This window comes from Pelophylax lessonae (genome assembly GCF_965119305.1).
Source record: "Pelophylax lessonae genome assembly, chromosome: 11".
Taxonomy (NCBI): domain Eukaryota; kingdom Metazoa; phylum Chordata; class Amphibia; order Anura; family Ranidae; genus Pelophylax; species Pelophylax lessonae.
The window spans coordinates 157,935,364-158,007,452 of NC_138778.1; the positions used below are offsets into that span (position 1 = coordinate 157,935,364).

General features: G+C 43.2%; 1 protein-coding gene across 1 annotated transcript; it reads left to right on the plus strand.

Annotated features, from left to right (window-relative positions):
• Positions 1 to 21,510: 21,510 nt before the first annotated feature.
• Positions 21,511 to 46,115, plus strand: PSMD3 (proteasome 26S subunit, non-ATPase 3). Its single transcript, XM_082272971.1, has 12 exons — positions 21,511 to 21,739; positions 24,025 to 24,215; positions 29,086 to 29,223; positions 29,895 to 30,031; positions 33,250 to 33,440; positions 34,181 to 34,284; positions 35,105 to 35,219; positions 36,131 to 36,250; positions 39,800 to 39,903; positions 42,264 to 42,419; positions 43,315 to 43,365; positions 45,962 to 46,115. Exons 1-12 carry the CDS (start codon positions 21,616 to 21,618, stop codon positions 46,037 to 46,039), a joined length of 1,509 nt encoding a protein of 502 aa, XP_082129097.1. The 5' UTR covers positions 21,511 to 21,615; the 3' UTR covers positions 46,040 to 46,115.
• Positions 46,116 to 72,089: the final 25,974 nt, after the last annotated feature.

Here is a 72,089-nt window from a genome sequence, read left to right on the forward strand (position 1 = left end):
GCTAAAAAGTGCCTAGGGTTCTGGGTCATGCCCCAGGGACTATGAATCAGGCAAAAAAAAGTTCTTAAAAATTGTCGTTTTTGATAGCCAATTATTGGAAAAAAATTAGATTTCTTTGGATTTAGTGTCTGGGGGGTCTAAAAAGTGTACCTGTGAAGTTTCAGCTCTGTAGCATGTCCAGAACCAGAAATATAGCATGCCAAACCTTCAAAAATGACTTTTTTGCTTAACCGCGCCTTTCTTTTGCTCCTCATAGTTAGTGAGGTTGAAAAAAGACATCAGTCCATCCAGTTCAACCTATGATGTGTGTGTTTGCTGCTCATAAAGCAGATGTGTGTGACGCCTTTTGCAGTGGACTTAACGCTTACAACAAGAACAGGCGTTAACTTGTCACTGAGGCTTTAAGTCCACTGCAAAAGGCTTTGCTACTCTGCGTCACACACATCTGCTTTATTTAGCGACAACTTTGGATCACATAGAATAAAACATAAAAACATAAAACATCTTTTTTCACATGCATAAATGTGACCAATGCACAAATAATATAAAGTCCTTGAATGAATCAAGAAGATCAAAATAAACCAAAAAAATCAATATAATGGGGTGTCTTCAATCTTGCCACTATTAAACCAGCAAATCCGTGACACTGAGAGTGGTGAAATGGCCCCTTACCAGACGGCAATGAAGAATCAAACTTAATAATGAACAAACACTTTGCACTCGTGATAAAAGAAAAACCAAGTTAAGAATCACCCAGGTGGTAGTGCAAACTTTTTACCAGAAGTGTAAAGAGGGTAGACTTTGAACCACTGTTGGTGTGTGGATTCTATATGTAGACGATACCCAAAAACGGTTTCTATGCATAGACTGTGAGGTTTCCTCCACTGGGACTTGTCCAACTCACAGGTAAAGCTGGAGATACCGGTCTCTAGTATAGCTCCTCCAAGGCAGGAAAAATAAAGTGCCAATAGTGCATTATCCTTTTAAATCCTTATTAAAGCAAAGAAAACACACTTACATGACATCATAGGAAAAAATGCATGAACAATTATTCCAGTATGGAAAACGTGGCCGCTTGCAGTGCGGCGGACCAAGTGGCGTGACGGTGTGGCTGCTCCCCCCGACGCGTTTCTCCTTATCAGGCATCAGCTGGGACCGGAGCATAAGCCTAATAACATGAAATGTCTGATAATGATACAACAGCCCTGTTGACTATGGAAACCACTCAGGTTCCTTGTGTCTTTTCAATCGTGGCTGTAAAATAGACTGCTGGAGGCTCAGTGGTTGCTATGGGCATCTAAAAATTGTGCCATTAACACAAATTAGGTGACAAGCCCATTAGGTGGAATCGATTGAACAGACTTAAGATTCATTTTTAGAGCAAAACAGAGCTTTATTGAGCGAAACATTATAAAAGAGATTATATAAAAAACACTATAAGTTGGGGGGCTTGTGCTTCCTATAAGATAATGTTATCAGCCAAAAATAAACTCTGCTTTATGGGCTTCTTTGATGTATTCTGGTTTTCTGTACTGATCAATGTGCTTAATGATGTATTTTCTTCGGATTGGCACGTTGTCAACAATTACTTTTTTTATCTCAAATAAAATTTTATTGAATGAACAATTGAAAAATTGTGCCAGCAGTACAGTCTCCAGCTCAGTCAAAATACAATACAACATATATATTTAACAGCATAAAAGTATTACATCCATAGAAACATAGTAAATCACAACCATTAACAGATACACGACTTGCTTGAATATGCCCATAACCCCACACCCCATTACCCAAGGGTAACCTCTAAAACCAATTTGTAATTACCCTCTACCAATGACCAGCCGGTCCATAGTCAAGTCCACTGGTGCTAGACCAGGTGTGTCTAACCAAGGTTCCCATTGTTTATTAAATCATTTTTCTAATCGGAGGGTATCCCGCATTTGAACTAACCATTCCTTCGAAATAAGGGAGTCTGCAGAGATCCAATGGCGAAGTATTACCTTCCGGCTTGAAATAATGCATTTGCTATGGCCTGCCTGAGTGAACCCTTTATCTGTAGGTCACTCAGAATTCCCAGCACACAGATTTTTGGATCCTCAGAACAATGACTTTTACCAGTTTGAACCTGACTGGTTTTCACTAGGAGTCATTACCTACATCTTGGCCGCAAAGCATATGCCATTTAGGAGCAGCACCTTTGACCAATGTAGGAGAGGGGTGAACGTCTGCCCTCCTGATTACCCCCCTGACATGGACCTGGATCTGTCAGACTTCATAAAAAGAGTAAGTAGGAGAAGACATTTTTTAACTCTAAATAGCAACAGAAAAGGCTTCTGGTCCATGGGTATATTAAAGGTTTGCTGGCAAGTCTGGTCATTGGCTTGACTATTGGGTAGTTTGGCTTCTTTGTTCCCTGTAAAGTTTCAATTACACAGCCATGGTAACACTTTATCATGGGACTGAGGGGGCAGAAGATGACACATGGGGTAAATCACTGATATGCACGTTTCATTATTTTTTTATAAAGCAGAACTCAGACTCATTTATTTTTGCATCCAGCACCTGTACTAGGCTATATGTGTGTCTTCACACGCTAAGATGATCTATGGGATTAGAAAGGACCGCCCAGGAGGAGACGCACAGTAGTCAGAGTTCTTTCCTAATCCATATAGAGCAAAATAATATAACTTTTTTTACTCATGTATACAAGTCCTCATGTATAACTATTCATTTTTTTATAGCTGCTTTGCAAATATCCAGAGGAAAGACTGGGAATCAGTGAAGACATCAGATCCCACATCTTCATGGAATCTATCTACTGGGAAAAACTAGAGGAAGGGAAAGCATCACCCCCTTCCTAAGTGGACATAGTAAGTACCCAAATACTAATGGAATGATATTACTATATATCTAATAGGTTGGAGCAATGCTGTGTCCTTACAGATAATGTAGGGAACACAAACATATTTAAGCCTGGTGTACATTCAATTCTCTTTGAGGCCAACATAACACCATATTGTATGTGTCTATTGAGACTCTCTATTTGAGGTGTATATACCCTCACATACTTTGTGCACACTGTCACTTTATATTGACTATTACTGTTTTTCCAAAACACACTTGCACCCTCGCCCACTTCCCCATTTTCATATTTCAGCCTGCAGGAGAACCTCACACACTAACCAGTCAATTGTTCCCTTTTCCATGAGAGGAGAGGATAAGAACATAACTTTTTGTTCACCATACACAATGGTGCACAGTTGGGAGAGAGAGTGGAAGTGAGATGGTACAATGGTACATGATACAATCTCTATGGGGTCTATGAGATGTGACAGCACCCATTACCATATGGTGGAAGTGATGGCCATGGACATATAGTCTGCTTCTAGATTTGTGTCCGATCTGTTTTCCCACTGCATAGAAAATAAGGGAGAAGAGATTGGCTTTAATTTGTATTAACAGAGCTCATCAATATTAAACAATAAGACAAAAGACCTATAAACATTGTATATGACTCATGTGTTTACTTTTTACAGCCAATGGACATGAAAATGGACGGCCAACTTTCTCCATTGGCTATAATGCCAAAACCATCAAATAATCCAGGAGAGGAGATATACTTACCCATGTTAACATACGTCAATAGCATTGGGCACGCATGCAAATCTGAATTAGACAATGACATTGTCCTGTGAAGATTTAAAAAAAAACACATATTTGACAATTTGTTAACCTTACAGAAATTTTACCACCATTGTTAGCACCACAGATGGTTGATCCAGGGAGTAATCCGATTGCTTTCGGGGGCCAGGAAGGAATTTTTTTCCCTGTTGGAGCAAATTATACCATGTTTCACAAGGTCTTTGTTTTTGTCTTCCTCTGGATCCACAGGTAAGTTCCATAATGTACCATCTCCCTGTTAAGGCTCAAATTCGGTACATACAGAAGATTGCACATTGTACATCTTCAGCTGGGAGATAAACTGTCAGCGCCTACAGAGCCTGTGTAGTGGTCCAGGGATTTGAAATCCTTGCTCTTCTCCGTCTTCTATCTACAACGTTCGATGTTCTGTGCTAGCGAAGACCAGTCAGAATGTCACTGATCTGTCCTGCAAGCGTCGTAGAGAGTAGAAGAAGATCGGGGATTTCAAAGCTACTGTACAGGCCATGTGCCCACTGACAGCTCACCGCAGATGGTTATTCCAGGGAATAATGCGATTGCCTTTGGGGGTCAGGAAGGAATTTTTTGCTCCATTGAAACAACATACACCATGCTGCACAAGAGTTTTTTTTGCCTTCCTCTGGATCAACTGGGAGTTATGGAATTTACCTGTAAAACATATCATCATCAATTCTTTACATACAGAAGAAACCAAGAACTTAAGATCGGCACCTATAGCATTTCCCTTTTGATAAAAACCGTCAAGCTTTGTGCCCTGTGTCAAAAGAAAAAGTGACACCGCCAAGAATTTCTTTCCTGTAGGTGCAGTGTTTTTATACTGGAGCCGCTAAGCTTCGCTCTGTATGTATAGGAAGCAAGAAAAAAATAACTAGCCAGAGAGGGATTACTTTGACGCAGTTGGCTAGCTTAAACATGGATTGCGATATATGTGAACCAAAAATCCCTCTTTTTATACAAAGTTTGTTCGAAATGGAAATATGGTGTATAGCAACGTCCAGAGTATTGATTTAGAGATTATTTTCTCCCAACATAGCGCACCACAATGCAAACGTGCTTGTTGTGGTGCACTGCACATTCTGTTGTACAGATTTGGGAAAAATTCTGGAACAAGATTGATCAAGCTTGTGGCAGAAGAGGGGAGAAGGTGATCTTTCTTTATATTGGCCACATTGTTTCCTAGGAGCAATGCCATTTTATTCAGATTTAATGTGAGGCTCTCATTAAAAATATATACTTTAGTACAGTTTAAAGTAATTGAAAAAAATTAATCCTTTCGCTGCCAGATCAGTACGGCATACGAACCTACAGCACTGCTTCCAGCTGGCCAGGTCCGTATGCAATACGTACCTACATTCCGCCTCTGTTAAAAGCTCATGTGATGATAAACTTATATCATAAATGTTCAGCAGACTCTGCTACACAAAATAATAGCTCTAATTAGCAGCTAGCAAGCCGCTGATCAGAGTTATTCAAATAAAATGAACACCACCCCCCTCCACCACCGCCACCTCTCTGCCTCTCACCTAGAGCTTCCTCTTCTCCTGCACTGCCTCAAATGCCTGCTCTGTCCCCCCCCCCCCCCATACCCCCACTGTCCTCTGCCTACACCATCTATCCCCCAGCACTAATCCTCACTCCCAGTAGCAGCACCCCCCCCCGGGAACATGTGTTTACCAGACCCTTTTATTTCCTGAATGAACAACGTGATCGGTACCGATCACAAAATAGCAAAAATAAAAAACCTGATGAGGGTAGATTTAGACAGGCATCAAAATCGCCCTTGCCACTGATGCCTGATTCATGTTCGGATCACGCTTCAGAGGCTGCTGGCAGGCGGTGAGGAGGTGATTTAATGCCTCCTCAACACCTGCTTTAACCCTGTTTTTGCCGACAAATGTGCTGCAACCGCATGCATTGCACGCAGTTACAGGGCCTTTTGCGGCGTTTCCTCAGACTTGAATGTGTAGCATTCAGATGGCGGCATCACTACAATTCAGGCACAAAACGAAGCATCATGCCCGCAGCATTTACACACCCCCCTATGCTGCCTAGTGCAGTTTATGAGGGGTGGTTGGCGGGCAGCAGAAAAGCAGCTCAATTGTGCATTTTTGCTGCCCCCCAACTGTAAGTGTAAACAAGGCCTAAGGCTTCGTTCACGCACGTCACACTACAGTGAGGCCATGCTTAGCTGCACAAGGATGCACAGGTGTTCTGTGCATCCCTATGCAGGCCTCCCAAATGATGTCAATTGGGACACAGCAGCTGCACGGGAATGCACAGCTGTTCTGTGCATTCCTGTGCAGGCAGTTCCATCCATAGCAATTGGGGTGCAGCGCCTGCATGGACACAGCCACTGTTCCCAACTTGACATCCATGTGGGTGCATGTCACTGAGCTCACACTGTCTCTGCTGAAAGTGAAGATCTCTCTGGAACAGAATGGCAATGGCTTCCACAAATTCTAACAAACATAACATTTTCAAAGGAATTAGCCTGTTTTAGCTAATTCCTTTGAAAATGTTATGTGTAATGAAACGCGTTAGGATTGTCAAGAGTGACGAATTGTATTGAATGCTTCTTACCATCTGACCCATTGTAAGTGCATTACTTTCTTTACTTCAATAAATCTTTAAAACGGTATCACGCTATGGTGTCTCTCCGGTTTATCCCATCACACACTTTCCTGAGTGGGGATTTCTAGATATCCGTACGTGGACCTTCCTTGAGGGACCTTGAACATCCGCCATTCTGAGAATTTGTGGAAGCCATTGCCATTCTGTTCCAGAGAGATCTTCACTTTCAGCCTGCATGACCCAATTGCTGTAAGGTACTTTGGGTCCATACCATCTGGTGAGCGAATTATATTCTCTTTTGGTGTGGGATTGACAACATCACAAGCTAGCCACTTTTCCTGTGTGGGATTGGTCACCTTATTTCTGTTCTATTTTATTATTGGACTTTCATTGTATATTATTGGACTTTATTTTGGATATAAAGTGTGTATTTATTTGCACTCACCTTATACATATTTTTTGAGCGCTGCACTATTTTTTGTTGTAGATCAGATCATAGATCATAGCCTCTGTGATCACTTCAGGGAGAATGACAGATGGCTGTGTTTACATCAGCCATCTGTCCTCTCTCAGCTGCGGGAGATCTCGAGTGGCCGGCGGCCATCGGAGCCGCGGGTCACACGCGCTGGCTCCCCAGCTAACGAGCGGGGGTGGGAACACACACACACAGCATGCTGGCCCCCTACAGTCTCCTGAGCGAGCGACGTATTACTACGTCACTTTGCCCGGGAGCGCCTGCCTGCCGCAGTAAAACTGCAGTGGGCAGGGCTGAAGTGGTTAAGCGGTTAAAGCACCATGACAGTTAGAACTGTCCCCATACCATTGCTGTACCATTACCAAGTAGACTATTAATAAAAGTGCCCTGTGAACAGTGTTTAAACTATCTTGTGAAAGTAAAAGGTTGAATGACTGGTAATCAGTGTCACGAAAATTAGTAAAGGTATTGAGCAAGGATGCAAATATGGAACTATAGTTATACTAGACCAGAGATCCTCAAACTACGGCCCTCCAGCTGTTGTGGAACTACACATCCCATGAGGCATTGGAAAACTCTGACATTCACAGACATGAATAGGCATGATGGGTATTGTAGTTCCTGAACCACTGGAGGGCCGAAGTTTGAAGACCCCTGTACTAGACCAAGTGATTGCTATAGGGCCCATTGACATGGTGTTGGATCTGATTTGTCCAGTCCTGTTTGGTCATCCCTTAATTGGTTGCTGCATGATTCTGCTCTTCGAAGTATTGTATTTCTTTAAGGGGTTTATACATGATCTATAGATTTATCTCAACTTTTTTGACTCCTTAATAGCTAACCCATAAGGGATTCAAATTTCATAAAAGCCTTCCCTTCAGTCTTACACAGTTGTACAGGCTCCTCACCTGTACTAAAATTCCTTACCCTGATTGTACTGCATACTGTGAGAAGCATCCTGATCAGGTAATCAGTGGACAGCGGCAGGGTCAACTGTAAATGTGTCAAACGGTGTCAAATACATCTATCCAGAACTGTGCCACCCCAGAAAAGGACCAGAAAATATGGAAATAGGTTCCAACAGTAGAATGGCATTATGGACAATTTGGGGAATGATGTCGGTATATCTTGTGCAGTCTATAAGGCGTGTAATAAACTCTGTGTAGAAACTTAGTTTGAATGAATTTATCGTGGGATGAAACCACTAGCCTGAAACTGTCCTCGAAGCATTCCTCCCAAGTCTCCCTGTCCAAAGTTGGGATATCTGCCCTCCACTGCCCCCACAATGTATTCATTTTAGGTGACTCCACGATAAGAAGAGCAAAATAAAGTGAAGGGAGTCTGCGCCCAAAAGTCTGTCATTAGACTAGGAGCGGTAGAGAATTGTGCTCTTGCATAACGCAATTGAAGGTAGCGAAAGTGCATCCATCTAGGCAGTCTAAATTTAAAGTAAAGGTCTCTGGAAAATAGTAATAACCCTGAGGGCATAATATCTCTAAGTGTTCTAATCCCAAATCATGCCCATATCTGAGGGTCTGGCAGCATTCTAAAATGGGGCAGGGAGGGATTATCCCATAATGGATGGAAAAGGGACCACTGGTTGGGTTGTATGAATCTCTTCCTAGCAACCACTCAAACTCGTAGCCTCACCTTGTTGGGACTGGGTAAGGAGGCATAAGCTCTGGGACCTCTATAAACCAGGGTCCCAAGTTCCCTAAGGGAGCCCAGTATGGCTGCTTTCAAGCAGAGTGCAGCGTTGGCTCTAGACTGCATGAACCACCATCTAACAGTAACTAGGATAGCCAACCAGTAATAGACCATCAGGTTGAGCAGTGGCAGGCCTCCAAAATTTAAGGGCAGCTGCAGGGTTGACCTCGCTAGGCATGGAGGGGATCCTCTCCATAAAAAAGAGCTAATATAGCTGTCAATTTCCCTAAAAAGAGAACTGGGAATCCAAACCGGAGAACTCCGAAATACATGATTGAATTTAGGAAGATAGATCATCTTAAGTATATTTATGAGCCCCAATTAAATCAGTGGTAGACTGGCCCAATTACAGCAGTGTTTAACCAGTTCTGGACTGCCCTACGCAGATACATTGCGGCAGGGTGGCCCTTCTGCGCGAAATGACGTACCTGTACGTCATTTCATGCACTGGGGCTTGTGCCGCCGGCGACCTGCTCCCGCAGTGATTGGACACAGCGGGAGCCAATCAGCGGGTCCGGCGGACCTGATGTTCGCCAGCACCCTGCAATAGTTTGTGAGAGAGGCAGAACAGCGGTCTGCCTATGTAAACAAGGCAGACCGCTGTTCTGTGAGAGGGGAAGATGGAGATCTTGTATTCCTGCTAAGCATTAACACGGATCTCTGACTTCCTCCAGTCAAAGCATCCCCCACACAGTTAGAAAGCACTCCCGGGGAACACATTTAACCCTTTAATCGCCCCTGGTGTTAATCCCTTATTTGCCAGTGTCATTAGTACAGTGAGAGTGCATTTTGTTTAGCACTGATCTCTGTATTAGTGTCACTGGGTCCCAAAAAGTGTCACCCCGTGTCAGATTTTTCCACCATAATGTCGCAGTCCCACTAAAAAATAGCTGATCGCTGCCATTACTAGTAAAAAAAAATGTTAAAAAAAACTACATAAATCTATCCCACAGCTTGTAGACGCAATAACTTTTGCACAAGCAAATCAATATACGCTAACTGGGATTTTTTTACCAAAAATATGTAGCAGAATACACATTAGCCTAAACGGATGAAATTTACATTTTCTAAAATTTTTTTTTTTTTTATTGGATCTGTTTTATATCAAAAAGTAAAAAATATTGTTTTGTTTTTTTTTTTCTCAAAATTGTTGGTAATTTTTTTGTTTATAGCTCAAAAAAATAAAAACCGCAGTGGTAATCAAATACCACCAAAAGAAAGCTCTATTTGTGGGGGGAAAAAAAGGACATACATTTCATCTGGGTACAGCGTCGCAATGCCTTGCAATTTTCACTTAAATGTAACACAGTGCCTTTATCGCAAAAAATGCCCTTGTCATGAAGGTGGGTAAGCCTTCCGGGGCTGAAGTGGTTAAGCTGTAAAACTATGGGGGGGAGATTAAGATGATAGAAGCACCGCAGATCTCTGCTAACCCGAATACCTAAATATTGAAACTCCTCCAGCCCAATGTAAAGGGGTCGGAATCTCTGATTCCCTGGCCTGGGGGGGTAGAGGGGGAAGAGGACTAACTTGGACTATTCATGTGAATGCCCGAGAAGTGTCCAAACACATCAAAAACTCCAAGAGCCATCTGCAAGGAGGGATTTGCATAATGTAGGTACAATAGTGTGTCATCTGTGTACAGCAAAATATTTTCCTCCAGAGGAGCAACCCGCAGACCCTTGATGCAGTGGGAGTTCTGGACCTAGATGGCCAAAGGCTCCAAGGCCATGGGAAAAAAGGCTGGGTGACAGAGGACCCTCGCTGCAGGGGAAAGAAAACACATGGTACCATTTACTTTCTGCTATATCTCTAAAAGAGGAAGTGAAGGGACGTAGAAAACAAAAAGTCAGGGATCTTAAAGCGTAACTCCACTTTTGTTGAGAAAAAAACATTCCCCTCTGTACATTACATGGATTTTAACATACTTTGTTGCAGATTCTTATCTTTTGTTATCCTGAAGAAATCATTGTTTGTTTCTCTGTGCTGAGTGGGTCTAATGGGAGTAGTTTCATAATTATCTATCAGCTGTGGCAGCTGCAGGGCTCTACTGAGGAAATATGCTGGGCCTGCATCCCTTTAGAGGTGTTCCTATTGGGAGTGTCTAACCAAAAATGAAATTTTTGTTGCAGGGGATGCCAGAAATCTGACTTGTATCTTAGGCAGACTTCTGGGAAAATTGGTGAGCCAATCACAGAAGCAGGAAATGATGTTTCTGGGGTGTGGTCAGTATACATTCTGTGTACAGAACACCTCCAGGTAGCCATATTGCATTGCATTTTCAGAAAATTACAACAGCTGCAGATTGAAAAGGAAAGTTAATTTTTATTAACATTTAATTACAATATGATTTGTGTCGCAATTGTTTTCGCTGTATTGTTTTTCTTTATTTGCTGACTTTTTTCCCCACGAATGTGGAGTTACCCTTTAAACATTCCATACTTTATTCCTAACTTAAAAAAAAAAAAGAAGTTTGGGTTTTAAATACACTTTAATGATGTGTTGTGGTACAAGTTATTTTTTAATACATTAAAGTGGCACTACCAGTGATGGCGAACCTTGGCACCCCAGATGTTTTGGGACTACATTTCCCATGATGCTCATGCACTCTGCATTGTAGTTGAGCATCATGGGAAATGTAGTTCCAAAACATCTGGGGTGCCAAGGTTTGCCATCACTGCACTAAACAATATCTATATTCTCAAAAATAATCCATATATATTCCCTACTTAATGGTGCTGAAATCTATTGTTTATGAAATCCTTTCTTACTGCTTTTATCTGCTTCCTGTAATGTTCTGATTGAGCTCCCAAACCTCTCCTTTTCCCCAGTCCTTTTGTTTGTTTGGAACAAGCAGTGTACATCAGTTGCGATCATGTGCACTGCTCTACGCCCTCTATAAATCCCATAGTCCACAGTTCACAGTCCCTAGTCCATCTCGGGAGCAAGCAAAAGAGGGTGGCTATGTTCCTACATACAGTGAGACGATGGAGAATGAACATGGCAACCCCCTAACAGGAAGTTGGATCACATCAGAAAAATATATGGAGATTTAGAGGAGGCTGAGAGAAATAGAAGGTGCCTAATTGAGTCATGAATACATACTTAAATGTATTTTCTTTTTTAACACGATTTTAGAGTCACTTTAATGATCATTTTGAACAAGAAATCTACATAGTTATTTCTATTATTAACATGGAGTTATGTCAGTTGTACAGCTTCAGTTATAAATAGCACATATAGAAAAGATTTGCCATCCAAATAATACCATCCAATCAAATTCAATGGGTGAATTCACAGGTCAGATAGAATGGATAATGGCTTCACACAAAAGTATCCTTTCCCTAAAGTTCCACTAGATGTCACTATTGTACCTCTCACCAAGCATGTTCAAGTTTCAAATACATAGAGGGATCCCACAGGTATGGTATATGCAGAGTTGGTTACACTTGAAATCTTCTTTAACCACTTTACCACCGGAGGATTTTGCTGTCTTCCGTCCAGGCCACTTTTTGCGATTCGGCGCTGTGCGACTTCAACTGACAATTGCGCGGTCGTGCGACGCCGTACCCAAACGAAATTTACGTCCTTTTTTTCCCACAAACAGAGCTTTCTTTTGGTGGTATTTGATCACCTGTGCGATTTTTACTTTTTGCGCTATAAACAAAAAAAAAGCGTTTATTTTGAAAAAATAACAATATTTTTAACATTTTTTTATATGAAATTCCCCCCAAAAAAGATGTAAAAATCAATTTTTTAAAAATTTTTGGCCAATTTGTTTTCTGCTACCTATGTTTGGTAAAAAAAATCGCAATAAGCATATTTTGATTGGTTTGCGCAAAAGTTATTGCGTTTACTAACAAAGGGAAAGATTTCTGTCATTTTTGGTGTTTTTTTTTTAACGCGTAATGGCGGCGATCTGCGATTTTTTTTGTGGGACTGCGACATTGCGGCGGACAGATCGGACCCTTGACTGACATTTTTGACACTTTTGGGGGTACCAGTGACATTACTGCAGTAATCAGTGCTATATATATGCACTGTTACTGTAAAAATGACACTGGCAGGGAAGGGGTTAATTTTATTGGAGAGGGAGGGGTTAATGTATGCCTGGTGCTTACTGACGTGTAGGGGGGGAGGTGACTGTGTGAGTCATGGACAGATCGGATGTCCAGCTATGCTGAACAGTCCGATCTGTCACTCCCTGTCACTATGGAGATCCGCCCGCTGTGTTTACACACAGCGGGCGGATCTCCAGATTCGATCCCCGGCGATCGGGGCAGAGCAGCGGCGATCGCCGCTGCTCCTCCCCTGGCCCGACTCCCGCTGTGAATGAAAACAGCGGGAGCGAGCCTCCGGCGGCGCGCAAGCGCCGCCCAGAAGGGGGAGTGTCTGACGACGTTAATACTACGTCGTCAGACGATAACGAACCACTTTGCCGCAGTACTATTACCGTACTCGGTCGGCAAGTGGTTAAAGCGGAGTTCCACCCTGGGACATTTTTTTTTTAACAAAAATACCCCCGGGACAGTCAGGGCTAGTACATACCACAATGGATAGCCTCTGATCTGTCCCAGGTTGCACTTACCTTTTAGGAGAAATACTTACCTTGAAAATGTATTGTCCAGCGCTGCCATCTCAGGTGTGGGCAGCTTGAAGCCAGCGCGATCCTCTTCTGCGTCCTCTTCCGTCCTCTTCGGTCCCACGATGCACTGCACCGGCCCCGCCGTCACTTCCGGTGCCGCAGCGTCATCCCTGCACAGCTTCTGGGCATGCCCAGAAGCTGTTTAGCAAGGTATGACGGCGCCTACACAGGAACTGACGTCGGGCCGGTGCAGGCGCATTGATTCCTGGGAGCGATGACGTTCAGCTCCCAGGAATCATTGCAAAGCCAGGAAGTGACGAATCGCCGTGGCCGCCGAGGGGAGGAAGAGGAAGTAAGGTAAGTATATTTTCTTCTAAACCAGGTAAGTAAAAAACAGAAAAAAATTGCGATTATCCATTTGTTTTTCAGGTGACCCGGAGCGAGAAGATGGAGGTAAGTTTAATTTTAGGGTGGAACTCCGCTTTAACCACTTCTGGACCGTAAGATTTTCCTCCGCAGTGACCGGGCCATTTTTTGCGATTCAGCACTGTGTTACTTTAACGGACAATTGCACGGATGTGCGACGCTATACCCAAATAAAATTGATGTCCTTTTTTCCCCACAAATAGAGCTTTCTTTTGGTGGTATTTGATCACCTCTGCAATTTTTATTTTTTGCGCTATAAACAAAAATAGAGCGACAATTCTGAAAAAAAAAAAAAAAACAATATTTTTCACTTTCTGCTATATAAAATTCCCCCAAAAAAATGTAAAAATCTAAATTTTTCATCCTTTTAGGCCAATTTGTTTTCTGCTACATATTTTTGGTAAAATAAAAATTCCTTTGCGCAAAAGTTATCATGTCTACTAACTATGGGAAAGATTTATGTCATTTTTATTTCTTTACTAGTAATGGCGGTGTGATCGGCAATTTTTAGTGGGACTGCAACATTGCGGTGGACAGATCGGACACCTAACTGACATTTTTGACACTTTTGGGGGGACCAGTGACATTACTACAGTAATCAGTGCCAAAAATATGCACTGTTACTATAATAATGACACTGGCAGTGGTTAACACTGTGGGTGATCAAGGGGTTAAATGTGTCCCTAGGGGCGTGTTTCTAACTGTGGGGGGGCGTGGCTTGTAAAATGATCACAGAGACCTGTGTTCCTATATAGAAGGATCACAGGCACTCTGTGATCATTCCAGAGAGAAGAACGGTCGGCTGTGTCTACATTTACAACAGCTGACCATCCTTCTCTCTCAGCGGGGAACGATCGCAGGTGTCAGATGGCAATCAAAGCCGCCTGCCCCGTGCATCGGAGTCCCCGCTGCCAAGTGGGGGTGGGAGCGCGCCGCCGGTGGCGCGCGTTTGCCCCCTAGCTGCAGGCGTGCAACCGACGTACAGTTACATCGGTTTGCGCAGGAGGGGCTGCCTGCCACAGTAAAATTACGACGGGCGGTCGTTAAGTAGTTAACTATATCAACATATATGTAGATCAGGGGTCTCCAAATTTTTTGAACAAAAGGCCAGTTTATTGTCCTTCAGACTTTAGCAAGGGAGGGCTTTAAATGAGATTAGAATCATATACAATAAAGGGGTACCTTCATCCAAATAATAATAGTAGACAAATTGGAGAGCAGACGATTCCCCTACCGGTCTCCATAGGGAATAGAGGGGTGGACTATCTTTGTACCCTGAATAAAATACACAAGAGGTAAAATTCAAGTTTTTTATTCATACAAAAAAATAGAAACAGAGTATCAGGATACAAAAAGGAACAACAGATCCATTTTCATACAAAATGTAAAAATATGTCTATACATGTGTTACACTGACACTTGGTAAATTCCAAGATGGATATAGGAGATACAGTGGATCCTCAGAGAAACAGAAATCTCCTCTACATGTTTCGAGGAAATCTACCGCTTCTTCAGGAGGAACAGATTTGGATAGGGTCTGGAATAAAAGTAACAGAGTGTACATAATATTAAAATAATACAACAGTAGAGCATGGTATACAAAGGCCGACAAGTGGGGGGAGGAGAAAACACTTACGCTTACCAATGTGGACCAACACACATGAAAAGGCCAAGAAATTGGCGCCGCCAACATTTTCTCACGGTGGACATGGGGGACATATATTTGGGGGATGACTTAATGCTAAGTAGCAACTATAAAGGAAATACTAAATCACAGATATGTGTATATCAGGGTAGAGGGCTCTAGATCAAGTAAAGAAGGGGGGGGTAGGAAAGGGGGGGGGCAGAGAGGGAAGGGAAGGGGAAAGGGAAGTGGAGGAAGGGCAGTTGACAAGAGGGTGGGATGCATAGGAAAAAGAGGGGAGGGGGAAAAGAAAGGGAAGTAAAAAGGGGGAGGGAAAAAGGGGGAGGGGGGAAGAGCAGGAATGGATGAAGGAAAAAAAGGGGGGGAGCGGAGGAAAAAGGAAGGGGAAGAAGAAGGGAAAGGAAAGAGAATACAAAGGCCCAATATACAGTATATTATTCAAAAGATCACTAACCTGAGATAGCAGAAGGGGTTCATAAAATGCCCCTCCCCCCCCCCCCCCATATGATCCAGAAGGGAAGAGGAATATGCCTAGGAACATAGCGTGGTATTCCAAAAGGAACTGCTGCACATCAGCCTAGAGATCTAAACCAAATAAATCTCAATCAGGCTCAAATAGATAGACAATTGTCTGTTACAATGATGAATCACTATCCAAGAATTGCATGCAACTGCCAATAGGCCCATAGCGGGTACAGAAGGTTGTGTATAAACCACAACTTGCCTGGAAGTCAATTGATTGGCATGTCCCCCTGGCAAAATCCACAACAGGCTAAGCCTGTTTAAATAGTCTCCAACCCGGTGATCTTAACACACGTCGACCGTTGTCAGCATGTGACGTCGCTGAGTCCGATCCCCCCCCCAATACAAAGATCGTGCATGCGCACACAGATCTGGGTCAAAGGACCAACCAGCCCAAGCCACAATAAATACAGGTAGAGGGCAGTCTCGAGTGGGACTCAAGTGTTCCGCCTCAACCCAGGAGAACACATGCCCGCCAAAAAAGGAAAAGACAGAGGGCGCAAACAACGTCATTGGCTCGTGTGTAAGGACACCTTAAAGTGACAGTACCCCTATTGTTTAATTATGTTTCGATTACTGTACACAGAATAAGCATCGTAGTACTGAGCATATAATGATATAAAGAGATGTCAAAGTATAACCAGATCAATAGTTTACAAAAATAACTCCCTATAATCCTGCCATGGATGCCTAAACTGGACAGATCTGGGAAGAATTGCCACCGACAAGGGTCAGTATATCAGACAAAAAGGAGAGCAACTACTAGTACAGTTCCAGCAACAGTTTATATGAAGGGTTTGTAAGAAAATACCTGATTGAGGCCTGGTGAAGTGGTGGCATTCAGCCTCTCAATCCACAGGGTCTAACAATGTAGAATGGCCCTGTCCCAATTGCCAACCCCTTGAGTCCTGAGGGATCAACTTCAAGAACTACGAATTTGACCACCTGGGGATAAAATCTATGATGTAGGCCGATATGATGGCCCACAGTGGTTAATTTACCATTGGTGGAAAAAACATAAATGGTCCCCAATCTGTTGACGAAGTTCCCAGATGGTTTTCCCAACATAGAAAGCATTGCAATCACATACCATCAAGAGAACAGGATACTTTCTTGTACAAGTATATGGTACAGCACTTGTAAAGTCTCTCTAATCCCCTCTGTTAGATAATGCTATGTTCCCCAGTGTGTGTGAGTTTTAAAAAAAAGCCGCTGTGTACCTTATTCCATAATACCAATCGGCGCTCACGTGACTGCCTGGCTCTCTCTACTCCCAGGCTGACACCTACAGTGGAAGGGACCGAGAACTCCTGCTGATGTTAGCCAGGAGCAGGAGAGGAGGAGAGAGCCGGGCGGTCACATGAGCGCCGATCGGTACTATGGAATAAGGTACACAGTGGCTTTTTTTTAAAAAATCACACACACTGGGGAACAAAGCAATATCTAACAGAGGAGATTGGAGAGACTTTACATTGTTATTCTATCATCAGGAGGGGAGAATCAGAGAGCTGACAGGCAGGGAGGGAGGGGGGAGAGGACAGAGAAGAGCTGTGGATGATGGAGGCACGTAAACTAACCACAGTGTCAAGGCTCATCGGCCATGATAAACCGTGGTCAGTTTACAGAGGGGAGGGCAAAACCAGGCAGGATCAGCCAGGTATTTCAGGTGATACAGGGGGCCAAATTACACAGCACAAGCACTGTGCTGTATAACATGCTTTAAGGGAACAGGATCTTTTTTTTTTTTTTTTATACAATTTATGTCAGTTCTGAAGGCAAATGGGAGTCCAACCAGATACTAGCAAGGTGTACCTAATAAAATGGCCAGTGAGTGTAAATACTCATGGCTTACAGTCACACAAAACATTAACCGCTTATGAACCGCCCACACAGATATAATGAAGCAAGGTAGCTCTCCTGCGCAAAATCACATACCTGTACGTGCACAGGGTAGTCGCCCCTGATGTTAACCCCTTCCCAGCCAGTGTCATTAGTACAGTGACAGTGCATTTTTTTAGCACTGATCACTGTAATAATGTCACTGGTCCCCATAAAAGTGTCAGTTAGGTGTTCAATTTGTCTGTCGATATGGCGGAAATCCCCGCTAAAAATCGCTGTTTGCTGCCATTGCTAGTAAAAAAATTCCAAAAAAATATCCCATCGTTTCTAGACGCGATAACTTTTGTGCAAACCAATTAATATACGCTTATTGGGATTTTTTTTACCAAAAATATGCAGCAGAATACATACACTGAATAAAATTATAAACTTAAAAATATGCAGCAGAATACATACACTTACTTTTTGTGCTATAAACAAAAAAAAGAGCAACAATTTTGAAAAAAAATATTTTTTTACCTTCTGCTATAAAACATATAATGAAAAAAAAAATGGAAAAAAATCACGTTTCATCTATTTAGGCAACTACACTGGACAAAATTATAAATGCAACACTTTTGTTTTTGCCCCCATTTTTCATGAGCTGAACTCTTTTTCTTTGTACACAAAAGGCCTATTTATCTCAAATATTGTTCACAAATCTGTGTAAATCTGTGTTAGTGAGCGCTTCTTCTTTGCCAAGATATTCCATCCACCTCACAGGTGTGGCATATCAAGATGCTGATTACACAGCATGATCATTGCACAGGTGTGTTATGGTCAACAAACACAGGAGCATTTTATTGAGATACCATGACGAGATCCTGAGGCCCATTGTAGATGAACTGCAGTCAGGTGGAGACCCCGATGAGGATGATGAGTATACAGATGGGCTTCCCTGAGACGGTTTCTGACAGTTTGTGCAGAAATTCTTTGGTTATGCAAACCGATTGTTGCAGCAGCTGTCCGGGTGGCTGGTCTCAGACGATCTTGGAGGTGAAGATGCTGGATGTGGAGGTCCTGGGCTGGTGTGGTTACACATGGTTGTGAGGCCGGTTGGATGTACTGCAAAATTCTCTAAACGCCTTTGGAAGACGGCTTATGGTAGAGAAATGAACATTCAATTCATGGGCAACAGCTCTGGTGTACTTTCCTGCAGTCAGCATGCCAATTGCATGCTCCCTCAAAACTTGTGACATCTGTGGCATTGTGCTGGGTGATAAAACTGCACATTTTAGAGTGGCCTTTTATTGTGGCCAGCCTAAGGCACACCTGTGCAATAATCATGCTGTCCAATCAGCATCTTGATATGGCACACCTGTGAGGTGGAAGGATTATCTCGGCAAATTGCCAACATTTAAAAAATATTTCCAGGGAAACTTTGCAGCACAGCTATCAATTACTTACCACACCCACTTCCCTGAAGCTCCGCCCACTCCGCATAATTAATCTCCGCCTACTTATCATCAGATTATAGGGTCTAGTCAATAAAGAGAGAATTACAGGGAATTGAAAAGGGAGTTTTAAACTTAAGGCCAAAGTAGCAGAGTTGGAATAATTCTCCCATTCAGCTGCGCTACTTCTGCATAAAGTTTAAAATTCTCATCACAATTCCCTGCAATTCTAAAGTGTCAAATGTGCTCAGGTGTGACCATAGAAAAAATGGAATATAATTAAAGTGCAAGGTGTAAAAAAGGAAAATTAAGAAAGTGTAAAGTGTAAATAAGTACATTGCCGGGACTATGTAAATTACCCGGGACAGGCTCCTATTTGCCGGGACTATGTAAATTACCCGGGACAAGCTTCTATTTGCCGGGACTATGTTAATTACCCGGGACAGGCTCCTATTTGCCAGGACTATGTAAATTACCCGGGACAGGCTCCTATTTGCCGGGACAATGTAAATTACCCGGGACTGGCTCCTATTTGCCGGGACTATGTAAATTACCCGGGACAGGCTCCTATTTGCCAGGACTATGTAAATTACCCGGGACAGGCTCCTATTTGCCAGGACTATGTAAATTACCCGGGACAGGCTCCTATTTACCGGGACTATGTAAATTACCCGGGACAGGCTCCTATTTGCCGGGACTATGTAAATTACCCGGGACAGGCTCCTATTTGCCAGGACTATGTAAATTACCCGGGACAGGCTCCTATTTGCCAGGACTATGTAAATTACCCGGGACAGGCTCCTATTTACCGGGACTATGTAAATTACCCGGGACATGCTCCTATTTGCCGGGACTATGTAAATTACCCGGGACAGGCTCCTATTTGCCGGGACTATGTAAATTACCCGGGACAAGCTTCTATTTGCCAGGACTATGTAAATTACCCGGGACAGGCTCCTATTTGCCGGGACTATGTAAATTACCCGGGACAAGCTCCTATTTGCCGGGACAATGTAAATTACCCGGGACAATGTAAATTACCCGGGACAGGCTCCTATTTGCCGGGACTATGTAAATTACCCGGGACAGGCTCCTATTTGCCGGGACTATGTAAATTACCCGGGACAAGCTTCTATTTGCCAGGACTATGTAAATTACCCGGGACATGCTCCTATTTGCCGGGACTATGTAAATTACCCGGGACAGGCTCCTATTTGCCGGGACTATGTAAATTACCCGGGACAAGCTTCTATTTGCCAGGACTATGTAAATTACCCGGGACAGGCTCCTATTTACCGGGACAATGTAAATTACCCGGGACAGGCTCCTATTTACCGGGACAATGTAAATTACCCGGGACAGGCTCCTATTTGCCGGGACTATGTAAATTACCCGGGACAGGCTCCTATTTGCCGGGAATATCAGGCTCCTATTTGCCAGGACTCTGTAAATTACCCAGGACAGGCTCCTATTTGCCGGGACTATGTAAATTACCCGGGACAGGCTCCTATTTGCCGGGACTATGTAAATTACCCGGGACAGGCTCCTATTTAATGGGACAATGTAAATTACCTGGGACAGGCTCCTATTTGCCGGGACTATGTAAATTACCCGGAACAGGCTCCTATTTAATGGGACTATGTAAATTACCCGGGACAGGCTCCTATTTGCCGGGACTATGTAAATTACCCGGGACAGGCTCCTATTTACCGGGACAATGTAAATTACCCGGGACAGGCTCCTATTTACCCGGACTATTCCCGGCAAAAACAGGACAGTTAGCAAGTATGCACCTGTGAGGTGGATGGATTATCTCGGCAAAGCAGAAGTGATCACTAACACAGATTTATACAGATTTGTGAACAATATTTGAGAGAAATCGGCCTTTTGTGTACATAGAATAAGTCTGAGATCTTTGAGATCAGCTCATGAAAAATGGGGGCAAAAACAAAAGTGTTGCGTTTATAATTTTGTTCAGTGTAGTTGCCTAAATAGATGAAGAAATGTGATTTCCTTTTCCATTATTTATTTATTTTTATATGTTTTTTAGCAGAAGGTAAAAAATATTGTTTTTCAAAATTGTTGCTCTTTTTTTGTTTATAGCACAAAAAATAAAAATCACAGAGGTGATCAAATACCGCCAGAAGAAAGCTCTATTTGTGAGGAAAAAGGACATCAATTTTATTTGTGTACACATCGCACGACTGTGCAATTGTCAAAGTAACGCAGTGCCGTATCGCAAAAAAAAATGGCCTGTTCATGAAGGGGGGTAAAAGGCAGTTCTGAAGGCAAAAGATGGTCCAACCCGATACTAGCAAGGTGTACCTAATTAGGGCTTACATTCACACAAAACATCACTGCATTGCTACTCATTTATTATAAATGTGGCATACTAAACTTTTATTGACAATAACATTGTGTGTATAAAGTGTGCACTGTCAGTCACATTCCTCTGCTCTGTGCTGCCATGTTGGCTAGATACAACGCTTCCTCCAGCTCCTCTTTCAGCACGTGCTGACGTCACAACGCAGCCAGTCTGCTCTCGGCGCTCAGTCCTCGCAGTCTCGTCTCACCTCCAGTGACTCAGCCTCGCATCCGTGCGCTCGGCACTCCGCCCTCTGGCCTGCGCGTCATCTCCCGGCATCCCACGCGCTACGCCCGAGCCAGAGATTTGCTAGTCATTCCCGGACCGGAAGCGGAAAGCGAGCTTTGTAGGCACCGGGTGGTCAGGATGAAGGAGGCTACGGCTAAACGACGGGAACCGGAGGATGTGGAAATGAAAGAGGAAGAGCCGGCGGCCGGGAGCAGCACCGGGGAGGGAGGGAAGAAGGAGCTGGACAGTGTGACCCTGGAGGGTATCCATCTTTCCCTTGTTCTCTCTGTTATTCTGTCTCTTCTTCTTATAGGCTGTGTGTGTGGTGGAACCACACCTCCTGCCAGGGCTTGCTGTGACTTGTAGTCCAGCCATAGCTGGAGATTAGAGATGCGGGGGTTGGTTTGCAGCAGATCAGGGAACATTGGTGGTGATTGGGGCCTATGGGGGGTCCCTGGAATCAGTGATCGCTCAGTCACATGATCCTCAGAGATTGGCGCAGGGCTCCAGCCCTGGGATTGGGTGAATCTCTGCACTGCATTCAGGGGAATGTCTGTTGTGTTCACCCAGGACACCTCCACCTGCAGAAGTCAATGCATTCTGATCTGCTTATCATGGGAAGGGCTCATTCACATGGGCGCAGAGGGCTGTACAGCCTACAAAAAACTATTTCTGGATCTGGGAGTCACAGGTGTCCCATACAGATCAATGGCGTCCTGTAGCTGTACACTGCCACACATCTGAGTGTCATGCATTCAGGAACAAATGTGTGCCCTGTGGATGCAGGCAGTTGGCATTCAGGGGCCCTCATCCATCCCTGTATGTAAACACTGGAATGTGCAGACACTAGTATACAGCCTCAATCTGTCATTGATTTGTACAGGCTGCTGTGTGCAACGCTTGTGACTTCCGGGCACAGAAATATGGCTGTATTTTACCTTCATCTGCAGAAATTCCATTCATTCTTCTCTGATCTAGTGTTTGGGCTGCATGTCAGGGGGAAGGGCTAATGTACACAGGAGCAGAGGGTTGAATGTCCTAGTAAATTTGCACATTTGTGTACCTGAGAGTGACAGGCTTTGCATACAAATCAATAGCAGGTTGCAACTGTACACTGGTAACCGCACATCTGGGTGTTTGCATGCATACAGATTTGCACCCCATGGACGTAGGGCTTGGCGTTTAGGGGCGTTCATCCATCGCTGTACATATGTAAATACATGGTTGTGCAGTTAACAGTGTACAGCTGCAACCTGTCATTGATTTGTACAGCTGTATGCAACTTCCCAGAGTAGAGTTCTGTTCACTGTAATAAAACTAGTCTACTTCTGCACCTGGGAGTGACCCATATTGCATACAAATCAATAGCAGGCTGCGGCTGTACACTGGTAACCACACATTGGAGTGTTCACATGCATACATAGACACAGAAAATTGTACAAATCAATGACAGGCTGATACTGTTATTAGTGGCTGTTTACATGTTCTCAAACAAGGTGCACTAATGCCTCGTTTCCACTGAGCGGAACGGTTCGGGTCGGTACAGTTTGGAAGGGTTACAATGGTCCGGTCTATTCAGGTGAGCGTTTCCACTGCAAGTCGGGCCACCAGGGACCATGCGGGGTTTACACCAAATGAGGTGTTTGTTTTGCTCTTTCATTTGATGTGAGCATTGATGGTTTCCTGTCCGCCAATCAGAGGACTCTATCGTGTGACGCCAGTAGCTCCACCCTAACCGTACCGTACCATTTCCTATGGCCCTACATCTGAAGCAGGACCAGGAATGGTGCGGTTTGGTTCGGTTGTATGGGCCACTTTCATAATGGAAACACTCAAATTAGCGTACCGTACCGAACTGACCCCAACCGATCCGCTCAGTGGAAACGAGGCATTACATGCCTCTAGGAACAGATAAGCAGCTCTGTGTCCAATCTGCTCATCTGTCCCTAAATGCATGTAATTGCTTCATGTGCTATTTTACATGCCGACAGCTGTAGAGCCTTTTAGCCTGACATTGATTTGTACAGGCTGAGCCACCACAGCTGATCACAAAAACCTGGCCATACCCACAATAGTAATATGCTTATCTGGGTGTGGGATGGGGCACTCAGGGAGTTCTTCAAATCCTACCACCTCAGTGCATGACCGGCTTTCTTTCTGTGCGTACTGTAATGAGTACTATTTAATTGTGCTGTTTTTTCCCCCTTAACAAATAATAATCCTCTATGGCAGGGATATGCAAACTGTGGCCCTCCAGATGTTGCAGAGCGCATGTCCCATGAGGCATAACAAGACTATGACAGCCACAAAAATGACACCCAGAAGCATGATGGGACTTGTAGGTTTGCAACAGCTGGATGGCCACAGTTTGCCTATCCCCGCTCTATGGCATGCTATCTATGCAGTTTAAATGGGGCATTCTGACCAATAGTTGTGTTTTCTACTTGAATATGAAGTAACAGTATTCTGTTGTAGTATATACATATATATATTCCCTCTATTGTGTTTTTCTTTTCTTTTTTGCTAACGTTTCTTTAAATATTGCAGATATTAAGGAGCATGTGAAGCAGATAGAGAAGGCAGTGTCTGGAAAAGAGCCGAGATTTGTACTTCGTGCACTGAGAGCCCTGCCATCTACATCCCGTCGTTTGAACCCCAATGTCCTGCACAAAGCTATTAATGGCTTTTTCACCTCCAATGCTACCACCCGTGACTGGATGCTGAGCTTCTTGGAGGAGGTAAGCCAAGCATAATCAATGTCTTCACTTAGAGTATGTAAACCCAACATTTCATATTCCTGATATGTGCCTGCTGTAGCACGTACTTGTATGAAAAAGTATCCTGTTTTCTCTTTGTTTTGCTTCCTTTGTCTGAAATCCATGGTGTCCCTGCCAGTCCTTTTGCTTTCCGATTTAAAAATGGACTACGCTAGGCATGAGAGTGGTCAGTTCTCTAGCTGTGCTTAGAACTCAGCCTGCTCTCCTCCAATGATCAGACTTGTCCTGACTCCTTCCCCCCCCCCCCCCACAGCCTTTCACTGGGAAGATCAGTGTTTTACTTGTTCTCTTCCCCAAGCTCTTTTGCAGCTGAGAACAGAGAGTCTGTGATCATTTTAAAAAAAAAGGGGGGGGGGGCATTTGGTTTTTTTTTTTTCCCCCTTCATCTTCCAGGAAAGCTACTTGAGATGATTGGCTCCGCCCTGTACAGGAAACACAAATCAGACTTAATTTAAAAGGCCCTCCCCTTCCCTCAGACCCTCGGTTTGCTTTGTGTTTCCATACCCTCCAGGAGTACACACCATAATGTTTGTTCTTTTTCTTTTGGTCTAGTAACTGTGGTTTGACACCCCCCCCCCCCTTTTTTTTTTTTTTTTTTTTTTTTTTTTGGCATATAGTCAGGCTAAGCTGTGGCTATAGTTCTACTATATCTTTTTGTGCCAAGAAAGGGTTACGCTTTTTTTTTTTTTTCTCTTGTGGATTAATTACCTTACTGTGTCATAAGGTAACTTCCACATCCCAGTGTCCCTGGTCCGGAGTGCATCTGTCCAGATAGGCCTGGTGGTGACCTGAGGCGGGAGAACTGCTCCTGGGTGTCCTCTCCCCTTAAGGTGTACGAAGATGGCGTCGGATGACGCACTTCCTGTGACACTGTAAGATGGCGCCGGAAACCAGAAGTAACAGGACACACTTTCGGAAGCCGTTTTCTGCTGGGACTGAGTGGCTGGGAGGCTGCTGCCTAATTCCTGAGCTGGAGAAGATGGGAAATCTGGCTTTAACTCGGGTAGGAGAGGAATTCTCTTGGCCTAAGCAGCGCTACAGTGGTGTTGGTGCTCATTGAGTGTTCCTCACCATTCTATTGGGAGTCTGCCCAGATGAACGCAGAAAACATCCCCATTGATGGAGCACCCGCTCAGACTGATCCAGCGGCTGCTTCCAGTTCCAATACTGCCATCAAGGCTGATAAACCTCTTAAGAAAAAATGTGGTCTAGGTTGTCAGATAGCTGTAAGAAGTTATTATGTAACAATTGTATCTGGTCAGTGGCAGGTTCTGAATCTGCAGCCTCTTTGAAGGATATGATGGCATCTATGAAGGAGGTGGTTTCCTCCCTTTCAGTCCTTTAGCCACAAATTTTCAGGTCTAGGGCCTTCCACTTCAAAATCTGTCAGTGATTCAAGAGCCTTCAGTCCCTGCTAGGTCTCTTCCTCCCTTAGAACTAGAGGCCATTAGTTCACGGACAGTTTCTGATCTGGAAGAGGGGGAGAATGCAGTTTCTACATCTGACAGGGATTCTGCTTCCTGTGGTTGAGGAAACTGTTAGCTCTACTAGATATCTTTTTCCAGTTTAAGAAATTGATAAACTGTTGAAAGCAGTTGTTATACCTCTGAACAGATTGAGGTTCCACAGCAGACTCAATCTGTTCAGGATAGGATGTACAGAGGACAACAGGAACGTAAGCCTAGGACCTTTCCTGTCCACCATTCTCATAAAGACATGATCCTTTCCCAGTGCAAATAGCCTGAGAAAAGGCTGTTTCAGTCCAGAGGACGTAAGAGACAGTTCCCTGCTTTATCTGAGATTGAGGATGTTTTCTTCATATGTCCTAGATTAGATGCCCCTATGTCTCGGGTATCTAAAAGATCTGATCTCTCATTTGAGGATTTTGGTGTACTGAAAGACCAATTGGATAGGAAGGCAGATGCTCTGCTTCATAAGGCCTGGGATGCCTCTGTCTTTTTTTTTTTCTCTGGGTCCAGAGACTAGATGGCTTACTTTTCTCTGATACTCCTGTGGAGGAGATCAGGGAATCTCTCCCCTGGTTGCCAAGTCTGTAGCATTTTTAGCCGATGCGGCAGGAGAGACAGTTAAGTCTGTGACCAGAACATCAGCTCTTATCAATTGCCCTGGACGAGCAATCTGGTTAAAATCTTGGGAGTGGGACCTTACCTCCAAGAATAAATTATGTGGTATCCCCTTTGAGGGCAGGTTATTGTTTGGTTCTACCTTAGAGGAAGTACTAGCCTGTTCCTCCTGAAAAGAGTAAACCCTTCCCGTCTTCAAGGAGCGATAGACCCCAAGGCAAAAAGCCTTTTCTTGGTTTCCAGAGGAAATCTAATTTATCCAACAGACCAAGAAGTGGTCTTTCAATAAAGATAAAGCAAAGGGGGGGGGGGCACTTTTTGCTCCTTCAGCCCCTACGAAAGGGTTGCAGTGACGCCAAATTGGGGGTAGGAGGAAGGTTGACCTGGTTTGCCAAACACTGGGCAGAGGTCACCGAGAAATCTTTTGTCCTCCGAATTATAAGAGAGGGCTACAGGTTAGAATTCAGACTTTTTTCTTACCCATCTGCCCAGGCATCTGGAAAGAAAACAGGCCATGTTAGATCTGATCTCCCTCTGGGAGTTGGAGCAAGTGATTTTTCCTGTTCCGGAGAATCAAAAATTTCAGGGATTCTACTCCCATGTTTTTCTTGTAAGGAACCTTTCTGGAAAATTTCGGATGATCATAAACGTAAGCGTCCTGAACATGTTTTTAGATGATGATTTCTTGATCTTTGCTCAGCAGAAGGAGGACCTCCTAAAAAATCTAGAGTTGATTTTGCAGACCTACTGTACATTGGGCTGGAAGGTAATCAAGAAAAATCTTGTCTGGTTCCTTCCCGGTCTCTTCCCTTTTTAGGTTACCTGATGGATACAGTAGACCAAAGGATCTTAATTCCAGTAGAGAAGGTCTCAAAGCTTATTTTCTCTGTGCAGAATATCAGGTTGCTGCCACAGGCCTCCCTCCACCAACTAATGCAGTTGTTGGGCTTAATGACTGCAGCAATCCCGGGAGGGCCATGGGCCCAGTTACATTCCAGAGTCCTTCAGTCTTTTTCTTCTCATTGGGATCGCAGGAAGAGTTCTTTAGATCAACTCATTCTTCTTCCAGGCGGGGATTCTGTCAGTCTGTCCAGGCGGGGATTCTGTCAGTCTGTCCAGGCGGGGATTCTGTCAGTCTGTCCAGGCGGGGATTCTGTCAGTCTGTCCAGGCGGGGATTCTGTCAGTCTGTCCAGGCGGGGATTCTGTCAGTCTGTCCAGGCGGGGATTCTGTCAGTCTGTCCAGGCGGGGATTCTGTCAGTGTGCCCAGGCGGGAATTCTCTCAGTCTGTCCAGGCGGGAGCAACGGGAACATCTGCAGAGAGGGAAGCTGTGGGCACAGCGTTTCCCAATAAAAGTTACCACTGACGCCAGCAGGTGGGATTGGGGTGCTCACTCAGAAGGCTAGCAGGCTTCGGGGGCTTGGTTTCCAGAAGAGGCAGCCCAGTCTTCCAATTTCAGGGAGCTTCTTGCAGTAGGAAGAGCTTTAGTTGCACTGGAACTCCAGGTTCCAGGCAAGGGAGGTGTTGGTCCTTTCGGACAATGCCACGGCCGTGGCTTACCTCAACAAGCAGGGAGGTACCCGCTCGCACACTCTTCTATCCCTAAGTCAGCAGATTCTGAGCTGGGCAGAGAACCATGTTACTTCCTTCAGGGCAGTTCACATCAGTAACTACAGCAAATACTCTAGCGGACTATATTTTTTTATATCTATACACAAATGTTTTGCCTTTAATTTCTATTTTAAAATGAATAAGTTGTTTCACATAGTGATCCTTTACAATCACTTTAACAATTGTGGTGTTGGCAGCCGCCATAACATCTTTTATAGTGTGCTATACTTTCTTGTTTTAACATATGGAAATATTTTGCTAATAATACATTATTCATTCTGATCAATCTCATTTAGATCTACCCTCGAATGTGTAGTACAAGGTCCTACCCTATTTTGTACAGACTAATTGGATTGTTTAGCTGTGTCATCATAGTACATAGTTTTTGGTTTTTAGCTTACTCTGTCAGCTGTAGGCAACAGGGAGACATTTGGAAGCAAAGAAAGAGGGAACCACTTTTACTGAAGCCTGGGCTGGCGAGCTCCAGATCAACAGAGTATAAGAGTCAGATACCCCTGGTTGTGAATGGTAGTTTAGTGTAATGGGTCTTAACACGCTTTTTTAAATATTGATCCGGAAGGTGGATTTATTGTAAGATACATACTGAAACTATAGTATATAATAATTTTCAGTGTTTATAATTAGGGATGCACTGAAATGAAAACTCTGGGCCGAAGCAGAAACCGAAAATTCAGGATGCCCTTGGCCAAAAGCCAAAAAGGACTTTTTTTCCCCCAAATTATTTTAAAATACCTTTTTCTATCATTTTATTAATATTATACTTATATATAGTCACTGGTTGCTAGACGCCAGTTGGCTGGCCATCCTAGCAACTAGTGTAGCTCAGTCTACACAGCCCAGCGGAGGAACAAACCGCCTGACAGGGAAGTGAACGGCTCACTTCCTTACAGCTATTAGCGGCTCGCTTCGCCTGCACTGCGCTGTGCCCCCTGTTCCTCGCAGCGGCCATTATAATTTTTGGCATCTATGACCGGTTTTCGGCCTAAATGGGATAGGGCCATTTTCGGTTGCCGAAATTTCGGTGCACCACTATTTATAATCCATTATTTTTTAACTATACTGTTCACATTTCTTAACTGCTTTTTTTTTTTTTTTTTTCTCATTTACCTCTGCAGATGATGGATACAGAGGGAGATTTACAGTTCAGACCAAGAACAGGAAAGGCTGCCTCTGCTCCCTTGCTCCCAGAGGTAGAAGCTTACCTGCAGCTGCTTCTGGTGATCTATCTGATGAACAGCAAACATTACACAGAGGTGAGAGCATAGTTTATTTTACCATTGTTTAATTATGTAGAGCATTTTATGTTTGACACCTAAATATCTGCTAATGTCCATTGACTTTTTAGGGCACCAGTAAATGGCTGCATCTGCTAAAAAACCTCTTAGAAGCACTTTATGCTTTCTTGCTAGTGTAGTAATGAAACACCTATCAAACACACATTTATTTGTGGCCGCAAGATTTCAAAGTGAGCTTGTCTTGAACCAAAACACTCATGATTACACTTATTTAAGCAGCCCTTCCCTGTTTCATATGACACATACTGAAAGTAAGTCTAAACCGATACAGCTTTTGAGTTCGGAATAATTGCTTACACATGATTACACAGGTATTTGTTCGTAGGAATTACTTTAAGCAAACTTGTGCTTTGCTCATGCAGTGCATTACAGCCACTAGGAGTTAAAAAAATAAATAAAATAAAAGCACTTCTGGATACAGAGGAGCATGTGACTCGCTGCTTCTTGTGTGACAGGGCTTGTGCTAGGTGATTGGCGCAACTCTGTCACTTGAGGGAGGAGAACAGAAGAGAGTTGCATTGCTTTGCCCTGCATAGGTTTGCTTTCAGATTAGTTTGCATTCAGTTACAGTGTGTTTCTGGATTCTGTGATGTTTGCTTTCATAAATATTTTATTCTCATTCCCCACAGGCGCAGAAGGTGTCCGATGACTTGATGCAGAAAATAAGCACTCAGAATCGGCGAGCTCTGGATCTCATAGTAGCAAAATGTTATTACTACCACTCTCGTAGCTATGAGTTCCTCAATAAGCTAGATATTGTCAGAAGGTAAGCAACAAACCAAGGTTTAGAAAGCTACATTGGACAATAATTAAAGTGGTAGTAAGCTGTGGCAGTTGAAAAACCAAAAAAAAAAACCTGAAAGGGGATAGCATAATGTGCTAGTATGTGTCACATGTTAGAGCTGCATGATTAATTGATAAAAAATCGCTATTCAACTCCTCTCGCAATCATAATCATACATGCAATTGTATTCAGCCAATCTTGTGATTCAGACACTTTTGCTGGAAAACACAGCCAGCTCCTTTAAAACTTAAGTTGAGGTATGAACTATTTTGCATAGCCACATTGGTCCAACTTGGACCGGTATAAGTATGCATGTTCCATACCTGGCTGTTCCCTGTGGAAGCTGGAAATCACTGTATTGGGCACCTGCTGCTACAGTGATTGCCACTATTCTCTGGTTCCTGTGCCGAGCTGCTTAATGAACACAGAAGGTTGCTTGCTCAACAAAGGTGCTTTTTAGTGAACATTTTGCTAGTTTGCTTAATTAACGCCAAGCGTTCTCTAATTGAACGAAGTGTAGATGCAATGCAGTGTCCTCCTGATCTCCACCTTGTTCTATCAGAGAACGCTTTTCATTGGTTGAGAACATGCAAAGTGTTCTCTGAATGGCGGCTGTATTAAACAAGTGAACTCATGTTCTCTAAACCCTGACACTACCAGCAATCACTGTGGTGGCAGTGCCTACTACAGTGGTTTCCAGCGTCCGTTTAGATCATGCAAGTATGGCACATGCATACATACGTTGGTCCAAGTTGGACCAATCTAACTATGCATACCTGGAGTTTAGCTAGTTCGGCAACAGCTTTCCTGCTTGCTCAAAACGCACCCCCAGCCTGGTAATTTCTTAGTGAAGCAATGGCTTAGTGGCAAGGTCTTCCTTCTGCTTACTCTGTTTCAGCACATTCATTGTCAGCAAAAGTGCACTGCAGCACAGCCTAATTGGTGCTCTCCCTCTCTCTTCCTGTAAGTGCTGCTGTACAATGAATTACAGTAGGTTGATGCCAAAATAGATATAGGTACTTAAACTAGTTGCACTGAGAAATAAATTTAGAGTGGAACTGTAGCCACATCATTATTATGTTTAATGGCCTTGTTAGCTCAGATCTCGTCAGGAGGCAATCACAATGATATTACAGCCCTTCAGTTGCTAACCCCCCAATAGATAATGAATTTCCCCTCCGTCCGGCCGGGAGTTATGACAACACACAGCACTCAAACTTAGTGCAGTCACAACTAATTTTATTGCACGTGAAGCTCATATTTAAGGCATGTTTTGAGCAGAAAAGACTGCTCCAAACCGGTTTACAATTCATCAGTCAATAGCACATATCAGACAGAATAGTACATAAAAGGGCCTTTGCTTTCGCCATGCATTTGTGTCAATATGAGGTGTTTTGTTGTAGTATCGGTCCGTCTTGTGTTCAGCTTGTCTGTGTTAATGTAAGCAATTGTCAATTGTTTATGGTGGTGTCAGTCTCTATGCAAAATGTCTTGTAATCTAAATGCTAAGCCTTAACTCGTTAAGTGTCTGAATGAATGAATGGAAAAGTGGTTGAACATGTCAATGTCTTTTCATCTATATGCAAAATACAGCTGTCTGCTGTCCAAGGTTGTTATGAATGGTTGTCCGTCTAGCTCGTTACGATGTAAATGCAAGGGCCCACATTTCATCACAGGATGGGCATAAACTGAAATATATATCTGAAATATCATAAGGCATGTTAATACAATCTTTCAGGCCTAATGTGGTCAAATAACTTAGTTTATGCATTTTTTTGCAGTAGAATAGCTCAACGTTATCTAGGGGCAATGTTGTATCTTGGGGAAGGGAAAGCCACCTATACCTGGAATCATTCTAGTTAGATTAGGTAACGGGTATTGTGTGTTGCCTCTGTTAACACCATTTTACCAGTAGAGAGCTGTTTGCAGCAAGTTCACTTATGTGAATCTCTGTACAAATATGAAATTGGCCACAAGTTTTTACAAGCACTCGTCTTGTGATTTCAAAAATGAATCCATATAATGACATTAGACTTATTAGGTGATAAACGTATAAAAAGAAATCACACACCGAATATATGAATAGTTTTCATAAGAGCCCATACACAAGAGCTGAAAAGGAAAAATCTATTTGAAACAAGAAAGTCCAAAGGAAACATATTGTCCATGATTCACTTGCTCCGCCAGTGTCCCCTCAATGGCAATTCATAGTGCTTCCACCGCCAGGTGACACCGAGTATTAAAGCCTCTTACCAGTTCCTGTGGACCATCATATAGTATGGTCAAATGTGCGTGTTACATCTCTATATGAAGGGAAACTCCAAAGCTTCGACATTACACATGCTTGTTGATTGGGGGGGGGATAATCTGGTGCAGCCACACAGACTGCTGCTTTTTGGGAGAGCAATTGTATATATTTTTATTGCTATATGCACGTTTTTTTTTAAACCTATTTCCCAAGGATTTCCTTAGTGTGATTCCCTTTGCAAGAATAAATGTCTTTTTAAGGGTTACGCTATGGGCGCTATATGCTTCTTCTTCTTTTTTTTTTTTTTTTTTTTTTCACCCTGCTGATGAACCAACCCTGACTGGATCAGATTTGATGCTTTGGAGTTTTCCTTAAAAAGGAGATTTAACAAGTGCATTGGACCATACTATACGATGGTCCAAAGGATTAAGTAAGAGGCTTTACTACTTGGTGTCCCCTGGCGGTGGAAGCACTACGAATTGTGATTGTGGGGACAGTGGTGAAGCAAGTGAGTCGTGGACAATTTGTTTCCTTTTGGACTTTCTAGGTTTACATATATTTTACTTTTTCAGCCCTTGTGTTTGTGCTCTTATGGACACTATTTATATATTTGGTGTGATTTTCTTTTTCCACGTTTTTCGCCAAATAAGTTTGATGTCATTATTTTGATTCATTTTTGTGTTTTCACAACATTGCGTTAAATTTTTTAGCGCTGCCTCAGATTTATCACAATTCTTCCATCTAGTGTCACAGATTGCTTAAGCGCCTGCTCTTTTGTCATTTATATGTTTTAGCGCGGATATCCTATATAATTTTTGTCTTATGATTATGATAATTTAGCAAAATCCAGCCTTTAAACAGAAGATTGTGTAATTTGATGAGATGTACAAGTATTTTTATTTAGCATTCCGCTTTTTATTGGTGAAACGCTAAACAATATATACTCCTACAGCTTCCTGCATGCAAGACTGCGTACAGCCACACTCAGGCATGATGCTGATGGACAGGCTACGCTGCTCAACCTGCTTCTTAGAAATTACTTACATTACAACCTGTATGATCAGGCTGAAAAACTGGTGTCCAAGTCAGTATTTCCTGAGCTGGCTAACAACAACGAATGGGCTCGCTATTTGTACTACACAGGTGAGCAATGTTTTCCCTATATTTCATGATGACTTTTGAAAAGTGAAGAGAAGATGGTGCAGCTGTGGTTCATTCCCAAAGCTTTTGGCTTATTTTCTGGACATGGTTTTATCCAGAATTTTCTTACTACGTGTTGTGCTGAACTATGATTGTCTAAGTTCCTCTTCATATATAGAGGAGAAATATCTTACATGTGAGCTAAAATTTGTTCTTATCTGTAGCTTTGACACCAGACATAACTCTTATGTCACTTTCTGGCTCAGCAGCATGAAATTTCCTACAGATATGTCTACAGTCACTCCAGTTACTTTATGTGAGACCAGTAATAAGTTATCTCACACCAGACCATAATAAATGTATTTGTTTTTGTGGCAGGCATGTTACTGAATGGCCATAATTATGAAGTGTATGTTTCAAGATACCTACCCGACAACAATATAAAAACTTTGTGGGATGGGGTTTGGTGACTTATGTACTTTGAAAATACTGAGCCTGAAAAGCGATGCACTTTAAGAATTTTAGATAATTAAGAACACCCCTTTTATTTATCAGTGCTACTGTCTTCAGCTATAGATGTTGGCAAAGAATATGTTCATAAGCATTTATTTCAGAAATGTTCTTTAAGTGTGGCAGTTTCTGGATATGTGGAATTCTGGTGAAGCGTCTGTAGACGTGTAAATTATTGTTTGTTGGACTTTAAGGTTTCCATTTCAAGAGATTGCACTTATGCTTTCTTCTAGGTCGGATTAAGGCCATTCAGTTGGAATACACTGAAGCCAGAAGGACTCTGACTAATGCTTTGAGGAAAGCCCCCCAGCACACAGCGGTGGGCTTCAAACAGACGGTAAGATGATTTGTACAGATCTTTTATTGAGGGATGTGTAGTACATATAGGAGGAAATTCTTTGTTAAAGAGAAAGTAAACCCTCCTCTGACACTTTTACCTATAGGTAAGCCTATGATAAGGCTTACCTATAGGTAGTGTAAATATCTCCTAAACATGTACGGTTTAGGAGATATTTACCTTACATGCAGCCAGTGACGTCACTGGCGCATGCGCTCTGAAGGAACGACCGCTGGTGCCGTTTCTTCAGAGCCCTGTGCCGTGACTGTCAGCTCCCACGCGTGTGCGCGGGAGTGACGTCACCGCGGCTCCGGCCAATCAGATGGCCGGATGCCGCGATCCCAGAAGACGGGCGACTGGACATGTCGCCCGTCATACAGGTGAGCTGGTGGCACGGCGGGGGCTCGTTTTTAAGGTAAGCATTTCATAATGAGCTAGTATGCGATGCATAGTAGCTCATTATGTGTTTCTCTTACAGGTTGCAAAAAAAAAAGTTGTATGGGTTTACAACCTCTTTAAGCTTGTTTTAAAATGCCTTAACAATGCATATTTAACTGTTTTTTAAAATGCAATGTAAGTAGATGTTACTTTGGGACACTGGGGCGTACCTACTAAAGTTAAAGCCTGTTCAGGTATTTCAGCAAATGAAATACAAGTTAAAAACACTGATTGTCCTTATGTACTAACACATACGCTTTTCAAAAAAAGAGTCTCTACTTCTTTAATAAATGAAACCCATTGTGTGGCTTTACACATTCCCGGGCAGTTTTTTTATTTTCCTTGTGTGATTCTGCTCTAAGTTCCTTTTTAATCTCCTCAGGTCCACAAGCTTTTGATTGTGGTAGAACTTCTACTAGGTGAAATCCCAGATCGTCTCCAATTCAGACAGCATTCGTTAAAGAGGTCTCTTATGCCTTATTTCCTCCTTACCCAAGGTGAGCCTTCCATGCACCTTTTTTAAAATGACTTTGGTATGTAAGTTTTACCTTTTCAGGAAAAATGATATCCCCCGCTCTTTTACCATCTTTCTGTACAGCTTCCAGGATAGATCAGAGCGATAGGCCAAAGCGGTCCCGTGCCATCCCTGACTAACTTGAATCACTCTGATTCATCCCAGAAGCCCTTCAGAAAGATGTGGAAGAAGATTGGGGATTTCAAATGGGATCGCTATATGGGCACTGATAGCTAATAACCCACAGAGCTAAGTGCAGTGAGGGACTGGGGGTGGAGAGGCTGTACAGTATAAATTCACCTTTTTCAATTAAAAAAAAAATGACTAACCCCTTTAGTAAAAAAAAAAAAAAAAAAAAAAAGTAAATATTCAGACCTCTCTAGTTTTATTCCGTTGCATAGCCTATTAGGCCTGCGAGTGTTACTCTTCTGCTGCTACTAATGGCAAGCATTTGTCTTTCTGGGGGACAGGTTACTGCTTAACTGCAAAACGTTATTTTCCTATAGATTTGTGTTTTTTTGTTTTTAGGATTTTCTTTTGGCTTTTTATGGCGTTTGCCATGTCAATTTCCATGTTTATGTGCATTTGATTAATTGCTATGGTGTACTGTAAGACAAATGTGAAAACTGCATACATTTTACACAGGTGTAGTCTGTAATTTTATTTCTTTTTCTTTTTCATGAGATAAACATGATTTACAATACCATTTTTATTAATACTTTATTATGATACACACTGTAGGATCCAAAAGCAGCATTCATTTGGGTACAGACCTGTTACTTTGTATAAATAAAGGAATCATTTATGTTGATGAATTCAATTCTTTTTAAGTCTTCTTGCACATCCAGTATGTAGGTAATAAGTACAAGACTCTTACATGCTTTTCTTTTACAGCTGTCCGTACAGGTAATCTGGCCAAATTTAATCAGGTGCTTGAGCAGTTTTGTGAGAAGTTCCAGACAGATGGAACGTACACACTTATCATCCGACTAAGGCATAATGTCATCAAGACAGGTAGGTAGATTACCTCTTTCAGTGAATAGACCCTGCTGGGTCCTGCTAAATCAGTGACATAAAGTTCTGCTGTTCAGTCAAAGGACTCAATATGGAAGGGGTGATTTGTTCTTGAAATAGTAATAATTCTAGGCATAATCCTCTTCCCCCCCCCCCCTCCTCTTTATGCTTCTCTGATGTGTATCTGATGTAGTTTGTCATTTCACAGCATTTAAAGAGACCCTGTCACCAACTTGCAAGTAAAAGCACAGAACAAAAATGTATTGCCTTGCAATCTGCATCTGAACTTGCTTTCAAATTTGACTTTGAAAAAAAGTCAACTACCTTGCACAGCCCCCTCCTTCCTTGCACATGACAGCCCTCTCCTCTGTATGGGATATTAATTACTCTCTGTGCTGGTCCAGCTCCTCCACTTTCCTTTCACTTTGTTACATAATCCTTTAGTGCCGGTTCACATTTCTACGATCCCAGAGATCGCATGTAATTCGGAGCGCACTACTCCTAAAATTACATGCGATCTCTGTGCGGTGCAAATTCAGCCATACAATTCTCTATGGCTGAATTCGCACCACAATCGCACCCATCTCGCACAGGACCCTTTTTTTGGTCCGCAGCAGAATCGGATCGCATGGTGGTTCACACTAGTGCGATCCGATTCTGTGGGAACTTACAGATCGCACTGCGATATGCGATCTGATCTGGGGGTGTGGTTAACTTTTAATTGACACCCCCAGGGTATCGCATATGGCAGTGTGAACTGCCAGGGGTGTGGATGCGATGCGGGAACACGCTGCATATTCGCATCATCCCCTTATCGCAGCAATGTGAACCGGCACTTAAGCAGCAGCGAGAGAGGAGCAAAGGGGAATACTACAGAATGTTAATTGAGGGAAAGCTCTGTGTCTGCTGGGGATGCTAATATCACATACAAGATGGCGGTGCCCATTGTCTACACAAGGGAGGCTTTTACATGTAAATGACACACCTAAAATATGTTAAATGAACATATAATATTATGAGAGATTTGTTTTAAAGAAATTATCTGGTGACAGGGTTTTTTTTATGCAAATATTACAAATTAGAGAGAGAAGAATTAAAAACGTACTGTAGAGTATCTTGTCGATCTGTCTTATAATGAACTGGAAAGTCACAATTCTAGTGCAGTAATTAATGAGCAATACAAAATTTAGGATATGGTTTAAAACGGTTCATTGCATAATATTTATTAAACCTCTTCACCCCTGCGTAACACAAATATGCTTCCTTCGGCTTCAAGCTGTTGTACCGGGGTGATGCCTGCAGCTGCAAGCATCACCCCGATACAGTTTTTTAGAGCGGACAGTTGACTTTCTTATGATAACTGATGTAGCTAATCAGCCGCTCGGCTGTTATCACAAGCAGTGTGAGGGGATGTCCTCCCATTCCCCCTCCTGCCACCTTCCATCGCTCCACCTGGGTCTCCCGTCCCATCGGGAGACCCGAGCAACCAGACGGCATCCTGAACAAAGCCGAAATCGGCTTTGATCGGATCTAGTAACCTGGAAGCGATGTCATGACATCCCTTCCTGTTACTGGAGCCTTAAAGGTGCCAGATTTTAAAAAAAAATGACCGTATTCAAAACAGCTAAGCTTGGTGTTTTGAATGCTTTTAAGTGCAAAGGGGAGGGATTTGGGGTCTTATAGACCCTAGATCCCGCCATAAAGAGTACCAGGCTGTCACTGCCTATTACTGGCACAAGGGATGTTTACATTCCTTGTGACAGCAATAAAAGTGATAAAAAAAAAAAAAAATAAAAATTGAAAGTGCCCATCGCTCCGTGCTCTCGCACAGAAGTGAGCGCATACGTAAGTCACGCCTGCAAATGTAAACAGTGTTCAAACCACACATGAGGTATCACTGCAATGATTATAGCACTAGACCTCCTCTGTAACTCTACACAGGTAACCGTTAAAAATGTTTAAAGGGTCGTCTATGGAGATTTTTGAGTATCGTAGCTTGTCGCCATTCCACGACTGCGTGCAATTTTAAAGCATGACATGTTGGGTATCAATTTACTCGGCGTAACATCATCTTTCACAATATACAAATAAATTGGGCTAACTTAACTGTTTTTGTTTTTTAATTCATGGAAGTGTATTTCTTCCAAAAAATTTAATTTTGAAATACAGCTGCGCAAATACAGTGTGACATAAAATATTGAAACGATCATTTGTTTATTCTCTAGGGTCTCTGCTAAAAAAATGTTTTGGGGGTTCCAAGTAATTTTCTAGCAAAATAATACTGATTTTAACTTGTAAGCAACAAGTGTCAGAAAAAGGCTTAGCCGTGAAGGGGTTAAGAGTCTTAAAGGTACCTGCTTGTTCTGAGTCAGTGATATACCAAGTAATGAAGGAAGGATAAATATTACCGCTTTCTAGGATTGGTTTCTGTTCAACCAGCCTGCCCATACATGGATCGAAATTTGTCCGGTTCCTGCTGAACCAGCTGAATTTTGATCTGTCTATGGCCAGCTCTACTTAGGCTTCAAGTCTCAGACTTGGTTGCTAGGCCACATAGGAGAAAATATTTAAAGGTATTGATCACACCGGCTGCTAAGCATTTATGGCAGTTTGATCATTTTTTAAATGATAGATGGAACACTGAGCAGTTTTTTTTGCTTTGCAAACTGTTGGCCAAAACATAAATATCTTGCGTGCCCCTTGTAATTTCCAAGTAGAATGGGCTTTCTTCTTCTATGATATCCTACTACAAATCTGTTTGATTATATTGAAGTAGAATTTAAAAAACATTGTTAGGTAGCTTCTAGAAAGTTAGGATAATAAAAATGAGGAATAGAAGTGAATTGTTGCCTTTTGTGATCTGTCAGACCAGTGGCAGTACCATTTACTAAAACTGGACTGTGCAAAATCTGGTGCAGCTGTGTATGGTAGCCAATCCGCTTCTAACTTCATCTTGTTCATTTAGTCGTTGACAACCAAACCTGGAAGCTGATTGGTTTCTATGCAGAGCTGCACACTGTTTTGCACTCTCCAGTTTTAGTACATGAAGCGTGTCCATATGAGAATAAAATCTGAAATCTAACTGGTTTCTATAAACAACAACTGACTTGTCCTTCCAAGCATTATATATATATATATATATATATATATATATATATATATATATATATATATATATATATATATATATATATATATATATATATCTCTCCCCTGGTACACGCTGACTGAACTCCTCACCCAGTACTGTCTAGAACAGGGATCCTCAAACTACGGCCCTCCAGCTGTTGTGGAACTACACATCCCATGAGGCATTGTAAAACTCTGACATTCACAGACATGACTAGGCATGATGGGAATTGTAGTTCCTGAACAACTGGAGGGCCGTAGTTTGAAGACCCCTGGTCTAGAATCTATAAAAAAAAAAAAACTGGACTGCAGTGGAGAACAGTTTCAGGCACCCTTTTATTGTGGCACTTTTTTATTTTTTCTTGCTGGTCTCTTTGATATCACATACTCACACTAATGTTTCATCACCTTATTCTGTAGGTGTGCGTATGATCAGCCTATCCTATTCCAGGATCTCTCTACCTGATATTGCCCAGAAGCTCCAGCTTGACAGTCCTGAGGATGCTGAATTCATAGTTGCTAAGGTAAACACCTGAGAGGAGACGTGGCGAGAGCCTGATACCCAGAACAAATGTACACTGAAGTGCTGTTGAAACTATTTGGAGAGAAATTTAGTTTAAACCCTAACTCCAGATAAAATGTTATTATTAGTTCTGGAAAGAATAGAGACGTTTTCTGTCCTCCTCCCCCCTTTTTGTTTTTTTATTAATTTTTTTGTATGCGATCCTGTTGAAGATATTTTGTCCTCATTTCTTGATCCTGTAAGGCCCGTGCAAAGGAAGAGGGTTGCGATTGTCACCAGAACAGAACATTACTATAACCCTTTCTTCCATTAAAGTGGTTGTAAAGGCAGAAGGTTTTTTTCCTTAATGCATTCTATGCATTAAGATAAAAAAGCCTTCTCTGTGCAGAAGCCCCCCTCAGCCCCTCCAATACTTCCTGAGGTCCATCTAGATCCAGAGATGTTGCAGGAGTGTCTCAGCTGCCGGGGACTCCCCTCATTGGCTGAGACAGCAGCGCGGCGCCATTGGCTCCCGCTGCTGTCAATCAGTCAGCTAATGAGGAGAGGAAAGAGCAGGGTCACCAGCTGTGGCTCGGGGGCCACATAGCAAGCTGCTTGCTGTGGGGGTACTCAACAGGAGGGAGAGGCCAGTTTCCCCGAAGAGGGACCCAAGAAGAGGAGGATCTGAGCTGCAAAACCACTAATTAAAGTATATGTTTGTTATTTTTAACTTAAAAAAAAAAAAAAAAAAAAGATACTTTTTAGTATCACTTTAAATGTGGTTCTATTTCATTTGTGTCCCAACTGGAGAGATTTACAATGCATCCTGTCTTGACAGGAATAAAGCAGAAATCTGCTCAATAGGACATGGCAGTAAAACTTGACAGAAACTTTCTCTTCCAGCTCTATCCAACAAAATAAAACATTATAGCTGAAGTGTGTCTTCCAAACTGAACTAAACTCAAAAAAGACAACTGCTAACAGGTCAGACTGCCTTAGTAAAAGGTTTGTAAATTTCGCCTTCGGTACACTTCCTATGGGTCATGTGCAGTGTGTACTCCTGGCCTATTCCCAGTATCTAGAAAATTCAAGGAATAAAGCTGGTTGCTGGGACAATATAACTCCAGTGTACATGAGTTGTATCATCAGTGGTTGCCCAATGGCCGAAGAGGCAAAGCGCCAAACCCAAAAAAAGCAACTGAGAAGATGGTGGCAACAGTGTACAGAGAGGGGAGACACAGTAATGTATGGTAGAAACTGCATGAGGGAAAAGATGTTTGCCATAATGTTCAATTACAGATGACCGTTTAGTTCTGCTTTAACAACTTCATGACTGCAATACGTATATATACATTGTGGCTTTAAAGTGGTTTACCAGGGTTATGGCTAAAGCTATTAGCCATAACCCAGTATTTTTTTTTCAGCTGGTGATTCTCTTCCTCATAAAAGTAATCCAAGCAGCTGACTAGCAAATGGATCGTTTTTTTTTTTTTTTTGTTTTTTGCAACAGGAAAGGGTCGTTTCCCCCTTCCCCCCCCCCCCCCCCCCCCCCCAATTGATACCAAAAATAAATAACAAAAAAAATGTACAGAGCACCCATCCCTTCGTGTGTGTGTGTGTGTGTGTGTGTGTGCAAGCAGAGGCAAACGCATACGTAAGTGGCGCATGCCGATGTAAACTGTGTTTTCACCACACATGTGAGGAATGGCCGTGAACGTTAGAGCGAGAGCAATAATTCTAGCGCTAGACCTCCTCTGTAACTCTAAACTGGTAACCTGTAAGAAAAATTGAATAGGGTGCCTATGGGGATTTTTATGTATTGTTTGTCGCCATTCCACAAGCGTGAGCAATTTTAAAGCGTGACATGTAACGTATCTTATCGGCATAACATCTTTTATACCTTACCAAAAAACTGGGTTATATATTGTGATTTTTGTTTTGGCACTAAAATTATTTTAAGTGTATTTTTTTCTGGGAAAAAAAATTGCATTTGAAAAACCGCTGCGCAAATACTGTGTGACATAAAACATTTAAACAATGCCATTTTATTCTCTAGGGTCTCTGCTAAAAAAAAAAATATATATATAAAATGTTTGGGTGTTCAAAGTATATATTCTAGGGAAAAATACAGAAAAGGCCTGGGCCTTAAGTGGCAATTGATATAAAATAGTTGCTGTGGGTACTATGCTTAGTACATTGCCTTTGCTTTAGTAAATAAAAATGTTTATAAAACTTAAAATAAATGCAAACAGTGGTTATATCCTTCCCTTTTTCAGATTATTGTGTGCAGAGATCGGTATTGCTAGTGCGGTCTCCTGAGACAGACAAGCAGTGCAACCTTCTTACACGTTCCATTCTCATTCATGACTTTGTTTCACCTAGGCAATCCGTGATGGAGTCATTGAAGCCAGTATTAACCATGAAAAGGGTTATGTCCAATCTAAGGAGATGACTGATATTTACTCCACTCGGGAGCCCCAGCTGGCTTTCCACCAACGCATTTCCTTCTGTTTAGACATTCACAATATGTCCGTCAAGGTAAGGAGGCATTTTGATATTGAGAAATGGCGATACCCATTCTCTTCAGTCCGTAACAGCTTTTACTGTTTACAAGTTAACACCTTCCTGCCCGGCCTATAGCATAGTGACAGCTGGGCAGGGGCTTTACCAGTCTGACTGGATGTCATATGACGTCCTTTAGAACAGGCCCCTCGTGCGCACTCCCAGGGGCGTGCAGCACGGTGTTGGGGACACTGCATCACCGATCTGGGTAAAGTCTATGATGTAGGCTTTTTACCATGTGATCAGCCGTGTCCACATGCAAACACACACACACACACATCATAGGTTGAACTGGATGGACTGATGTCTTTTTTCAACCTCCCTAACTATGTAAATAGGAAAGGCTAATTAGCAGTATTCATCTCCTCACACTGACAGTGCATGAGGAGAGCATATAAGTGGCTTTCCTCACAGGGGAGTTCTTTGATGCCCGTCAGTGCCCATCAGTGCTGCATATTGGTGTCTGCTAATCAGTTCAGCCTCATCAGCGCACACCAGTGAAGGAGAAAAAATTACTTATTTACATTTTTTATTTTGTTTAGCAAAAAAATAAAAAAACCCAGTGGTGATTAAATGCCACCTATTTAATCACCACTGGGTTTTTTTTTTTTTGCTAAACAAAATAAAAAAAAAAAAAAGCTGTATCGGTCTCAAAAAATGATAAAAATGTAGTTTGGGTATGGCTTTGCATGACTGCGCAATTTTCATACAAAATGCGACAGCGCTGAAAATTGGCCTGGGAGTGAAGGGGGTGAAAGTGCCCAGTATTGAAGTGGTTAAACAATGATGCATACAAAAGGAATAAAACTCCTAAATGGGACATATTTTTTTTTTTTTTTTTTGTAAATCACTATTTTTTTTTTTTCCTTAGGCTATGCGATTCCCTCCCAAGTCGTACAACAAAGATTTGGAGTCGGCAGAGGTAAGAAGCAATAGAACGACTCATCTAAGTTTTTTGGTTTAAGCATTCGCAGAGACAACTGTTTATAAAGATGTAGCTCATTGGCTTTTTACCAATAAATTTAAACATCTAATACTTATTTCAGATACTCTTATATTTGGTTACCTGACCACCTGCTATATTCATTGATTGGGTCTGCTGGGCAGGGGCTGTGGTTGGGGAGGAGAGCTTAGGCCTTCCTCTTCCACAGATGTCAATCTCTGACGAAGGGTCAGCGGGACCGGGCAAGACACACCTATGTAGGAGTGCTTGACCTCTTCTTCCCAAGGTAACGACACTGGAAGAGGCTAAAGATGATGCAGCCATTGCAGTTTTGTAGTTCTAACATAAAGGTGACAGCATGGTCACCTTGCAACAGGAAGCAGGGATGGACCCAAAGTGACAGAAGCATCAGCTATGACTGTTAATGCTATGCACTTACTAGAAAACACTTCACTAATTGATGTCATATGGACCTGACCTGACATATGGACCTGACAGCGGGGGGTTTTAGGCTACGTTTCCACAATTGCGACTTGACACATGTCAAGTCGCACAACAAGTCAAAAGCCATTAATTTCAATTTGGCCCGTTCTAACTACTGCGACTTGAAAAATAGTTTTTGTACTACTTTTGGGCGACTTCAATGCGACTTGTCCCTCATAGAGGGAAGTCGCACTGAAGTCCCCAGAAGTAGCGCAAACAACTCGGACTACAAAGTCGCGCTAGAAGTAGCGCGACTTTGTAGCCGCAATAGTGGAAACAAAGTCTTACACACATTCCCAGTGGCTATAGCCATCGAGATTGTCTGTCTGTAAATCTGACAAACAGACTCCTATCTGTCAGATGGAAGCATTTGGGAGGCTGCGCTGCCGCCCAATTGCTACCACACCATCCCCTGTGTTTGATATCACTTCCATGTCCGCCTCTCGGTGTCCCCAGCCAGCATACCCGGGAAAGAATGTAATGCAACGCGATCTGCATTGCATTACATTCAGCGGAGCACAGGGAAGACATCCAGGGTCTTTTAGATCCTGCATTTTTGCATTAAAGAGAACCTGTCACCAAAAGATCACATGGGGGGGACTTTTGTCCCATATGTGATGAACAAAAAAAATTCCTTGGGACCCCACATATACGCACATACGAACTTAAACGCATGCGTTGAGGGCACCCACCCATAAAAACGCTGATTGCGATACACATTTTACATATCACAGCACAAGCACCAGACCTCCCTTTGTAATACTAAGGCCTCTTCCACACTTGTGCGCTCTGAAAGTCACGCGACTTGAAGCAATGCCTGTGTAATCTTCATGTCTATGGACCTCAAATCGCATCAAAGTAGTGCAGTAGCGCAGGGACTACTTTTGAAGTCACTGCAACTTTAAGTCGCACAGATATGAACAGTACTCATTGGAAATCATGGGGTACGACTTGTCATGCGACTTTGCAGTCCCAAGTCGCAGTACAAGTCACACAAGTGTGAAAGGGGTCTAAACTGATGACCTATAGGGGGCTTTTAAAGTGTCATCTATGGAAAATATAGGGTACTGAATTTTGTCGCCATTTGACTGGCACATGCAATTTTAAGGTTTGACATGTTGGGCATCTATTTACTCGGTGCAACTTCGTCTTTTATAATGCAACAAAAAATTGGGTCATTTATTGCATTTCTTTGCCCTAAAATTAATTTTTTACTGAAATTTAGTTTCGTAGACCTTTGCAGTAATATTGTATGAGATAAAAAATTGGAACTACCACTATTTTATTCTATAGGGCATGGGTGCTCAACCTGTGGCCCTCCAGCTGCTGCAGAACTACAAGTACCAATATGCCTCTGCCTTTGGGAGCCATGCTTGTAATTTTCAACCTTACAGTGCCTCTTGGAACTTGAAGTTTCGCAACAGCTGTAGGGCCACAGGTTGAGCACCCATGTTTTAGGGTGTCTGCTTTCAAGAAATGATTGTTTTAGGGGTTATATGTAATCTTCATGCCTAAAATTATTATAAGCATGTGTGGGGTTAAAAAAAAAAAAAAAAAAATGCAGAAAATGGCTCTGGCAGCGAAAGGGTTAAAAACGTTCTACTTCTCAAAGCTGAATTTAAGGTTTGGACTGTTCAGAGTCTTTAAAGACTTTAAGGCCTTATTCACACAGGCGTACCTATCCATACATCCATGCAAAAGGCCCTCTTTGCCTGCACGGGATGTACAGGTGTTGGAATGTAGCAACTGCACATATACAGCCACTGGTCCCAATTTGACAGCCATGCGGTGCATGTCCTAAGACGCAGACAGTGCGCATTCAGACCCAGCCGGCTGTCAGATTTGGACCAGCTGTATCTGTGCAGCTTCTGCATCCCAATAGTCGTAAATAGGACTGCCTGCACGCGGATGCACGGAACACCTCTGCATTCTGTGTGTGTGAAGGTGGCCCATTGCATGGTGGTTGTATAGCCTTTATTGATTCGGTTATGCTCTGTTCTAATTGGAGAACCTATAGTCAGCTTTTACGTATTGTTCCTTCCTGATGCTTTGCATCCTGCACTTGCTCATCCAATTGTTTTTAATCCCTTAGGAGCGGCGTGAGCGGGAGCAGCAAGATTTAGAATTTGCTAAAGAAATGGCCGAAGATGACGACGATGGCTTCCCGTGACCTTGACTTTACCCACTCTCACTTTGTTCTGTTTATATTAGGGTTTATTTTTTTTCCGGTTTTGGTTTCAAGCCCTTCCTGATAAACCCCTCGTCCTTTCCCCTCCACGTTGGCCATTTTATAAACAGTCATAAGCATACATCCGTGCAGCAGAGAACTGGAAGGTTTCTCAAGCAGGCTTTGAAGTAACGGACTGCATCTTCCATTATGATGTATTTATGAACTCTTCACTGGCACCCCTCTACTGTGCCTACCATTATAAATTTGTTCTTCTTGTCTCGGCCTTTGAGGTTGTCCACATTGATGTCATTCTGCTATGTTCTACTTTATACAACACCTTTGGATGAGCAGCAGCCCCTGTCTAGGAACATCCAACTGTCTTTGCACACCTTGCCTGGGTGTTGGCATTGGTAGTATCCCAAGGGATGCAGGGCCATGGGTTGCCCAGATGTGGTCAATACCAGTGTTTTTCGTTTTTTTTTTTTTTTTTTTTTCTTAACTACTGTACCCTCAAAATCATGTTTTCAGTGTTTCGTTACTCCTGCACAGGTGCTTCAACTGTATAGCTGGCTGAGCTGGTGAATTCCAGAGCCGTGCTCACTGTGGGAAATTCTCCAAACATGACCAGTGGGGGGTACTGCAGAATTAGAGCCGAGAACCACTGTTGTTTTGCAATAGAGTACAAAACAATTTTGGTCTAATGAATTTAGCATTTTCTGCCAATAGTTTTAATACTCGCACTTCAGCTATAAAGAAGTGTAATATACAATGACCCGGAGTCATAAAGTTCCACTCAAGATCTTGTACATCTGATTATTTTTTTGTTACTGATCAAGACTGTAAGGTGATGACATGCATCAAGTTTTGTTCAGCTCTTTAGTAACTCATTAAAGGCTGTTTGTAACCAAGTTTGTGTGGTGTGGCGTTTCTTTTTTCCTTCTGCTTGCAGCATTAAATATTGAAGATTTTCATCTGAAGAGCATTGTTCATGGGTTTGGTTTTTGTTTTTTCCCTTCTAGTGGTATGTTGAGGTTGAAGGCTCCTTGAACCAGGGAAATGGGGCTTAGTAAAATAAGAAAAAGGCATGGGATAATTGATAGTATTCCTGTCAGGAGAGGAAAATGTAGACTGCCTTTTCTGCTGGGCTCTTTCTGAAAATTTTAGTTGCCTGGCTGTGTCAATCTTAACCCATTTGCGCCAGCTTCCGCTGGCCCTGTAAGTGGTTTGGCATTCTGGGAGGTGAGGCTTGTGACCATGTGACAGCCGTGATTTGCTGTCACAACGGTCATATGATCTGAAAACTCCTAAGAAGAACTCGTAAGAAGCAATTGGGAGCTTTTCCTGAGCCGCCAGGAGCGCACAGGGCGTGAGCTCTCAGCACAGCTCTATCTGCATTAACCACTTGCCAACCGCCGCAAGTACATATACTGCAGAGGTCAGCCCCGTGCAGGCAAAGTGACCTATCCGCGCGCCCCTACCGCCGCTGATGGCCTGATTGGGTTCGGAACCGATCAGTCATCAGGTCCAGACCAATGATTTTTGGCCTGGATCTGTTGATCGGTCCTGCCCAATCAGATTCTATTCTGAGCCTGTGTAATGTAAACACAGGCTCAGAAAAGACCCGCTCTCCCCTCCCATGATCCTTTTTGGATTCTTGGAGAGGAGAGAGCACATCTAACTGCGAGTACTGCACCAAGCACACATACACACACTTAGATAGGCACACTTAACCATCGATCGCCCCCCTAGTTAACCCCTACACCCCCTGTCACAACACACTGTATACAGTATATAGCATTTTCCTATATACCCGTATAAGTGTGACTTGTGACCAGGTTTAGCGTTTGCGGCCCTTCCTTTTACACTTAGTATATCCGCCACCCCCCCCCCCCCAATAAAGATTTAACCCCCTGATCCCCCCCTGGTCACATCCAGTTAACCCCTTCCCCCCTGTCACATTGCGCACTAATACACACGTAATATATTGTTTTACTGTATTTTGTATTAGTGTGATTGTGACTTGAGTTAGCGCTAGCGAGTTAGTTTCTGTCCCAAGGAGGTTTAGGGTCCACGCCACCCCCCCCCATAAAGATTTAACCCCCTGATCACCCCCAGTTAACCCATTCATTGCCCTGTCACAGTAACACTTTTATAGTGTACAGTTTTTTTTCTGATCACTATTATTAGTGACACAGGTGACATTAGCTAGTGTTAGCGTCAGTCTAAAATAGCACAGATCCCTGGCGCATAGTTAGAAATAACCCCTTGATTACCACACATACACTTCCATTACTATTATAGTGTTTGAACAGATCAATATCTGATCTGATCAGAACTATACTAGCGTCCCCACAGTTTAGGGTTCCCAAAACGCGGTGTTTGCACGATCAGCACTGATTTCTGCCAGCACCTGTGTTTAACCCCTCCATCCAGCCCACCCCACCCAGGCAAGTGTGGTAATCAATAGATTACTGTCACTTACAAAAAAACACAACACACAAAACCGCTGTTAGCAGAGTCAGGCCTGATCCCTGCTAGCATTAGCAGTTTTTTTTGGTAGTGGTTGAAATAGTCCTTGACAACCAGGTGCTTTTATTACCTGTGAGTCACACTACTGTACCGGTAAATTTAGTCAACTAAAATGACCAAGCGTTGGTACAGTAGTGCAGAGGCTTACAGTATACTGACCATGTCAGATGAGAGCGATGAAGCCTCACTGGCAGAATCAGGGTCAGTATACGAACCTGATGACAGCAGCAGCTCCCTGACAGATAGCTCCGACGACAGTTGGGTCCCTGTTAGACCCAGGTGTACCCGACCCCATTCTGGAGTCATTGAGATGCAGGAATCGCAGGGTGCTCGTATGGAGCAGAGTGTCTGTACTAGTGCCGCTCATCCTTCTGGTGGCCTGGCAAGTGCCAGCGGCCTAGTACACCCTGAACCTAGTACAACCAGCACTGCAGTAACACTTGGTGACGTGGCGAGTCCCATAAGTGCAGTTGAAGCTGGTGCGGTGGCTAGCACGAGTAGTGGCCCGCAGCCACCGCGTATTCGAAAACAGGCCCATAGTACCCTCCCTGATGCGCTGGCATATCCCAATTGGCAACCCACCGATACTACAGCGCCAGTACTTTACCCCCCCCCCCCCCCCATTCACTGCCCAACCTGGAATCCACGTGGAGAGCTCGTTTTACGCCCCTGAATTTTTTTTGAGCTGTTCTTCACGGAAGATCTTTTCGGATCTATTGTGGATCAATCAAATTTATATGCACAACAATTCATTGCGGCCAACCCAAATTTGCTCCTTGCCAGACAATTCGGTTGGAAACCTACAGGTCTCTCTCAAAAAATTAGCATACTGTGATAAAGTTTATTATTTTCTGTAATGTACTGATTAACATTAGACTTTCATATATTTTAGATTCATTACACACAACTGAAGTAGTGCAAGCCTTTTGTTGTTTTAATATTGATGATTTTGGCATACAGCTCATGAAAACCCCAAATTCCTATCTCAAAAAATTAGCATATTTCATCCGACAAATAAAAGCAGTGTTTTTAATACAAAAAAAGTCAACCTTCAAAAAAATTATGTTCAGTTATGCACTCAATACTTGGTCGGGAATACTTTTGCAGAAATGACTGCTTCAATGCGGCGTGGCATGGAGGCAATCAGCCTGTGGCACTGCTGAGGTGTTATGGAGGCCCAGGATGCTTCGATAGCGGCCTTGAGCTCATCCAGAGTGTTGGGTCTTGCGTCAACTTTCTCTTCACAACATCCCACAGATTCTCTATGCGGTTCAGGTCAGGAGAGTTGGCAGGCCAATTGAGCACAGTAATACCATGGTCAGTAAACCATTTACCAGTGGTTTTGGCACTGTGAGCAGGTGCCAGGTCGTGCACCTCCATAAAGCTTTTCAGCAGATGGAAGCATGAAGTGCTCCAAAATCTCCTGATAGCTAGCTGCATTGACCCTGCCCTTGACAAAACACAGTGGACCAACACCAGCAGCTGACATATGGCACCCCAGACCATCACTGACTGTGGGTACTTGACACTGGACTTCAGGAATTTTGTCATTTCCCTCTCCTCAGTCTTCCTCAGAGTCCGGTCACCTCTTCTCGTTGTGCAGTGTTTTCTGCCACACTTTATACTTCCCACAGACTTCCCACTGAGGTGCCTTGATACAGCACTCTGGGAACAGCCTATTCGTTCAGAAATTTCTTTCTGTGTCTTATGCCCCGTACACACGTGCAGATTATCTGAAGACTTTTGTCTTCAGATTTACCTTTTCTATGTAGTGCAAGGGACTGCCGGATTGCATACAAATTGAAAGTGTTTAGGTTTGACCTCATATTATATGGTTTTGGTAAGTCTGCATACAAAAGTCTTCAGATAATCTGCACGTGTGTACGGGGCATTACCCTCTTGCTTGAGGGTGTCAATGATGGCCTTCTGGACAGCAGTCAGGTCTGCAGTCTTACCCATGATTGCGGTTTTGAGTAATGAACCAGGCTGGGAGTTTTTAAAAGCCTCAGGAATCTTTTGCAGGTGTTTAGAGTTAATTAGTTGATTCAGATGATTAGGTTAATAGCTCGTTTAGAGAACCTTTTCATGATATGCTAATTTTTTGAGATAGGAATTTTGGGTTTTCATGAGCTGTATGCCAAAATCATCAATATTAAAACAATAAAAGGCTTGTACTACGTCAGTTGTGTGTAATGAATCTAAAATATATGAAAGTCTAATGTTTATCAGTACATTACAGAAAATAATGAACTTTATTGCAATATGCTAATTTTTTGAGAGGGACCTGTATAATGGTTCCCGATTTTTTAAATCTTTCTGGGCCTTTCCCTCAACATGGGCATAACCAAAAAGAGTGAATTGCGGCTATATTGATCCACTAGCCCAATTCACCATGCGTGTGCCTCCATGTCCAGGGCGAGATACGAGCAAATTCTGCGATTTATGCATTTAAACGACAATGAAATCTGTAGTCCTCGGGGAGACCCTGAATATGATCGGCTCCACAAAATTCGGCCCCTCTTAGACCACTTCAATCAGCGGTTTGCAGCTTTGTTTACGCCCGAACAAGTTGTCTGCGTTGACGAGTCCCTGATTAAGTTTACTGGCCGCCTTGCTATGAAACAGTACCTCCCCAGCAAGCGTGCCAGATACGGGGTCAAGCTGTACAAGCTCTGTGACAGGGCCAAAGGCTATACAGTTAAGCCCCGTACACACGTACCGATCGTCGGCGAACGATCGGCCGTCTTTTGTCCCCGGGCTGTCGGTGTCTGTTGAAAAGTGCAAAGACAGCACAAGAATTTTGTCTGCCGACTGCAGAAGTGATGTCATGTAATGGTTAACTTTCCCTGTTTTTTCTTTTCTGAGCATGCCCAGTCTTGCAAATCTGCGGTCTGTCGGCCGAATTCTGTACTGACTGGCGAACAATCGGCCGCTCTGGTGTCGGCATACAAAAATTTTAATGCTTGCATGACAGATTCTTGTCGGCAGAATGTGCGCTGACGGCTGTCGGAGGCATCATACTAACAAGCGTACAATCGGCAGATCGGTCGTCGTCCGACGCTTGTCTGCCGACGATCGGTACGTGTGTACGGGCCTTTACTTTCTGGGTCTATGAGGGAAAAGATAGCACTGTGGAGCCCCCCAACTGCCCAGGCTACATAGGGAGCAGCAGCAAGGAGGAGAAGGAGCTTTCATTAGTTCTCATGGTTTACTAATATAACCAACATAAGGACTTAATAAAATCAGAACTATTGGTAGCTATATAGAGCACAGTGTAATTTTTACTTCTGCATTCTTTAACAGCCCTGTATTTGACCAGTGACATTTCGGCATTTACAGGGCTGTTACAGAATGCAGAAATGAAAAATAAAAATCTGCTGTCCAAAAGATTCCTTTCACCAGACACTTATTTGTCTGGGGGAATCTGATTGACTGCCGGCCTCCGGACACGCGGGTTTTTAAGCGTAAGCCAATTGGCTGAGGATGAAGATGAAATGTTTCATTTCACAACGCTCAGCTACGCTATGCGGGTTTATTTGCTAAATGGTGTTGTGGGGGTTGTATCTGGCTCGGATACTAGCCAGTGCCTCACCAGCCACTGACCTCACCGCACACCCTACTCACTCTGTCCTCTCTTGCTCCTGTGCCTTCAGGAAGACGACGTCCTCTGTGTTTAGCAGGAATCCTCTAGGACCCAAGCCCCAGCCCAAGGTAACCACCCCCCCAAATAGGGAGTACCCTTGATGCCACTGACAGTCTTCTTAGTACTGCTTCTCCATCTTCCACCCGACTGCCCCTGCTGCCATGACCCATGTCTATTTATGAGGTCATCTCTGCCCCCTGCCAGACTACCATTTGAGGCCTCATAAATATGCATGCCAGCCCCTCCTTACTCCTACCCTCCTGTTCTGGAAGCTTCTACAAACTTCCAGACCAGGGGGAAGTGTCAGATGAGTCATCCAGCCCTGAGTCACTGAACCCTGACCCAGATTCACAGCTCAGGCTTAGACCTGAGTTTGCTAAATTTAAGCCCAGTACACAAGTACCGATCGTCGGCCGTCTTTTGTCCGAGGGCTGTCTTGTCTGTTGAAAAGTGCAAAAGACTGCACACGAATTTTGTCGGCCAACAACAGCTGACTGCAGAAGTGATGTCATGTGATGGTTAACTTTCCTGGTCTTTTTTCTTTTCTGAGCATGCCCAGTCTTGCAAATCTGCTGTCTGTCGGCCGAATTCTGTACTGACTGGCGAACAATCGGCCGTTCTGGTGTCGGCATACAAAAATTTTAATGCTTGCACGACATATTCTGTTCGGCCGAAAGTGCGCTGTCGGCTGTCGGAAGCATCATACTAACAAGCCGAAAATCGGCCGAACATTTTCGGCCGACAATCGGTACGTGTGTACGGGCCTTTACCTACACTAACAAACCTATACTACATCTAGCACACTAGAGGGTGCTACAAGATCAAGGCGCTGGGGTGCCCAAATCATCACTTTCAGGACTCCTTGTTCTTCTTACACTGGAGATCGTTCTTAAAGACATTGACTGTATGTTTTGGGTCGTTGTTCTGCTGCAGAATCAATTTGGGGCCAATCACATACTTCCCTGATGGTATGATAAATAAGTATCTGCCTGTATTTCTCAGCATTAAGGACACCATTGATGGGGCAAGGTTGAGTACCGTAGAAACAGCGGTCGGCCAAGTAAACTTATTGCAGCAGATGACAGACATATCATGCTTACTTCCCTTCGACATTGGAAGATGTCCAGCAGTGCTATCAGCACAGAACTGACAGAAACCTGTAGGACCCAGGTATATCCATCTACTCTCCAGAAGTGGTCTTCATGGAAGAATTGCAGCCAAAAAGCCATACCTCCAACCTGGAAAAAGGATAAGAGAATCAACTATGCATGAAAACATAGGAACTGGGGTGCAGAAAAATGGTAGCAGGTACTCAAAATCTGAAATATTTGGCTGTAGCAGGAGGCAGTCTGTTCAACGAAGGGCTAGAGAGCGGTACAAGAATGAGTGTCTGCAGTAACAGTAAAGTAAAGTATGGTGGAGGTTTTACAAGTTTGTGGCTGAATTTCTGCAAATCGAGTTGGAGATTTGGCCAGGTGTACTGGTGTCCTCAGTTCTGAGAAATATAGGCAGATACATTCCATCATGCTATTGCTACTGTCTAATTTGGCCCTAGTATGTTTTTGTATGCATGTGAGGTAGAGACTTTGGACTGTAAGCTCCTCAAGGGCAGGAACTGATGTGAATGCACAATATGTAAAGTCCTGTGTAAATTGTTAGTGCTATAAAAATACCTGTAGTAAATAGAATTGTGCTATAGCAAGAGGACCCATTTAGAGAATGTTGCATTAAGGCAGGCCATTTATGTTGAATTGAATGAGCTTCAACTTTTGACTTAATGAGCTTTAACGTATCAAAAAAAATGAACATAGGTTGCAGCACACTAAAAGACCTGAATCCACCCTTACTGTATAGGAAATATAGGATTTACACTCATACCTGCCTTATTTCTGCAGAAAAACACACCCACCTTCTCTTGATATTTCCTGAAAGCTTCTAGGAACAGCCAGCAGACAAAAAAAAAAAAAACATTGATACTTTAAACTAGTAAGTACTTGCACTTACATGAAGTGTGATTCATATTGCACATTGTCAGTTTTGCATATTTCCTTTTATTCATATGAATAGCTCACGGCATGACACGGGGATCACTTGTACTTTACCAGAAATTGCAATGTCTTTGCGTACTTTAATTTCTAAGGAAAAAAATGTAGTATGAGTTTTAATTACTTCCTGTCATCATTTATCTAAACCAGTGGTCTCCAAACTGCAGCCCGGGGGCCAGTAGTGGTCCTTTGCTTCCCTTTATCCTACCCTTGGGGCACTTTTACATCCACTGACACCAACAATGGGGCAATATACCTGCTACTGACTTCAACAATGGGGCACTATTTCTCCCAATGATACCAATGATGGGGCAATATTCCTTCCACTGACACCAACGATGGGGCACCCCCTAATACCTAGAATGCGTTGTTTACTCCCACTCATGCCAGGAAAATTTCTACTCTCAATAGCCACAGTTTGCCCCCCCCCCCCCAAGTCTTGAGGACAGTAAACTGGTCCTTAGTTTAGAAAGTTTGGGGACCCCTGATCTAAACCAGCAAAGTCCAGCTCTGTTTTTAATATCCCTTCCATGATCCACGTGCAGACTTAAAGCATGACAATATCTAAAACCAAACATTGGCCATAAACAATGCAATCCTGCTCCCAATTTGACAGTAAAATTGGACCATTTAGGGCTGCCCTAAGTACACTAACTTTCCCTCCCTAACCCTCCTATCCCAAACTACCCCATCCCACAACTCCTTACTTACCTAATAGAATAATCAGAGGCTGTTCCCATGTTTAGATCCTCTAACCAAAGTGTGCCTCATTGCTGAATTCACCTGCACATTTATCCTTCAAAGGTCTGTAAAGGGCTATTTCCCCAGTGTCTCTAGAACAGCTTTAAATTTGGAGAGAAGAAGTAGAGCAAGCCAAAGGTTCCCTTTCCAAAGGCTGTATGGCATAGGACACAGTATGTTTCATGATGAGGCTGAAGATAAGTATGTTACTGGGTGGGCTATATTCAGGGGAGTGGATGGAAAGGTTAAGTTGTCCGTTTTTGAATGAGCAGATTAGATAATCGACTTTCAAAGATAGGGTGACATAGCAACCATCTATTAGCATGGCATGGGTATGGGTAAAAGTGTGGCATCAGCACACATCTTGGATCTGTTAACAAAGTCCACACTTACAGTATGTTCAGATATGATTGTAAACGGGTTGAGGTTTTTTTTTGCTGCCCCAGCCGAGAAGGTTAGTATTCATATGTTTCCAGGTTCTTTCTTGGAAAGCTTTCTTGGGTCCGACCCACTGGTCTTGTACTATATAAAAATGGGACTGGAGTTATTCAAGGAGGGGGGCACGATGAGGGAGTAGGTGTGCATATTACATGACATGGCACTGTTACCGGGGTCGTCCACACAGCCTATTACTGAACCCGGAGCACCTATGGATAAAGAGCCTCTACAAAGTACGGGACCACTTAGAGCTACAAAACACCCAAAGACACCAATGCCACAATTCTGCCATAACAGACACTTTCCCGTGCAGGAATGCTGGGGCAGCTATTTAGCTGGGATGTTAGGAAAAGACTGTTACTAATTTTATCTGAAATTACCAAGTTTTTCAGTAAAGCTTTTGAAACTCTGTCCTTTTCTGGTCTGAAGTCACTCAAGGGGTGTAATGCAAGTAATCGGCACATATAGACTACATCTCTGGTCATTTAAACACAGTGGGGTATAAAGATAGCTGGGTTAAGACAGTGAGAAGACACAAGTGGTTACCAAGAGTAACAAAGGTTTTTCTAGCAGCCTGTCATAAGTGTGTACATGTGAAATAGCCTATTCCAGGAGGACTTGTTGTCAGCACTCTTTCCATGGGTGGTCTGTCTACCATAGCCACAGGGGTAGATTTGGACCACAGAGATCCTCAGCCTGTGCACAGGTTTGGAAGATGAAGAGTTAGGTGTAGTGACTACATGGAGTCCATGCTAGGTGCATGGCAGGACCCCATACTGTTACGGGGATTGAGGTAGCAGAGACATGCTGGACAGATGAAGAGGGCATTGGATCTGCATGTCCCTCCTAAATGCAGCAGTGACCGTAGTGGTATATGTTAACATGAAGAGAGTTAAAGTGATTGTAAACAATCACTTTGTAAGCTCTATTCACACTAACGCGACTTGTCGGGCGACTTGTCAGCCTGACAAGTCGCGGTCCCTCGCGGTCCATTGACTGCTACAGGACCCATTCTAATAGAAGTGACACAAGTCGCTCCGACTTAGAAAAAGGGTCCTGTACTACTTCGGGGCGACCTGGAGGCGACTTGCATAGACATTCATTATATGAAGCCTGTGCAAGTCGCGCTGAAGTCGCGGTGCACGGGACTTCACAAGTCGCCCTCGAAGTAGTACAGAGATGTGTCGCTGCAGTGTGAATGCGGGCTAAAAAAACCCATTTAGTTTACCTACCTGCCAACCTGCTTTATCTGGCACATTTTGTTTAAGAGTTTAAATCAGTAGTTTTTGCTAGAAAATTACTTAGAACCCCTAAACATACTTTGCAATTTTTTATATCACACAGTATTTGTGCAGCGTTTTTTCAAGCACAATTTTTTAGGAAAAAATACATTTTAATAACGTAAAAAAAACACAATACATACCCCATTTTTTAAAATAAAATATCAATGATGATGTTACACTGAGTAAATGGATATTTAACATGTCAAGCTTTAAAATTAGGCAATCTCGTGGAATGGAGACAAACTACAGTTCTTAAAAGTCTTCATAGGTGACAGTTTAACCGCCTTAGCGGTATCCCCGAGCGTGACTCGGGGTAGGAATTTTCTGCTATTAGCGGTATCCCCGAGTCACGCTCGGGGTCAATGGGCAGAGCGTGCAGACAGCGCAGCGGAGCTTCTCTTACCTTATCCTGGCGATCCAGCGATGAGCTCTCATTGCTGTGACCGTCAGCCGAGATCTCCGCCGCTCGTCTGTCGGTAGGAGGACTTCCTAGTTCCGTTCCCTGCAGCAGCAATGCTGCATGGGAGCGGAACTAGGGAGGGAAATTCAAAAAAAAAAAAAAAAAACGTTGCACAAAACACATAACACATTTTATATTATATATATATGTATGCATATATATATATATATATGCATATATATATATATATATATATATATATGCATATGTGTATATATATATATATATATATATATATATATATATATATATATATATATATATACAGTGGGTACGGAAAGTATTCAGACCCCCTTACATTTTTCACTCTTTGTTATATTGCAGCCATTTGCTAAAATCATTTAAGTTCATTCTTCTTCCTCATGAATGTACACACAGCTCCCCATATTGACGGAAAAACACAGAATTGTTGACATTGTTGCAGATTTATTAAAAAAGAAAAACTGAAATATCACATGGTCCTAAGTATTCAGACCCTTTGCTGTGACACTCATATATTTAACTCAGGTGCTTTCCATTTCTTCTGATCATCCTTGAGATGGTTCTACACCTTCATTTAAGTCCAGCTGTGTTTGATTATACTGATTGGACTTGATTAGGAAAGCCACACACCTGTCTATATAAGACCTTCCAGATCACAATGCATGTCATAGCAAATGAGAATCATGAGGTCAAAGGAACTGCCTGAAGAGCTCAGAGACAGAATTGTGGCAAGGCACAGATCTGGCCAAGGTTACAAAAAGATTTCTGCTGCACTTAAGGTTCCTAAGAGCACAGTGGCCTCCATAATCCTCAAATGGAAGACGTTTGGGACGACCAGAACCCTTCCTAGAGCTGGCCGTCCGGCCAAACTGAACTATCGGGGGAGAAGAGCCTTGGTGAGAGAGGTAAAGAAGAACCCAAAGATCACTGTGGCTGAGCTCCAGAGATGCAGTCAGGAGATGGGAGAAAGTTGTAGAAAGTCAACCATCACTGCAGCCCTCCACCAGTCGGGGCTTTATGGCAGAGTGGCCCGACGGAAGCCTCTCCTCAGTGTAAGACACATGAAAGCCCGCATGGAGTTTGCTAAAAAACACCTGAAGGACTCCAAGATGGTGAGAAATAAGATTCTCTGGTCTGATGAGACCAAAATAGAACTTTTTGGCCTTAATTCTAAGCGGTATGTGTGGAGAAAACCAGGCACTGCTCATCACCTGTCCAATACAGTCCCAACAGTGAAGCATGGTGGTGGCAGCATCATGCTGTGGGGGTGTTTTTCAGCTACAGGGACAGGACGACTGGTTGCAATCGAGGGAAAGATGAATGCGGCCAAGTACAGGGATATCCTGGACAAAAACCTTCTCCAGAGTGCTCTGGACCTCAGACTGGGCCAAAGGTTTACCTTCCAACAAGACAATGACCCTAAGCACACAGCTAAAATAACGAAGGAGTGGCTTCACAACAACTCCGTGACTGTTCTTGAATGGCCCAGCCAGAGCCCTGACTTAAACCCAATTGAGCATCTCTGGAGAGACCTAAAAATGGCTGTCCACCAACGTTTACCATCCAACCTGACAGAACTGGAGAGGATCTGCAAGGAGGAATGGCAGAGGATCCCCAAATCCAGGTGTGAAAGACTTGTTGCATCTTTCCCAAAAAGACTCCTGGCTGTATTAGATCAAAAGGGGGCTTCTACTAAATACTGAGCAAAGGGTCTGAAAACTTAGGACCATGTGATATTTCAGTTTTTCTTTTTTAATAAATCTGCAACAATGTCAACAATTCTGTGTTTTTCTGTCAGTATGGGGTGCTATGTGTACATTCATGAGGAAGAAGAATGAACTTAAATGATTTTAGCAAATGGCTGCAATATAACAAAGAGTGAAAAATATAAGGGGGTCTTCATACTTTCCGTACCCACTGTACATATATATATATATGCAAATATACATATATATATATATATATATATATATATATATATATATATAATATATGTATATATATATGTATATATATATATATATATATATATATATATACCTATATACACACACACACATATATATATATATATATATATAAAATTATATTATTGATTCGATTATAATTCATGCGTTATATATATATATATATATACACACACACACATATATATATATATATATATCTATCTATATACACATATATATATATATATATATATATATATATATATATATATATATATACAGTGGGTACGGAAAGTATTCAGACCCCCTTAAATTTTTCACTCTTTGTTATATTGCAGCCATTTGCTAAAATCATTTAAGTTCATTCTTCTTCCTCATGAATGTACACATAGCACCCCATACTGACAGAAAAACACAGAATTGTTGACATTGTTGCAGATTTATTAAAAAAGAAAAACTGAAATATCACATGGTCCTAAGTATTCAGACCCTTTGCTGTGACACTCATATATTTAACTCAGGTGCTTTCCATTTCTTCTGATCATCCTTGAGATGGTTCTACACCTTCATTTGAGTCCAGCTGTGGTTGATTATACTGATTGGACTTGATTAGGAAAGCCACACACCTGTCTATATAAGACCTTCCAGATCACAATGCATGTCAGAGCAAATGAGAATCATGAGGTCAAAGGAACTGCCTGAAGAGCTCAGAGACAGAATTGTGGCAAGGCACAGCTCTGGCCAAGGTTACAAAAAGATTTCTGCTGCACTTAAGGTTCCTAAGAGCACAGTGGCCTCCATAATCCTCAAATGGAAGACGTTTGGGATGACCAGAACCCTTCCTAGAGCTGGCCATCCGGCCAAACTGAGCTATTGGGGGAGAAGAGCCTTGGTGAGAGAGGTAAAGAAGAACCCAAAGATCACTGTGGCTGAGCTCCAGAGATGCAGTCAGGAGATGGGAGAAAGTTGTAGAAAGTCAACCATCACTGCAGCCCTCCACCAGTCGGGGCTTTATGGCAGAGTGGCCCGACGGAAGCCTCTCCTCAGTGTAAGACACATGAAAGCCCGCATGGAGTTTGCTAAAAAACACCTGAAGGACTCCAAGATGGTAAGAAATAAGATTCTCTGGTCTGATGAGACCAAAATAGAACTTTTTGGCCTTAATTCTAAGCGGTATGTGTGGAGAAAACCAGGCACTGCTCATAACCTGTCCAATACAGTCCCAACAGTGAAGCATGGTGGTGGCAGCATCATGCTGTGGGGGTGTTTTTCAGCTGCAGGGACAGGACAACTGATTGCAATCGAGGGAAAGATGAATGCGGCCAAGTACAGGGATATCCTGGACAAAAACCTTCTCCAGAGTGCTCTGGACCTCAGACTGGGCCGAAGGTTTACCTTCCAACAAGACAATGACCCTAAGCACACAGCTAAAATAACGAAGGAGTGGCTTCACAACAACTCCGTGACTGTTCTTGAATGGCCCAGCCAGAGCCCTGACTTAAACCCAATTGAGCATCTCTGTAGAGACCTAAAAAGGTCTGTCCACCAACGTTTACCATCCAACATGACAGAACTGGAGAGGATCTGCAAGGAGGAATGGCAGAGGATCCCCAAATCCAGGTGTGAAAGACTTGTTGCATCTTTCCCAAAAAGACTCCTGGCTGTATTAGATCAAAAGGGGGCTTCTACTAAATACTGAGCAAAGGGTCTGAATACTTAGGACCATGTGATATTTCAGTTTTTCTTTTTTAATAAATCTGCAACAATGTCAACAATTCTGTGTTTTTCTGTCAGTATGGGGTGCTATGTGTACATTCATGAGGAAGAAGAATGAACTTAAATGATTTTAGCAAATGGCTGCAATATAACAAAGAGTGAAAAATTTAAGGGGGTCTGAATACTTTCTGTACCCACTGTATATATATATATATATATATATATACACACATATATATATATAATATATAATGCATGAATTATAATCTAATCAATAATATAATTTTATTATATATATTATATATTAAATAATAAAATAATATTATTGATTCGATTATAATTCACTTGTTTGTGTTTCAAATTTATCACATCTGGGATGTCTACTAGAGTCTTGTTTTGGTCAGGTTTAAGTCAGTAATTACTAAGAATTGTAGGCCTATAATACATAACGCCAAATTTCCATGAAAAGAATTGTACCGCTTTTGGAACAGAATTCCTGACAGAATCATACCGCCAGGGAGGTTAAACGCCATTACAGGTTACCTGTTTAGAGTTACAGAGGTGGTCCAGTGCTAGAATTATTGCTCTCACTTTTATGCTAGCGGTGATACCTTACATGTGGGGAGTATATGTACAGTTAAAAAACGTACATATTTTATTATATGTGTCTTACATGGAAATAACAATGAAAAAACATTTGAAAACAATGCAGTTAGGATAAATAGTTGTATAACTGTAGTCTAATTTGACTAATGATAACAGAGACAAACACCAACGCGTTTCAAAAAATCAACATTTTTTTCTTCTTCAGGGGTATAGAACTACAAATTTAATTGATTCTGTTGTATGAAAGAACAAAATTCAGCCAACAATTCAAAATACAAACAGTATATGGCATCAATCCAAGTAGTGGTGTATAACATGTTTATACTAACCAGTTTGAACTGTACAACAATGGAGAAACCGCATGAATAAAAATGTAGCACTGGTTGTTTGACCGCCATCTTCAACTCGGGAGGTCATCCCAGGGGAAACCCACGACCCAGAGAGCTTGTTCGAACCACAAAGGGTACAATCAAACAGGACCCAAATGTGTGGATAAATCTGCCAAGTATAACATTATATATAAGCGGTCCTACTCTCTGATCACCTATGGGAGCAGCTGGCTGCACCATCGGATCACTTCTTTGGCAAAATGGTAAGCCTGAGAAACACCGGTGATCAGCGGAAGGGGGGACGTCCACTCCAGCCACTTTGGAAAACGTTCCAGCAGCTCATGAGCTGTTCGGACCACTTTAATGAGAAAGTCAGCTGCCGGCTGCAAATAAAGATACTGGGGCTATGGCCAACATCTTCAGCCATATCCCAATAAGCCACTTGCAAACTGCAATGTATAAATACATAGTGCAGTTGGAAAGTGGTTAATATAGAAGTGAAAGGCAAAACATTTTTGTATAGATATAAAAAACATAATAAATACCTTTTTTCCCTTTTTTAAAAGTGATCACATTCCCTCTGTTCACAGCTGCATAAGAGCGGGGGGAGGAGAAGCAGCAGAACACTGAGCTTCCCAGGGAATGGCTGTGCAGGGGGGTGTGTCAGGACAAGTCTGATCATTGGAGGAGAGCACATTGAGTTTCCAGCAAAGCTAGAAAACTGACCACGCTGTGTTCTCCTGCTTAGTGTTGGTCAGTTTTTAATAGGAAAGCAGAGAGACTAGCAGGATAACCAGGTTTTCACACAAAGGAAGTAATACAAAGAGAACAGGAAACTTTCTCACACAAGTACATGCAGGCACATATCAGGAATATGAAATGTTGGTGTAACAAATGCTTTAACTAGAGTTTAAGTTGGCTGCACCAGTAAAGGTATCCAATATGTAAGGCAGTGACCCTGCTCAAGATGCCTAGTGTAGCCCATCCTGAGGTGTGACCCACACTTGGTGCCCAACGAGGGGGGGAACATGGAGGAGGTAACACTTACCAACCCCACATGATGTAACACCATCAGTGTTGGGCTGCATTAGCCACTGCAGTCTCAGTGCAAAGACAGAGCAAAAAGCCTTATGTGTTATGGCTTCAGTTCACACCAAAAAGCATGAAGTTAAAAGAAAGGGAAAAAAGAGAAAAAAAAAAAAACCACACACGGCAACATGTGTTAAAATGCAGTTCAGCAAGGAGTGGTGTAGCGGAACACAATTTACAAGTTGCATGCCAGGGCATACACATTATATGCAAGCTAAGAGATTAACCCCATTACATTCCTGTGAGGCTATGAAGCGTTGTGTTTTATGATGTGATAATGTTTGAAATGAAATGTGACTTCCTCTTGCTTTTCGAAGATGTACAGTATCTCACAAAAGTGAGTACACCCCTCACATTTTTGTTAAATATATTATATCTTTTCATGTGACAACACTAAAGAAATTACACTTTGCTACAATGTAAAGTAGTGAGTGTACAGCTTGTATAACAGTGTAAATTTGCTTTCCCCTCAAAATAACTCAAAACACAGCCATTAATGTCTAAACCGCTGGCAACAAAAGTGAGTACTAGGGTTTAGGTCTGGAGACATGCTTGGCCAGTCCATCACCTTTACCCTCAGCTTCTTTAGCAAGGCAGTGGTCATCTTGGAGGTGTGTTTGGGGTCGTTATCATGTTGGAATACTGCCCTGCACCCCAGTCTCCGAAGGGAGGGGGTCATGCTCTGCTTCAGTATGTCACAGTACATGTTGGCATTCATGGTTCCCTCAATGAACTGTAGCTCCCCAGTGCCGGCAGCACTCATGCAGCCCCAGACCATGACACTCCCACCACCATGCCTGATTGTAGGCAAGACACACATGCTTGACACCATCTAAACCAAATGAGTTTATCTTGGTCTCATCAGACCACAGGACATGGTTCCAGTAATCCATGTCCTTAGTCTGCTTGTCTTCAGCAAACTGTTTAGAAGAGACTTCTTTCTGGGACAACAGCCATGCAGACCAATTTGATGCAGTGTGGTCTGAGCACTGACAGGCTGACACCCCACCACTTCAACCTCTGCAGAAATGCTGGCAGCACTCATACATCTATGTCCCAAAGACATTCTCTTGATATATAACACTGAGCACGTGCACTCAACTTCCTTGGTCGACCATGGCGAGGCCTGTTCTGAGTGGAACCTGTCCTGGTAAACTGCTGCATGGTCTTGACCACCGTGTTGCAGCTCCGTTTCAGGGTCCTGGCAATCTTCTTATAGCCTAGGCCATCATTATGTAGAGCAACCATTCTTTTTTTTTTAGATCCTCAGAGAGTTCTTTGCCATGAGGTGCCTTGTTTAACTTCCAGTAACCAGTATGAGAGAGTGAGAGCGATAACACCAAATTTAAAACACCTGCTCCCCATTCACACCTGAGACCTTGTAACACTAACGAGTTACATGACACTGGGGAGGGAAAATGGCTAATTGGGCCCAATTTGGACATTGTCATTTAGGGGTGTACTCACTTTTGTTGCCACCCTTTTAGACATTAATGGCTGTGTGTTGAGTTATTTTGAGGGGACAGCAAATTTACACTTTTATACAAGCTGTACACTCAAAACTTTACATTGTAGCAAAGTGTCATTTCTTCAGTGTTGTCACATGAAAAGAAATAATAAAATATATACAAAAATGTGAGGGGTGTACTCACTTTTGTGAGATAGTGTATATGGAAGGCACAGTATTACATACTTGGTGGTCCCGTCCAAAAGTGAAACTCTTCTGGATCCGTATTTACAATATCATTTATTCACTTACACAGGTGAATCGAATTAAATCCGCACAGCAAGTTCTTCTTGGATGTCCAGTTAAAGGGACACCGAGACAGGCAGGAAACGTATAGGCTTTATTTTGGCAGCTGCTAGATTAGCAATAGCTAGGTCCTGGAGGACACCTACAATCCCTTTTGACTTGGTGAAAAACTGTCATAATTCATGGTAAATGAACACCGCTCTGCAATCTTACTAGACAAACGAGCTATGTTTGATAAAGTCTGGGAACCCTGGATCAAATACTTGTCTGACCCTTGTGAGTTGTCAGAAATCAGACAGGTTCATATCATGGAGTGCACTTTCTTTCACTTGGTATTCTCTTCTCTCTTTCTTTTTCTTCTTTTTTTGGATTAACCTTTTACCTATACCCTCCCTGTATTCCCAGGGAGATAGACTTTACAAAATCTATAGTAATGAGCGAAAAACTGAAGGGGAGGCTTTCTTTATGGTTTGTTTTACTAGATCTCTTCAACTCCACAATGAATGGGAGAGAGAGGACACCGACCTTACAGCCATACTAACGTGGTACTCCCTGCCTCCCCCTCCAGCAGGGCACCCCCATAGTTGCCAACATTTAACAAAAATTTCCATGGACACTGCGCAGCACAGCTATCAATTACCACACCCACTTCACTGAAGCTCCGCCCACTGTGCATAATTTCTCGCCTACTTATCAGATTATAGAGTCTACTCAATATAGAGTATTACAGGAAATGAAAAAGGGAATTTCAAACTTAAGGCCACAGTAGCAGAGTTGGAATAAGTCTCCCATTCAGCTGCACTACTTCTGCGTAACATTTACGGGAGCCCCGATTAACAGGCGCTTCTAGGGACAATATAAATTACCTGGGACATGCTCCTATTTGCAGGCACTGTCCCAGGAAAAAAGGGACAGTTGGCAAGTATGCACCCCCCACCAAAGTTCCTAAACACACTTGAACTTTGTAGCAATATCTTCATCTGTCAAGACTGTGGATGACGTCCCACACAGCCATTTGTGATCCAAAAAAGATACTGGCCTGATGGCCCAAGGGATCTAGCACAAAAGCAAGTTTCCACAAGACCAGGCCCGATGGCCCTAAAAGGTCTGAAACTGCAACACTTAACTTCCAAAAGACCCTGGCCTGATGGCCTGCAAAGGGTCTGCTTTAAACTTTTCACACTTGCAACTTTACTTCAGCATTATATTATTTTAAAGTCTCCTTGGTCAGTTGTGATAGCCAGCCGGCCACACAGTTTGTTGGTCTGTCTTTTGCTTCTTGAACTTCTTTGAAGAGAAATATCGGCAGTCCTTATATATAATACTCAGGGTGAGGCACTTGAACATATTCCCCTTGCTCATCCTTGATATGGATGAACCAAGCATGTCTTGACCCATCGGGGCGACGGACCTCCACCCTGTCTATATAGATGGAGCGCCCGTAGTACCATTGAGTCTTAACTTTGTGGAATTTCTCTTTAAGCCCCTCCTCCGGAGAGCCTCTGTAGGGCTTTGGGACAAACAAGAAATCCCAAATTAGTTAGTCGCACCAGAAATCACTAAACTCCTCCACCAATAGCATTACCTCCCTTGGTGCGTAGGGGTAGTCGTGGCCATACTCCAGTGCAACTTTCTTCTGCATCCACGGTTGCATCCTGGACAGATGAGTCCTCCAGTTTCCTCTTCCTGGTGGAGAAAATGGGGTACATACCCTCTGTATCATCTCCTCATAGGCCGTGCTTTGGTCTCTGGCCCTACCAATGTTGCCGAGGGGGGGGGGTGAGGTCTAGGACCCTGGCAACATAGGCATCGCAGAACCACATTTTTTGGGCTAGTTCCCCCCTCTCTATAGCCTCCTGGGCTTCCTGAACCTAAGGCACAGTCCCTTCGGGACCTGGGGAGCTGCTCCCAGCTTCTAACCCCCATTCCCACTCAGTTTTGTCAATTGATCCCCAGTCATCCATTCCTCCTTCAAGTGATCCATACTTCATGTAGAAGGATGGGGAATCAACTCTTACAGGGCCCTTTTCACCCTCACTGCTGGTGCTGGTAGGTGATCCCCTCCCTATGGAGCTCTGCGACTGAGCCCCTTTCCCGCAGACTACTGGCCAACCGACTGCTGGCAAGGCCTCCAGCTGCATCATGAGTCTGAACAGGCCCCTCCCGCGTCCGCAGAGGAACTTTGACTCGTTCCCAGTCAACTCCGGAGTGAGGCCTGTCTCCCACGTAATGGTGAGCTTCATGGGACAGCCCTCACTTTTCTCTGCCCTGAGCAGCAGATCATTGCATAGCCCACATTGAACCCACACCTGCACCCTCAAAGTAACAGTGGCACACTGGCGACATACCACTCCAAGGAACTCTCGACCTCCTCCGGTGCACAACATGAATCCGCTGTCCGGCACCATCTGGATACCGGTATCCCAAACTAGAGGGGGATCGGGCTGGCAGATCTGCTCTCGGCTCTGCTCCACTGGATTTTCACCCATGGTGGCAGTAATAGCGGGAACACTCTTCGCTCCTCTCACAAACGACATGTCTCTCTCTCCTACACGTGTCTCCTGCACAGCCATTCCCAAAGGAGGGGATATTAATAGGGTCCCCTTGATCACTCCTGATTGGCCAGATGTTCCCGCTGTCTCCATCCATTTGCCATATTGGACGATGACTCCTCCTGCTGTGCAGATCTACATGTGGCACACTTTCCTGCGCGGTGCTGTAGCTCTTCCCCTGCCATGCTTCTTCACTGCAAGCCTCTGGGAAATAACTGCTAAGCAGACCATGCCACTTGCTAGACATGCATCCGCCCATCTCAGTTGCACTAGGGCCACAATTACGCCTTCCTTTACTGAAGCCAGCTGTCGCTCCTTGCTCGGCAAAAGTAGCATCCTGCTGGCGGTCGCACACGTGCAATCCTCATTTTCCATACTGGCTCCGGGATTAGCCCCACAGATCTCTCCATAAGCACAGAGCAGTTTTCTTTTGCCCAGTAGCAATTAGTCAGGCTGCTTTGGTGAATGAACAATTGAACAAGAGAAATCAGTGGATTCTTCCATCCATACTGTTTGGCGTGGGATGGAGAAATCTTCTGATTGTATGGGAATTGGTCAAAATTGGAGCCATGTGTGAGCTTTAAGCAGGTTTGTGCTCCTGGGACAGAGATGGGGACCTGGCTGCAAAAGTGGTGGTGGTGGTGGTGGAAGACTGGAATGCAGTGGAAGTGGTTCAATAAAAGGTGTAAAAAAAAAAAAAAAAGGCTGTTAATTTTCCACCACTGATTACATAGCAAGCAAAAGTAGTAAAAGAAATTTCAGCAATATCCTAACTTGCTATGCAACAACTGATTCTGGTGTTTCTGCTATAAGACCGGAGCTGGACAGCCCTGGATTGAAAGTTAGCCTACATGCCTGCACATTTACAGCCAAGAGCTATCATTGGCCGGAGCTTAATCCAGCTGCATGCTGGCAGGGAATAGTTGGATCAGATCACTAATAGGTTGATGTAATGAGTCGGAATTCTAGACCTTTCCACTGAAATGGAATTTGTTTACAGTTTTTCTCTGCTGTTCATTGACCGCTGAGCTCATCCAAAAACCTAACATTTGATGAAGACACAAGTGTAAGTTTAATTTGTATGTGACTCTTACCCATAGAAACCTGTCAAGATTCTCCGTTTGTTCTTTGCAATCATTGTTATAAATTGTGGTCTGTTCTTGGCTGTTCTGTTTTTGGGTTGTTTAAAATGAAAGGTATTAAGAATGAAATATGACTCCCTCACTTTTTTGCATTCATTTTGTCTCAAAAGGTGTCAGGAATCTCATCATTATCTTTTTTTTTACTAAACCATTGAAACTGAAGCCCACAAAACTGAACAATGAAGCTGGCCGTGCATGGATTGAAATGCAGTCAGTTCAGCAGGGACTAGCCGAATTTCGATCCATGTACCGGCAGGCTGGTCATACAGAAGTAAATCTGCCAACTGATTTCTGTACAACCAGCCAGTTGTAAAATGACTGCATACTACGCCATCTGCCTTGATCAGTGTATTCTGACAGCGTGGAAGTCTCCCAACTGTCAGAACACAATAGCACAGAGTGAGAGTGATTCTCCCATTCACGTTGAATGTGTGGATGGGGGAATCGGGTTGAACGAAAAAAAAATACTAACTCATGGGCTGCCCTAAGCTGGCCATACACTATTCAAAATTTGACCGGAAAACTTTCCATCAGTGGCTGGCAGCTCCACAACTAAATAATCAAATTCTGTCAAAGGGATTTGTCATAACATTTTCTGACCATGAGTGGTTGCGGCTATTCAGCTGAAGCCACTAATCAATGTATTCTGACACCGCTGTCATAGTACAATGTCCTGGCGGGGGGGGGGGGGGTTCCTCCATCTAGCTTATTTGTCTGAATCTATCATCCTGTTTCTTTCGTTATATATCAAGCCACATTGGGAATTGCTTTACATGGGCTCCAACTGCCGGTGAAGAATATAGCAAGGCCTTGCAAGGGGGGACATTATTGTATTGTTACTCTTAAAGGGGACACGTTCTGGTTTTCCTATTATTATATCGCTCATTAGGATACACATGGTATAGGTCAGCTCAGAGTTCCTCTTTAGTTTTGAGTGCTGGCTGATAATATAACTGAGAAGATTTACTTGCATATTATAGTAGATTGTGTAGTGATATTATTTGATGTTATAACATTCTGTTTCATTATTATCTTCTAATGTCAGTCTTGCTGAACTCTGGTAGTTTATTCAGGGTTTAGCTGACTGATGTAATTCCACACGTTTAATAATTGAGTAAAAGTTAAAACTCATTTGTACTCTGTCAGTGTATTACTTAAAGGTGTATATGTTATGTCTGAACCTAGAGTGTCAGGAGGGCTGGACGGTTCACAGGGTCAAAGCAGTGCAGAAGAACATACACTAAACAGCAAGCCTCAAGGGAGTAGTGCTACATACATATCCTGTGATTTGTTGAGCACTCAGACCTATTTTCCTCTTGCATATGTGTGCTGTGGCAACCACTGGATTATACATAGCTTGAAAAATAAAAACTTAAAAATCAGTACAAGGGACATAGCTTACACTTAGTATGATGTGCCCCTTGCCTTAATTCTCAGTTTAGTAGAAAATTTCCTCTGTCCTTTACCCCCCATCACCTCCGTAACCTTCCAGTGCTACAGGGGGTTAATACAGTGAAGGGGCTCTCATCAAGAGTGCCTATTTTGCCCGCCCTTTCCTACCAGATCTACCGTTCATTAACCACTTACCCACTGGGCACTTAAACCCCCTTCCTTAACAGACCAATTTTCAGCTTTCAGTGCTCTCACATTTTGAATGACAACACTGTCCCCATATGAAATTTTCACCCTTTTTTTCACACAAACAGATCTTTCATTTGGTGGTATTTAATCATAATTGGGTTTTTTATTTTTTGCGCTATAAATGAAAAAAGACCAAAAAATTTGTAAAAAAAATGCATTTTTCTTCGTTTCGGTTTTAAATTTTGCAAATTTAGTCATTTTTCTTTGCAAAATGAAGATTTTTAAAAAATATATATATTTTTCACAAAATGGTCATATTACAAAGTTATTTCTTACACACTGTATAGGCATACTTGCAACTACACCCCAAAATACATTCTGCTACTCCTCCTGAGTATGGCGATACCACATGTGTGACACTTTTCCACAGCCTGACCACATACAGAGGCTCAACATCCAAGGAGCACTGTCAGGTGTTCTAGAAGCAAAAATTACACATATAATTTTCTGACAACCTATCACACTTTTGAAAGTCCTGGAGCACCTGGACAATGGAATTACCCACAAAGTGACCCCATTTTGGAAAGAAAACACCCCAACACATGATCTAGGAGGCATAATGAGTCTTTTGAACATGTAATTTTTTTCCACAAGTTTTTGGAAAATGTGGAAAGAAAACCAAAACGCATTTTTTTTTACACAAAGTTGTCCATTTATAAGACATTTCTAACACACAGATGGATGTGGCATTGATGAGCACTGACGTGGCATGGATGTGGCACTGATGAGCACTGATGTAGGATGGATGTGGCACTGATGAGCACTGATGTGGCATGGATTAGCCGTGACATGGCATGGATGTGGCACGGATGAGCACTGACGTGGCATGGATAAGGCACAGATGAGCACCCTGACGTGGCATGGATGTGGCATTGATGTGGCACGGATGAGCACTGACGTGGCATGGATGTGGCACGGATGAGCACTGATGTGGCACGGATGTGGCACTGACGTGGCATGGATGTGGCATGGATGAGCACTGACGTGGCATTGATGTGGCACGGATGTGGCACTGACGTGGCACGGATGAGCACTGACGTGGCATGGATGTGGCACGGATGAGCACTGATGTGGCATTGATGTGGCACGGATGAGCACTGATGTGGCATGGGTGAGCACTGACATGGCATGCATGTGGCATGGATGAGCACTGATGTGGCACGGATGACCACTGACGTGGCACAGATGAGCACTGAAGTGGCATGGGTGTGGCACGGATGAGCACTGACGTGGCATGGATGTGGCACGGATGAGCACTGACGTGGCATTGATGTGGCACTGACGTGGCATGAATGTGGCATGGATGAGCACTGATGTGGCATGGATGAGGCACAGATGAGCACTGAGGTGGCATTGATGTGGCACGGATGAGCACTTATGTGGCATGGATGAGCACTGACATGGCATGGATGAGCACTGACGAGGCATTGATGTGGCACGGATGACCACTGATGTGGCACGGATGAGCACTGAAGGTGCATGGGTGTGGCACGGATGAGCACTGACGTGGCATGGATGTGGCACAGATGAGCACTGATGTGGCATGGATGTGGCACAGATGAGCACTGACATGGCATGGATGAGCACAGATGTGGGATGGATGAGCATGGATGTGGCATGGATGAGCACTGAGATGGAAGGGGGGGCACAGATGTCGCACAGATGAGGCACGGATGAGGCATGGATGAGCACGGATGTGGCACGGATGAGGCATGGATGAGCACTGAGGTGGCATGGGTGGGCACAGATGTGGCATGGATGATGCATGGATGAAGCACGGATGATGCATGTTTTTGGAAAATGTGGAAAGAAAACCAAAACGCATTTTTTTTTACACAAAGTTGTCCATTTATAAGACATTTCTAACACACAGATGGATGTGGCATTGATGAGCACTGACGTGGCATGGATGTGGCACTGATGAGCACTGATGTAGGATGGATGTGGCACTGATGAGCACTGATGTGGCATGGATTAGCCGTGACATGGCATGGATGTGGCACGGATGAGCACTGACGTGGCATGGATAAGGCACAGATGAGCACCCTGACGTGGCATGGATGTGGCATTGATGTGGCACGGATGAGCACTGACGTGGCATGGATGTGGCACGGATGAGCACTGATGTGGCACGGATGTGGCACTGACGTGG

Excerpts from the sequence above, each read along its gene's own strand:
- PSMD3 (XM_082272971.1), top strand. The coding sequence starts at position 21,616 with ATGAAGGAGGCTACGGCTAAACGACGGGAACCGGAGGATGTGGAAATG. Across the intron at positions 34,285-35,104 it reads CGGTGGGCTTCAAACAGACG|GTCCACAAGCTTTTGATTGT; the intron begins GTAAGATGATTT and ends TAATCTCCTCAG. Across the intron at positions 36,251-39,799 it reads GCATAATGTCATCAAGACAG|GTGTGCGTATGATCAGCCTA; the intron begins GTAGGTAGATTA and ends CTTATTCTGTAG.